The following is a 72089-nucleotide window of genomic DNA, read 5'->3' on the forward strand; positions in this document are numbered from 1 at the left end:
ACTCTGCAATCAAAAAAGATAAATTTACACCATTTATGGCAACATGAATGGAACTGGAATCTATTATGCCAAGCAAAATAAGCCAGAAGGGCAAAAATAAATACTGGATGATGTTACTTTTCTGTGGAATATCAAGAAACCAAACAAAGTTTGTCAAAGACAAACTTCAGAGTCAATCCTTGATGATGTGTCTTCTTACCTAGGACACCAGCACCTAGAGGGCAGGGGACAGCAGAGTCCTTGTACATCTAGTAGGCTGGGTTAACAGTTTAACCAATCAACTCAATGCCTTCCAGGGATGGTTCATATCACACAGGTTATGCTGGACCTGTAGGAATGTTTTGACAGGTCTATGACTCCAGCTCCCAATTTAAAAACCAATAGCAATTCCAGATTTGATTTTACAAAGTCGAGGCAGTCAGAGTTACCTGTGTGGGGGAAGATGTAAGGACCAAAGCTTATTGGAATCTCTTATTTTGACAAGTGTCCTCAGACACGCTCGTCCCTCAGCTTATATCCCTTCGTCTAGCAACTTATAAACACGATAGGACTGTGGACTTTCTGGACATTTTCTTTGCTTCTCACCAGAGGATCTCTTCAAAGCAAACAAAGTTATTGTCTTGCTGACTTTATTGCCCAGGAAGCCTTGCCAGTATGGAAAGGACATTTCCAGAAAAGCAAACTATAGAATTTTTTCCCTCTTTTTGAAACTACAGCACCTTTTCCAAAACCTCTTTCTGTAAACGTGTGTTATACAATGTAATACAGTTACATTCTATTGTCATCATCTGTGTCACATTCTGGGATACCCGAACTTGCAAAATGATTCTTTAAAATTTAGGAAGACCAGGGGTCATTCTTAGTGTGTGAGTTCTTTCGGTTTTGACAAATGAATGCTGTTAAATGCAGCTATCTTCATAGTATTTTCCCAATAAGTTACTTGTCTTAACGTCATTTTAATAAGCTTTTAATAAAGTGCAAAGGTCTGTTTATTATTTCATAGGTGATGCTTCTAGTGTTTTATCTAAAAATTTATTTGCAAATCCAAAGTCACATCTATTTGTATTATTGTGTCTAATAGACATATTATTAAGTCTATTATTATGTATTTGAGAAGTTTTATAGTATTGCATTTTACTTTCATGTTTATGATTCAATTTGCATTGGTTTATTTTTTAATAAGGTTTAGGTCTGTATGTAGGTCCATTTTATTAGTTTTGTTGGCTTTCTGTGTATAGGTATCCTGCAAATTTTGTTAGATTTATGCTTAGGTATTTATTTTTTCTTTCTTTTTTTCAGTCTTTATTAATTTATTTATTTTCAAATATTATTTATTTATTTATTTATTTATTTATTTATGAGTTTGTTTATTTATATAAGCACTGGGTACAGTCAGAAGCATGGGAAGGTGAGAGAATTCACTAGAAGCAGAGCCAGGAACAGAACAGGCAGACTGACGAAGTACACTGCTGAGGGGAGCAGCGGTCAGCAGGAGAGGTCTATGCGCTATGCGGGAACCTTGTTGGTGGCCGGGATTGAACCAGTGCTGCAGAGGCTGCGGGCAGCTTCACAGCACAGCGCTCAACCACTGCACCACCAGGACCAAGCTTAGGTATTTCATTTGGGGTAGTATTTTTATAAAAGATAATGTTTCTTTAATTTTAAAGCCCAGTTGTTTGTGTTGCTTATGGGGAACCTTCCTATAGTTGCTAATTATTTCTGAGATTTTTTAAGCTTTCTAGTGGTTTTCTACCTGGAATACATAATTGATAGTTTCATATCAATATGTATTCCCTTTATAGCTTTTCTTTTCTGTTACTTATCATATTTGTTAGGACAGCCCCACAGTTCTGAATTGGTGTAGGTGCAGAGGACATAATGGCCTGTTTCTCTATTTGGTGGCTCATCTTTAAGTATAATGTTAGTTACATGTTTTCTTTTATACATTTTATTAGTGTAAGGAAAAGCCCTTTAAATCCTGGGTTTTTGATTTTTTTTTTTTAATTTCGAATGTGTGTTGAAATATATTGAGTCTTTTTATGTCTGTTGATATAGTAATGTGTTCTTTTCTTATTCACACTTAATGTAAACTGTTATATTATTTGATATGTAAGTGTTGAACTGGTCGTGTATTACAGAAATGAACCACACTTAGCCATGATGTATATAATTTTTCAATAATTTCAATACAAGTCACTGGACGTGATTTTTTTAACATCTATAGTTTTTCATTTTTATTGTCTTTTTATTGTATTTAGTTGTTTTGGTTTACAAAGTAATTATGGTCTCAAAAATGAATTGGGTTACCCATGAGAGGCAATATGGAGGCAGAGTGAAAACACTGGGCTCACCGCCACCATAAACTCACAACACTGTGCAGGACAACATTGATACCCCTGAAAGAGAAATGGGTGACCAGGGCACACACCAGGAGCAGGGACCAATGGCAAGAAACCGGGGAAATTTTAATTAACCTGCATCTACAGTTATAGTGGAGCAGAATTAAACCCCCTACAGTTGTGGACTCAGGGACACAAGCCACATTGGGGACTTTGGAGACTCAGCACTTCCCTCAGCGCTGTGCTCAACCCACTGTGCCATCTGAGAGGCCACATTTTTGAAGACATTGTACCAATTCTCAACAGCTGGGAGTGTTTTTCTGATGATAGAAGGTACATAAACACTTCATACCTATAGAAGCACCCACAAGCCACACTCATGTAGACTCACATGCACACATTTGCACACAATGCAAGATATGCACATACACCTAAAGAAAATAGTGCAAATACCTAATTCCATACTCACAGCTAGCTCTGCTTCACACTCCTGTCTGTCTTATCACCACGTGACCCCTCTGACTTTTCTAAAATTTTCTAAATGCTTTCCAAAATTTTCTAAATTTTCTAAACTTTTCACTGCTTATTACAAGAATGTTAAAGGATTTTTAGGTCTCTGATGTCCAATGTGTTGGAAGTGTGGGTGCAGTCATAAACGGGGAGCAAACCTGGTCAGTTTCAAACACCAATTTAATGTGTCCTGGGATAGACATTTTAACTAAACAATCCATTTCAGACTGTCTCCTCAAGGTGTAGAAAGAGCGTCCAGATGCCTCCACACCCCAGGGCTCCGCAGGAAGAACAGGTCACCTGGAGGTGCCCCTGCAGTGGGAACCAGTGTGTCCACGGCGGCCGCCTCCTCGCGCCCTCTGGGAACTGCGTGGGAAGAGCAGAACCAGTGAAGCCCAAGCACGGAGGAGGCTCTTTCCTTAGTGACATCCCCAGGGGAATACTGCACGGACTCAGATGTGAGAAAGTGCAGATGGAAACCAGGAGGCCCTACCGAGGCACCTCTTGCTGGCGGGTAAGCAATTCTCCATCTTGGATTCTCTGTTGTGAAAAGGGGTTCAGTAGAGGGGGACTTCCTACAGTGGATGTCAGTCCCTGACAACGCCAGTCAGCCCGAAGAGCTCCTGCATCATCTGCGCTGTCCGGGTGCCCAGGGTCCACCAGCAGGGCCCTCACAGGATAGAGCCTAAGATGGGGAAGCAAGGCCCTGGGGTCCCAGCCTCTGACCCTAGGGCCTCTGGGGGCTCAGCCCACACAGCTCCACTCCCATCCCGGGCCCTGCATCTGCTCAGCTGCCCCACGCCCTCCTCTACTCCCCTTCCCCCTCTCTGCTCTCCTCCAGGTGCTTCACCAGTTCCTTTGCCCTCCCAGCCCTTCACCTGCTCTGCTCCTGGGACTGCTGTGCTTGCGGACATCTGTGCTCCACGCCTATGTTCTCATGCTGCTCCTGGCCCCTCTGGCTGGGTCCAGCCCCTGACTTCTCTCCAGGGTCTCAGCCTACACTGGTGTGCTCCTTTCACCTTGGCCACTGAGTGGCTGCCTTGGAGCAGGGAAGTGAATTCTAGGGAGGTGCTGGTGATCATCTAATCACCAGCAGGGTGAACTCTTCTCTTGTGTTTTCTTCCAAAGGGTGAACAGAAAATGCAACATTTTAAAATCCTATTAAGGATTCGAAGAGCTCTGGCCTTGTAGCCTCTGCTGGACTGAAGGGTGAAATGGGAATGGTGTTCATGGTCCAGTGTCTCTGCAGGGGGTGGGCTGAACAGGAGGCACCTTCTTGGGGTTATTCAGGTGGTGCTGGGGACTTGGGCGGCTGGGATGGTGGTCTTCCTAATGCTTTCCTGGACCCTCCAGCTGGGTGCCTAGCAAGGTGGTGCTGGGCCGCAGGGCTTCCTCCTGCAGGGTGCCTGGCAACGATGTGGTGTTGGGCCCCCAGGCCTCCTGCAGCACAGGCCCTGACCTGGAGGCCATGCTGGGCTTCCAGGCATCTGGCAGCAGGGGCCCTGAGCCGGAGACAGAGTTCTGCACACCGGAGTCCTCCTGTGGGATGCCTGGCCCAGAGGTGGTGGTGGGCTTCTGGGCATCCTGCTTCGGGGACAGTCCCACCCACAAGGTCTCGTGCCCCAAGACCTCAGGCTGCTGGTGGTCCTCCGGTATTGGGGCACAGTGGACCCCATCAGGACTAAGGAGCTTGGGGGAGATGGTGGGGTCTGGCTCCTCCTCCTCTGCCTAATGCCTGGAGAGCAGCATGAGATAGGTCCCCATCACAGGGTCATACCTGCCCTCCAAAAGCACCCTGTCGATGACCTCTTTCTGGAACCCCAATCAGACCATGGCTTCAGTCTTGGCCTTGTGCTGGCCCGGGGATTGCTCGTGGCAGGGTGTCTGCTCCACCCCCCCAGTGCTGTGGGGACACCCCCTGACCTGACTCAGCCAGGGCTGGGACAGCTGGGGTTGGTCAGATCCCCCCGAGATTTCTGGCTTGGAAATATCTGCATCTGGGGCTCCCGTTGGTGCAGCGGGTTGATCGCAGCACTGTGGAGCTGTCCGCACCTCTGAAGCGCCGGTTCAATTCCCGGCCTGCCAGGGAAGCAAGCAAACCTCTCCTTTCCCGCCCGCTGCGCCCTTCAGCAGTGTATTTCTTCAGTCTGCCTGTTCTGCTCCCTGCTCTGTCTCTGGTGAATCCTCTCAACCTCTCGCACCTCTGGCCTGTACCCCAGTTCTTGTATAAATATATATCTTTAAAAAAAAAAGACTAAAAAAAAATCTGCTTCTTGCTTGTACTCGTGGTCAGGGAGCAGAGGTTGGCAAACGCCAGGACCAGATTCTGTGGCCCTGCGCCCCGCGGGAACAGCCTGGCTTCTGGAAGTGGTGGGTTCGAGTGAGCAATGTGGGTTCACTGCTGCTCAGGCTGCAGGTTCCTACCCCCCTCACAAGGCCAACCCTGATCACTCACGCACAGCATCCGCTGAGGACCAGGTCTCCCCTGAGCAGCCTGGGGGGCGGACAGAGCCCCGAGGCTCAGAGCCTGGGCTTAGCGAGTCGGGCCCAGTGTCCCCAGTGCCTCGTGTCCCAGGCCTGGAGAGCGGAGGGTGTTACCCGTCTCGGGGGGACAGGATGCCCAGGGCAGGTTCCCGGGGACCCGCCTCCTGGGGACCTGATGCAGTAGCGGCCAGGAGAGGCTGAGCTGCTCCTCCTGCGACCGCGGCTGCTCCCGGCTGCCACGCAGAGAGGTCGCATCCTCTCCCGTGTCGGGGGCGGACTCACCGGACCATTCCAGTCTTTCTCCCCAACCTCCACGGCCACCTCGGGGGAGTCCACGCTGTGCTGCCGCCTGTGTCCACGCCCACCTCAGCCTCAGGGGCTGCAAACCCCACAGAGGCTCCGCATTCCCTCTCGCCTCTGAGAACCCACTATGCCCCCATCAGCCTGGGATGCTGCACGTCACGGGTCAGGGCTGCGGCCCCGCACTGGTTCCTCCCCTTCCTTCAACCTCCCCCACACCCAGGGAAGAGTGAGAGCATCAATCAGATCATCTGCTCACTGGCCTCACGCCTTCCCATGGCCCTACTGGGCTTGACAATTCCCCAAAACCCCTTTGCACAGGCTTCACTGCCCTGCTGGCCTCAGCCCTGCCCCCACCCACCTCCCTTCCCTGTCCAGCCCTGCTGGGTGAGCTGCCCTTCTTTTTTGTTTTGAATTATATTTATTTTTACATCATTTTTCATTTTTGCCAATGTATGCATTTTCACCTTGGTTATAGTCCCCGTACAATTCCCAGCCCCCTTGTTTGATCCTACTCCCTCCTCCCTCGCACAGTAGTGTGTCTCTGGCTTGTAGTTGCTGTTGATTGTGATTTTTACTTTATTATAATTGGCATTTTCCTGGTCCCTTATTTAGGTTTTCTAAATTCCTGCTATGAGTAGGGCATCTGGTATTTTTTTTCTTTTTCTTTCTGGCTTATTTTGCCCAAGCATGACCCCTTCCAGCTCCATCCATGTTCCTGCAAATTGCATGAGTTTATCTTTTTTGATTGCTGAGTCATATTCCATTGTGTATATGCACCACATCTTCTTGATCCTGTCATCTATTTTGGGATATTTGGGTGTCCTTCTTTCTGCCACATCCTGTTGCCACCTGGGGCATTTGTTCTTATTCTTCCAGAATCCCCAGTCTCAGCCTACCAGCTCTCTGACTTTGCTTTCCTCCAACCCACATGTCACTTCTGACCGCCTTGCAGGCAGGTGCTGCACATTTCTTCCTGAACCACATCCTCTCCTCCCTTCACAGTGTCATCTGCACCTAAATCATACTAACATGTTTTCAGAATTTCATGCTAGAATGGAATTGCCTCCTGTGTCTTGAGCTCCTGACACAGTTTTGCTTATGGGAAGAATGCTGTTGACTGACCCAAAGCAGTTCTAAAACAAGAACATTCTACAGAAGAGTACATTTTGAATGTTCCCTTGCCTTTTTACATGGGAACATTTGCTCACTCTCCATCAGGAAATAGATTCAAACAGTTTGACTAGGGAAACTTTGTTTAAAGCAATATTTCAAAGTACTTCAAATGACAAATGTCACGTGTGATGTCATAAAGGTTTACATCATCAGCCACATTGAGTTTTTATTTGCTGTATTTTAACCTGTTGGCTTAATTTTAGAAGTGCCTCACAGTCCAAATCAGTATGTCTAAACATGCAAGGAATGCAGATGGGGAAAGAAGAAGAAAAACTATCACTATTTGCAGACAATACAATACTATACACCGAGAACCCTAAAAACTCCACAGAAAAACTACTCAAAATAATCAACCAGTTCAGTAAAGTAGCACGATTCAAAATCAACTCGCAAAAATCAGTAGCCTTCCTATACACAATCAGTCTGCAGAAGAATAAATCAAGAAAACCATCCTTATATAATTGAAACAAAAAAAAATCAAATACTTGGGAATGAACCTAATAAAAGAGGTGAAAGATCTATACAGGGACTCTGTGGTGGTGCAGGCAGTTGAGCACAGCGCTGTGAAGCTGTCCACAGCCTCTGCAGTGCCTGTTCGATCCCTGCCGGCCTCGAAGCTACCCACATGGTGCGGCAGACCTCTCCTGTCTCACCCGCTGCTCCCCTCAGTGGTATATTTCGTCATTCTGCTTGTTTTGCTCCCCACTCTGTCTCTGGTGAATCCTCTCACCCTCCCGTGCCTCTGGCCTGTACCCAGTTCTTGTAAGCATAAATAAATAAATATTTGAAAAAAAGAAGAAAAAATTATTGAATTTGCTAGCATAGTCTATCATAGTGCTCTCATGACATTTGTATTTCTCTGCTAGCTGTAGTAATTTTCATGTTTTTTCTAATTCTATTCATATTTTTTCTCTTGCTTCCATTGTTAGCCTAGCTAAAGATTTATCAATGTTGTTTATCAAAGAAGTAAATCTTAGTTTCATGGATCTTTGTTTTGGCTTTTTGACTTGTGTTTCATTTATTTCTGCTCCAATTTAAATAATTTCCCTTCTTTTATTTATTTTAGTCATTCTTTGTTTTTTTTCTCAAGTTGCTTGAGGTGTTCTGTTTAATTATTTATTTGGGATTTATGTTACTTCTGGGTGTAGGCCCCTTCTGCAATTCCCACTCAAAATCCTTTCTCCCTTACCCCATATGTTATTTTTGTTCAAGGAGTCAATAAAAAATAATATTTTAAAATGTAAGTGAGTAAGATGTGTTACCACCAGTGTTAGTATTTTGTAAGGTCTCTGTGCCCTATGTGCAGTCAACAAGTGCACCCACTGCAAAAGCACCCGCAGTCTGCCCCCATAGCCATTGTGCTTTCTCCTGCATCTCTCTCACCCCCCCTATTGTTCTTCCCCTTGGGGACCTCAGTTCTGTGACCAGGGGCAAGGATTACTTTTAAAGTTTGAGGTTCCTTTATTTGCTTTCTCTATAGTCCATGTACAAGTGATGCTACCTGGTATTGTCTTTTTCCTTGTGACTTATTTCACTCCGCATAATGCCTTTTAGTTTCATCCATGTTGCTATAAATGGCATGAGTTTATCTTTTTTCATTGCTGAGTAATATTCCATTCTGTATACACATCATGTATTCTTGATCCATTTATCTGATCGGGCACTTAAGTTGTCCCCACATCTTGGCTATTGTAAATAGTGCAGCAATAAACATGGGAGAGCAAGTTTCCTTTCAAATTAGTGTTTTTGTATTTCAGCAGTAGAAACCTAGGAGTAGGATTGCTGGGTCACGTGGCAGATCAACTTTTTGTCTTTTGAGAAAACTCCATACTGTTTTCCATAGGAGCGACACCAGACTACCAACACCAACAGTGAAAAAGTGTTCTTTTGACTCCATATCCCCACCAACACTTGTTGCTTCTTGCTTTTTGATATGTGTACCTTATGGATATTTTTTGTCAAATTTATGCACAAAATGTTCTCTTATTTTTTTAAGATTTATGTATTTATGCATACAAGAGCTGGGGTACAAGCCCGAGGTGTGGGTGGTGAGAGGATTCACCAGGGACAGAGTCAGGAGCAGAACAGGCAGATTGACTGAAATACACTGCTGAGGGGAGCAGTGACAGGAGAGGTCTGTCTTGCCATGTGGGCAGCTCCCTGGCCAGGGATCTAACTCTGTGCTGCAAACAGCTTCATAATGCTGAGATTTAATCCTTTGTGCTGTGAGGGAAGGTCCCTTTCCTGCAATTGTGAAGATGATTTTATCTTGATTGAACTTTTGCTTGCTGTAAATTCTTGATAATTTCCCAGAGTGCCTTCCAAGTTGGTAGAGATGCCTAGAAAAGAATTAGACCAAGAATTGAACCAGCGCTTAAGAGGCTGCAGGCAGCTTCGCAACCCATCGCTCAACTGTTGCGCCACAGGGGAGGCCCCTCTTATTGTCTTTAGAAGCAGTCCCCGCGTCTTAGCATGACATCAAGGGTTTTTCAGTATGACTCTATTCTCTCCAAGCAATCATACCTTCTCAGTAACTACTTACTCAGTTGTACTAAACTACATATTCCTTCAACTTTTTCCAGAATGTGCTACTTCTGTCGGGAATGTCCATTTTTTTTCTCTTCAATTAACCTTGTGTCAGGAGTTAGTTTAGCTCTTTGTATCAGGAAAACTTTCCCAATGTTCTCTGCTGGGGGTTCATCAAGAACCATTGCCCTGATTTCTCAGCTCACACTGTGGAACAGGCCCTCCCAATTCTGATATTTCCAAGTTCCTGCTGAGCATCAAGGTGTTACACAGGGGTAGGCATCCTGACTAGAATTTTAACTTTCTGTGTTTTTTATTTGCCCCTCAGACACAAACCTGATAAGGCTTCTGTGAATCAAATACCAATAATAATTTATTAGCCACCAAGATGGCTTGAGTTCTTTAGTGCCAATGGGGGGTGTACCTCTCCACTAAGAGGACTCAGGAATCCCTAGGGAGCTTTCTGGGCTCAGAAGACCTGAAGGCCTAATTCAGCCTTGGAAGAGACTTGGTTCAACCTGAAATTGAAGCCCTGGTGAGCAGTGCCTTAGAGGAGTCACTGGGAGCCCTGTGGAAGAGACATCTGGCCCTTGGAAGCGCTTCTGAGTTAAAGCATACACTGTCAGGGTGCTTCAAACAGGATGTGATTTTCAGTTAACACAGCTGGTACTTGATATATACATCTACTGAGTGAATCAAATCACTCCCTAACTTAGAAGCGTAAACAATATCATTGCTTATTGCCATAATGAGTCAAGAATGGGAGTGTAGCTCTCCTCAGTCCTCCAAGTCAGCGTTGCTAAGCAGCTCTGGTCACAGCACAGTCAAGACTGTGTGTCCATGTGAAACCATGTAAAGCTGAGGGGATGACACAGTCTGTGGGTCCTCATCTATGTGCTCACAACTGCAAGACACAAGTCAGGCTCAGGGTGCAATGAGGGGAATTGGGGAAAAGGAAAGTTTCTAAGGCCACGGATGGTTGGCTGTCTTACCCCAAAGAGTGCCCACAGCATCTAGTAGTCCAAAGCAAGAACTGCTTATGCAGGATGGCCCCGTCCTGTCAATCAGAGCCTGGAGGTTGTGCACACCAATAAGTGATGAACCAGGACCCGACTCATCGCGGCAGCTGGCGGTAGTCACAGTGCAACAGGGATGCAAGGTCCCTAAAGTCAGAGGGGCCCTAGAGGCTTTCCTGCAGCCTGCTGCCTAAGCAAAGGTACCCAGAGACTGAGTGGCAGCAGTGATTTCCCACTCCACTATCCCAGTATGTGTAGCCTGCTCTGAAAGCAGCAGAGACCACAAGCTTTTCACTATTTGCCACTGCCAGTGCAAGCAGCCACATTGTTTTAATAGGAGGTGCTGAGGCAGAAATCTGAAGGCTGGACTGGACAGTGTCAGATGCAACTGCACCAAGAGGTTGTGTCAGGAATTTTGGAGGAAGCGGCGGCAGTGAGCAGTGGTGCTGGAAGAAAAGAAGCTGCTGATTAGAGGTGGTGGTGCACATGCCTGCAGTGCCAGTCAGCAGGCGGGGATGTGGAAGATCAGGCATCGGTGTTACACTCTTTAAAGATGCCAAACATAGGCCGACAGGAGACAGCTCTTTTCACAAGTGGTGTTAGAGGACCAGGCACCAATTTACAGCTTTTCCAGAGATGCTACACATAGGCCAGGGACACCAGTCAACAGGCAATGTGGGAGCAGAGTTAGAGGCAGAAGCAAATGTCAAACAGTGTTTCCAAGGAGAGATCAGATGTAAAGGTCTGCAATGAATGAAGGTTTTGATGAATGAAGGTCTCAGTAAATGAGTGTCCAAATGGAGTCTCCCAATCAACGCATGAAACCAGCTACTGTCCCAGCTTATACTTCCTTCAGTGTTATCCCCCTTTCATACTGGATTGATGCATCTTCAAAACTGACACCATTTGAACAATGATTGGCTCCTGCATGAGATAAAATCTGACTGCTCTTTTTACAATGTCACATCATCTTTAAAACAGAACCTCTACCAGCATGTGAAACCCTATCTACCCCGAGGTTGCATGGCCTTGTGCCAACAGTGGGCTCTGCAGAAGAGCCAGGCAGGCAGACTGTGCTGCCTTTAAATGGCACTGGCCAGGTTCAAACCTGACTGGCATGTACCCAAAACCACTCTGGTGCAAGGGGCCCCTTCTGTAATGGAGCTGGTCATGCCCCATTGAACCTGGCTGCTGTGCTGGGGGAGCTGGAAGTTAGGGAGGGGTCTTCCTACACAAGATGCAGATATAACACCTGCTATAGAGTTTGCATGCTGGTTTCCAGCAAGGCCTTTCCAGGACTAGACACCTAACTACAGGAGGTGTCACTGATAGTGTTTTTAGTCTGAGAATCCAGATGTCTCCAGACTGGGCTACCTGATTGGATCTGATCTGACCATTGGTGCCGTCTATCCAATGTGCCCCCAGATCCTTTTTTGTCTTGTCCTTGTTCGGTTTTGGTAATGTTGTAATGTTGGCTTCATAGAACGTGTTTGGTGTTGTCCCTTCCTTCTCAATTTTCTGGAAGATTTTGTGAAGGATAGGCACTAATTTGTCTCTGAATGTTTGGTAGAATTCATTTGTAAATTCATCAGGTCCTGGACTTTTGTTTTTGGGGAGGTTTTTTATTATCATTTCAAATTTACTGCTTGTAATTGGTCTGTTTAGGTGTTCTACTTCTTTATCTAGCTTTGTGTGATTGCAGAGTTGGAGGAATTTGTCCATCTCCTCTAGATTGTTGAACTTGTTTCCATATAACTGTTCATAGTAGTTACTCATTATTCTTTTGATTTCTGCTGTGTCTGTTGTGATTTCTCCTCTTTCATTGATGATCCTGTTTATTTGTGCTTTCTCCCTTTTTTTCCTTTGTGAGCCTGGCTAGGGGTTTGTTTATTTTATTGATGTTTTCGAAGAACCAGCTCTTGGTTTCATTGATCTTTTGGATTGTATTTTGTTTCAATATCATTTATTTCTGCTTTGGGTTTTATTATTTCGTTTCTTCTAATGGTTTTGGGGTTTTTTTGGTGTTCTTTTCCTAGATCTTTGAGCCTCAAAATTAGGTTGTTTCTTTGTGTTCTTTCTTGTTTCTTGATGTGAGCCTCTATTGCTGTATATTCTCCTCTTATCACTGCTTTTGCTGCATCCCATACATTTAGGAAATTGGTGTCCTCACTGTCAGTCAATTCAAATAATTTTTTAAAGATTTATTTTATTTATTCATTTATTTATTTATTTATACAAGCACTGGATACAGTCAAAAGTGTGGGAGGGTGAGAGAATTCCCCAGAGCCAGAGCGGGTAGCAGAGCAGGTAGAAGGCAGAAGTACACTGTTGAGGGGAGTAGCAGGCGGCAGGAGAGGTCTGTGCACCATGTGGGATCCTCCTCCGCTGGCCGGGGAGCAGCCGGGGATCAAACCAGTGCCGCAGAGGCCGCGGGCAGCTTCACAACCCAGCGCTGAACCGCTGTGCCACTGGGGAGGCCCAATTCAAAGAATTTTTTAATTTCTTCTTTGATCGCCTCATGGGTCCAGTGGTCTTCCAGTAGTGTGGTTTTCAATCTCCAAGAGATAAGAGAGATCCTTGCCTTCTTTTTATGGTTTATTTCTAGTTTGATGCCTTTGTGGTCAGAAAAGATGGTTGGTATGATTTCGATCTTGGTGTTGGTGTATCTGTTGATGTTTGTCTTGTGTCCCAGTATGTGATCGATCCTGGAGAATGATCCGTGTGCGCTTGAGGAAAATGTGTACACTGTTATTTTTGGGTTTAGTGTTCTATAGATGTCTGTTAAGCCAAAGCGCTCTAGGTCCTTATTTAGAGCTTTAGTGTCTTTACTTATTTTTTGTCTCGTTCATCTATCCATTGTTGATAGTGGTGTGTTGAAGTCTCCCACTACGTATGTGTTTTCTCTGATGTCTGTTTTCAGAGATGACAATAGTTGTCTGATATATTTTGGTGCTCCTTCGTTTGGTGTATATATGTTAATGAGTGTTATTTCTTCTTGAAGTATTGTCCCCTTGATCATAATGTAGTGACCATTGGGGTCTCTTTTTACCTTTTTGAGTTTGAAATCTGTTTTATCTGATATAAGGGGAGCATCTGGTGAGACAGGAGAATCTGCTGAGACCTAGGAGAGTCAGCTCCCTGAGATGGGCTAGATTCAGGCCTCAGTGGTGACAGCGCTGAGGCTTCACCCCTAGGACACCAGGGAGGCCCAAAAAACCAAATTTGTGTTATACCTACCATGTGTACTACCTCTGTTGTATACTTGGGAAGACCCAAGTTCACCATTTATTTGGTTCCTTCTCTGTAAAATGCCCAGGTAGAATTCAGAACAGAGGCAGCAGACATGTGAGGGAATCAGGGCCTGAGGGGCCTCGGCTGTGAGTGGTTTGGGTAAAGGGTTTACACTGGGTTGTAGATCTTCTGCAAGGCCATAGCGAGAAGGAGGCCAGCACTATGTCAGAACTGGATGCTAAAGGAGTGAAAAAATTTGGGTGATACAAAACAAACTTTATTAGTATTTCTATAATGAACAAGAAACCCTGGAGGAAATAAAATGAAAACAACTTGAAATCAATTAGGAAACAAAGATTTTGAACTACAAGAGGAGGGCCAGGTGTCTGTGGGTGGAGGGGTAGTAGAAGTTCAACGAGGATATGTGGCTAGAGATGTGGATAAGGTTTGGGGTCAGCGGTGCTTAGTCTGCACCAGAGGTGGGCAGGTAGGACAGGGGTCAGGGGATGGGACTCTGGAGGAATGGTATCAGGTGAGCACCCTCTGCATATGTTGTTCCAGAGGAACAGGAGAGCCCAGCAGGCCTGCTGGGTCAGACAGAAAATGCCCAGGATGCTGTAGGTGTTCCTGGGCACTCTGAGCTCACTAATACCCTGCAGAGTCAGCTGGAAACTCCCCAGATTCCAGCAGGATATCCCCAGGCTGCTGAGCCCTGCTAGGGAAACCAGGCTAGGACCTGCAACCGGTGGGACAACCTGCTGGGCACAAGCACACACCACAACAGGGCATCCTGGCAGTGTTGTGTTTAGACCAGCCCCACTGTGGGAGACAAGTATAGGCCAGGATGCTTCAGGAGCTGCCCAGTGTGGGCAGTTCACACCCACCCCTTCTGGGGAAGCTAAGACTGGAGCAGGATTCCGAAGACTTCTTTGAGGATTCTGAGATAAGAGGAGTGCCACAGGAGGAACCAGACAATGACTAGGACGCTGCACCCCATGGGGAAAGTGCTGAGCTCACACCTCCCCCGCTGGAACAGCCAGGCCCTGGCCAGGAGAATGCAGCCTATGCAAGAGCGTCCTGAGCTCAAACCACACCTGTGGGAGGAAGCCACCTCTGGCCAACATCCTGCAGGTTCAAGTGGGGTGCGAAGGCAACAGCAGCCCTGCCTGGGGAACCAGCCCCTGCAGGGATCCTGTAGCACAAGCAGAGACACCCCTGGTGTCTGTTTCTCTCCAATCAGCAAATTCTCTGGGCTCGTGGCCTGTCCCATGGGCTGCAGGGGAGCCCGGCTGTACTCCTTGAGAAGGCACTTGATATGCAAGAGGACAGGCCATCAGCCACATGCCAGATTGCCATTTGCCTTTTCAAACAGACCACATGCTAGAGCCCTGAGCAGAGACCAGCCTAAAGTAATGGGCCCTTGGGATTCTGTTCCCCAAATTTGTCAGCTACAGATGCCATGTCATACTGCTCGTGGTCCAAATCTAGCCCGTGTGGTCTCCTCCAAGGGGCACCAGACCCTACCCATCCAGTCGGGCCCATGCACCAGCCTGGGCCGCACACCCTTGGACAGCAACTCCAAGGGTTTTTTTGTACTCCAGCCAGTTCCTTTGGACATGTGCCCCAATCTCAAAGTTGTGGGTGCACTTCAACCTGGAAGTGACAGATCCCACACAGGGCTGTGGGAGGACAGTCGGGGAAATGCACTCTTTGGGCCTCTTCACCTTCCTGAACAGAGAGCACCTTCTGGGAGCAAACAGACATACCTGCTGGGTGGCAACCAGCTGGGGCAAGAGGGAGCAGCCATGACTCTCTGGGTCCAACCACAAGCCAGGCTGGTTGTGGTGGAGACATGACCCGCCTCCTGGGTGCGCCAGACCCTCCTTCCTTGAGCACGCACACACTCACCCTCACAGCTCGCACACCCACACTCACAGGGGGTAAGGGAGGGGTGGGGGGCATCAGAGCCCTGGCTGGCCTGACCTGTCCCCAGGGCCCCCCTAGTTACCTCAGGGGCAGTGCTGGTGTTGGCCTGAGACATACGAACAGGCTCCTCATGCCTTGCAGCAGAGGGAGACAAGAGTTTCGGGGACCTTTTTTAGGTCCACTGTGGGGAGACTTGGGCAAACAGTAAGAAAACGTGGGGCCGGGTCCAGGTCCACCAGGCAAGTGAGCTGGGTCAGGTTTGGTTCAGAACCAACTGCCTGGGGACCAGGGTTCCAAGGTGATGTGTGCCCTGTCATCTCTCGGAGGTGATGTCACTTCCTGGGTCCCCTTCCCTGGACTTCCTGCTCACACAGATGCCCTACTCCCCCCCATGGCTGCCTGGGCCACTTCCTTTTCGCCCTCCATGCCAGGCTCATCTCACAGCACTGAGAGCAGCACAGCCTCCCAGAGACCTTCGATGGTGCCGTGAAGCCAGGGCCAAGCTGGAGACCCAGGTCTCTGGCTGCTAACCTGACTCGTCCTCCCTGCCAGGGAGCAGGCCCTGCAGCACCAGCAACTTCAGGCTCCCGTCTCCAATGGGCCCAGAGGAGCTCCAGAGTGTGGAGCCTCTCCCTGGGGTGGTCCTGGGTAGTGGGCCACTCCTCTCTGCTGCCCTTGGAAGGGAGGCTGGTGTCAGGCTCACAGCACTTGGAGGGTCCCACCCGGGGGAGGGCACCTGCACATGGCTCACCCAGGCCTGGCCAGCCCTGCTGGGGGCTGAGACATCTCCCACCCGGTGTGCCTGTTCTCCCTCGAGGTGGAATCCACCCAAACTCAGCCCTGCTCCTCTCTGGCTGTGCCCTACAGGGCCTTGTCGGCACAGTCAAGGTGCCAAGGCCACAAACAGTGTACACGTGCTGGCGACAAACATCTCAGGGACCCCCAAGCCCTGCCTGCTCACACACCTGCCCAACTGCCTGGAGGTTGTATGGACTTGGGGCTGGGTTCTGATTGGGACGAGGCCACCCAAGGCATGGGGTGTCCACTCCAACAGTGACTGATGCCAGCGAGGCCTCATCTGTCTCCTTCCCTGTCCTCACTGGCTGACTCTCCCTTTCTCTTTCTGTATGTCCCTCTGATGTTCTCTCTCCCCCTCTTGGTCTGTCCTCATCTCACTCTGTGTGTGTGTCCTTGTCCTTCTCTGCTTCTCTGTCCCTGCCCCATTCCTTTGTGTCTGTCTCATTTTCCCTCTGATCCCCAGTGTGCAGAGGACCAGAGGGACGGTGGGAGAAGATAGGGGACTGAGGTGATGGTGCACGGGTGCCTTGGAGAAGGAAACTCTATGGGGACTACACCTGATTGGGGGGGAAAACAGCATTTACAAGTGAAAACTGAAGTTAAAAAATAAAGAAGAATATATATAAAAAAATACAATCACGCCTGCAGGATCCTCCCCCTGTCTTGGCTTCTCCAGCAGTGGGGTGTGAACTGTCCACACTGGGCAGCTCCTGAAGCATCCTGGCCTATACCTGTCTCCCGCAGTGGAGCTGTTTTGATCCTGTCTCCTGGAGGCAGCATCAAGTTGGGTTTTGTTTTTGGTACAACCAGTCACTCTGTGTCTTATTCTTTGTTGAGTTCAATTAATTTCCATAAAGAGTGATGACATGATGACTTACTACAGTGCTTTTGTCTTCAGTCAAATCCAACCAAGAAATGTGTGGTATCTGGAGCGGGTGGTGCAGGCTCCAGGGTCACCGCCTCCTTGGTCCCCTGGTCAGTTTGGAGGATGGTGTCGGTCCAGAGGCCCTGACATTCGCCAGGTGGCTGGGGTTCTGACCTGGGCACTGCCATAACCCCTAAGTCTCCATGTCCTTGTTTCTGAGAGGGTGTGGGGGAGGGGTGTCAGGTCAGTATCACTTTCCAGTTCACAGAGTGCTGGGGAGGGATCTCCAAAGTCACACAGCGAAAGTAACTGCTGAGGTCAAGTAGCCGGCCTTTCATCAGCTCCCTGAGCCACTTCTGTTCCTGTGCCCACATCTGGCTTTCAAGACCCAGCTCCCACGTCCCCTTCCTGCTGAGGAAGGAACCTCCCTGGCTCTGCCCTTGGCCCCCTCTGAGGCAGCTACTGCAGCCCTTCTCTCCTCACACACCCCAGGCTGCAGGGCCTCCAGGGTGGGGTCATGTGGTTCTCTGTGACCTTAACGCCCTGTGGAGTATGTTCCTGGGCACCAGCATGCATTGGGTTAGGGTACCCCAAATGTCCACTGCAGGTCTGTGTCAGCGGAGTCGCCTGGGATGTGTTTAGAGAGAAGTTCCCTGGCCCATCCCCAGAGGCAGAGAGTGGGCTCTGGCTGCCCAGGGCTGGGGAGGGGAAAGAGGGGGTGGTGCCCCATGGGCCCAGACCCAGGAAACAAGGTTGTTGTGGTGATGGAGATGTTCTCAAGGTAGAGTATGGGATGATTGTCCTCTCTGCACTTACCAAAAGGACATGACAGGTGAGCCTTCAACAAATGACTCAATGACCAAAAGTTATATCTCAATAAATTTGCTTTTAAAACATTAAAAAATGGGTCTACAAGTAGCCCTGTGTCTGTTCTCCACTGTATCTTCATCGAGGGCTTATGGGAAAACTGCTGTAGCCCACGAGGAGCTGAGCACAGACAATTTGACTGCACAGATGTTCTCAAGGCGCCTCCTCTGCGTGGTCCTGAGTCACGCGATGAGATACTGATGTCACGCTGCTCCTGCGATGGGAGAGACTTTTAGGGGCCTTGGGTGGGGAGAAGCTTATTTTTTATGTGGACAGAATAGAAATAATGAGTGTCCAGAAGGTCTACTGTGTTGGTTTTCAATTTTCCTCCAATTCTGGAATACACAGGAGGGAAGACAGTGCCCCCCGGGAGTGTGTCTGACTCGCTGGCTCTTTCTAGTGAGGAGAATGAAGCAGAAGGGACGCGCCACGTCACAGAGTCAGGCTCACAGGGGCTGAGACTTCTCACCTGGGCTGCCCTCCTGGTCCCTCTCTGGGGTGACTCCCTTCACACAGTGGACACTCAGCTAAGGGGACGCCCACAGGACAAGGACCTGACGGTTTTCTCCAGGAGCCACATGCATGAGCTCTGAGGCAGTTCCTTCCATGCTGATCATGGCCGTTCAGATCCGCCAACATCTCCTCCCCATCCCAGCCTCATGGGACCCAGAGCTGGAGCCTCTGAGTGAGGCCCCTCCTGCCACCTGCCCCTCAGAGACTGTGGAGATGCCGGATCTTTGTTTTAGAAGCAAAGTAGTAAGAGATTTGGTATAAACCAGTAAGATATTCAGGCAATAAAGTGATCAGTGGCTGTTTTCTCACAAGAAACAGTGGAGGCCAGAGTAGCTCACGTGACAGTCAAAGCCCTGATTGCAATGTGCTGTCAGACAAGGCATCCACATCCCCTAAAGTGTCATTCAAAATATGTGATTTTTAAAAATCAGTTCTACCGTTTTTAGATTCCCATTTAATTTTGCTGTTTTGTTTCTTTATAATATCCCCAGAGCGGTGTCTGCAGGATCATGGCACAGAGGGGCTCTCAGCAGCCTGGAACTTTGAGCAGCAGGGCTGACTCTGACCTGCCTGTAGGGAGTGGGGCCCTGGAGCCCCAGAATCAGCCCCCAGGGCTGACCAGAGCAGCGCAGGCCTTTCTCCTCTTGATTCCCTGAATCACCTCCTCTTGATTCCAGGAATCTCCCTGCCACCCCAGCATTGGGGAGTTGAGGAGGATGTTGTGGCTCAGGAAATGGGGGCCTCCTCCTAACCATCTGTCCTCTCCTCCTCTCTCTCCTTCATCAGCCTGAGTGTGCATGTTTGAGTCACACCAGCCCTGTATGGATAGGAAAGGCCCAGAAAGTAAGTGATTCCCTGGTCAGTTACAGCACCAGCCCCTCTGCAGTCCCACCAGGGGAGACAGAGACTCTCCCAGCCCCAGCCTGAGCCGCGTCACCCACACAGACCTTCCCCTCACAGTGTCCCCGATGCTGCCCCTTCCTGGCCCCACCCTTCCTGGTGCCCCCACCACTCCTTTTGGGCCCCATCCTCTAGTCCCCATTTTCATCCTCTGCTCCATTTCCAGGAGCCTCCAACCTTCCTAGCCATGCCCTGGGGGCTCTCCTCAACCTCCCCTGATTCAGAGATGGAGAATATTTAAAAGATGTATATTTATTTATTTATTTTCTGACAGTGTGGGTCATCTTTCTATAGTTATTGTTCCTCTTAGGTGTGGCCCTTCCACCAATGATCCACCACATACCACCACCAGCTCCCGGGGTCTCTCCCCGGCTCTGATCACTCCTGCTCCCCCCTGCTCTAAGACGTGGATGGGTGGTCGGCCCACGGGTCTTGGCATTATCCTGGAATCTTTTCCTTTTCTTGGGCGAGGACCTGGGCTCCTGGGTAGAATTGAATGTTCATTCCCAGGAGGAGGCGCTTTCACCCCTGGAAGCAGAAGCAGAAACAAAGTACAGAGACTCTGGAGTCCAAGGATCCACCGAGACCGAAGGAACCTCTATATTTGGGGATCAGCCCATAATCTGGGAATCAGCTATTAGGACCTGGAAACCTGCTTTTGTCCTTTGTCCATAGGACTAAGAAAATTGGAGGACTCTGACCTGACACTGGTCTTGGGCGCCCCCTGTGTGCAGATCCCTGTCCTGCCGCTGGGGGCCCAGGGAGCCTGGGGAGGGCCTGGCTGAGCAGGAGAAAGGGCGACTCTGGGCTCCTGTGCTCAGCCCTGTGGCCACACGGGGGCGCTGCCGCCTGTTCCGGATTCTGGTGGAGCCGCCAGGACATGGCGGGGGCTGAGGTGGGCAGAGTTGGGGGTCCTGGAGGGCGGCGTCCTGGGGTGAGATGCTCTGTGAGGAGTCTAAGCAGCAGGGCTCAGAGGAGAGGAGACTCCGGAGCCTGCCCTGTGTGTGAGGTTTCCAGCTTTTCTCCCCAGAACCCTTCTCTCCACTCCCTGGACGGTGATACCTGGGAAACTGGAAAAAAAAAACTTTTCATCTATAACCTATTAAATATTGAGTGTATTTTTAGAAATAACATTTAAAGAATACTGTTCGAATTACAAAAAAGTTGCAAAGGCAGTACAGGTCTTGTTTATCCCACACCATTTCCCTTTTGTTAACATCCTACATGAGTACAGATTTTTTTTTTTACCACTAATGCAGCAATGTTGACATAATAACTAAACGCCATACTTTAATTTGTTTTTGCTAATGCCATTTTATGCCCAATAATCCCATCCAGTTTGCCTGGATGACAGTTTCTCAGACTTTCCTTGTTTCCTTGGGAGAGGTGTTGGGGTCACAGATGGGGGTTCTTGGGTCACCTCTAAGAAAAACTTCACCAGAGTCCTCCTTTCAGTGGGGTGAGGGCACACACACACACACACACACATATGCGCGCGCGAGGAAGAAGAGAAGTCGATGCTTGTGCAGACACAAATTGGCAGGAGGACCTGATCCTGGAGAGGGGGCATGTGTTAGGGGAAGCCTGTTAGTGGAGGCTCATTAGAACTCTGTTGGTGTGTGTGGTGTGGAATTACACATTTTAATAGGTGTGAAGCTGTACTCCAAAAATTTATGCAGTGTTATAAACTAGTGTAACACACACATATGTATATTAATTATTGCTTTTGGGTATTTTGCTTACATAACTGCTAAAAACCATGATCCGTTATGGAGGTCTTACTATGTGGGCCTCTTAGTTGAATGATAGTCTCTGGTATACTATCAGCTTTCCAATCCTCAGATGTGGAGGAAATTTCTCATTCCGTTTATACCACATCTAAGTCATGGGTAAGAAAATGTTTGCTCCTCAGTTGATCTATGTAGCCAACATCTGCATCAATAATATAGAAAGTCATTGAATTTCCTCAAATTATGTCCTGGAAAATGTTCCTCAAATTATGTCCCCTGCAGTTATTTCATTGTTTTCCTTTCCTTTCCAGTCTGATTTGGCTTAATGCCATTCCAATAGGGAATAGAGGTAGTGAAAGAAATAGACGCGATAGTAAAACATTACTCCTTAATTCCTGTAGCCCTAGGAAAATCAAGTGTCCTCTATGGTGGTGAAAAGAGGAGATTATTTCCTGATGCAGGAGCACTCACAATGTAATGGAAATGCAGGGTAGTATTGCCATGGTTTTGATCCCTAGCACATTTTGGAATAGGGCCCAAGTCCTCTTTCACAAGCCTAAATAACTAACCTGGACCCGGTTTCCAAGGAGGACCATGGATTTGTGGCTCATGCCTGCACACTTCTCTGCCCCACGGGAGGCATATTGTGGCACCACCCGTGTAGAGACTTTGGGCCCAAGACCTGTTTCCTGTGGTTTCCTGAGGGGAGGTTCCCCAAAATGTGTTTGCATGGAATAGCTGTGAGCCATCTACAAACTTCCATAATGGAGTTTTCCTTCATATATTTAAGTTGTATTCTGTTGTATAGTGATTTGTGGACTAGACAATGTATCAGAAATACACTGAAGCAAGTCGATTAAGAGTTGATAAATGAATGTAATGTAACAGAATTAGCTGATTGATTTATTCTCAAAATGTTTATAATTCAGTTAGTTTATGCTTTAGTTTGAGTGACCATGTTTATCCCTTCATCATATTGCTCTCTACTATTCTCAAATAGTTTCTCATTAAAGTCTTTTCTCCTTGATCTGCTTTGCAGACTTTCCAAACAAAGACTGCCACCTTTTTCCAATGTATTTTTTTAAGCATAGAAGTACTGGGGTGTAGCCCAGAGGTGCAGTGGTTGAGAGGATTCACCAGAGAGAGTGGGGAGCAAAACAGGCAGATGTACTGAAATACATTGCTCAAGGGAGCAGCAGGCATGACAGGAGAAGGCTGCTGCACCCTATGTGGCTTAGCTCCCTGGTGGGGAATTGAACTCAGGCCACAGCAGTGACAGAGCTGAGACTTACTCCCTAAGCCACCAGCGAGGCCCCTTTCCCAATAATTTCTCACTGCAGTATTGGCCATATAGAATTTAATATAAAATTAATGTGTCTTTACTGATCAAAGAATCATGTCACAGGCAACTTTTAGATTTAAATTAATTGGTAAGCATGTGTAAGGACTATATACTACATGGTTGATATGAACAGTTTTTCTGGTTTTTAAGTGACTCTGAAAATGAAAAGAGTCTTTTTGGTAAATGTCAGAGTAAAAACTAATATGAAAATATTTAACCTTTCATTCTTATCATAACAAAATGGAAAATAACAAATGGCAGGGTTTCACATTATAGTCCTGAAGGATAATGCTTTTCAGATCCCTTTTATCCATTTCTTTTAATAAAGAGCCCTTCATTAACTTTTTATGTTATAAGTTTTCATATGGAATCAGATTGCAATGAAATAACAGTCTAAAGAAAAACACTATGTTTGAAATAGATGTAGGTCATTCTGTGCCCATAAATTTTTAAGTAGTTGATGGAAAATTGGTCTAAGTAAAAGATTTTCGTTTATTTTCAAGTTAGGCTATAGTTTTGGATCTGTGGGCAAACCATTTACTCTCCCTGGTATTATCTTTCTTCTAACTAATTCTGTGAGTCATAGTCTCTTCTGGTACCATCGATATTATTGCAAATAGCAAGATTTAATCCGGAGGGGTTTTTTAGTAGCTGAGTAGTATTCGTGTGTTGTGTGCCATATCTTCATAACCAACTCATGTATTGTTGGACCCTTAGGTTGCTTCCATCACTTTGGTATTGAAAATACCATTACAGTGAACATAGGAGTGCACATATCCCTTCATATTAGTGTTTTTGTATACTTCAGAGAGATATCTAAGAATGGAATTGCTGGATCATAAGGTAGAACTATTAGTATTTTCAGAAATATCTGTCCTAATTTTCTAGGAAAGGAAACAGTCTACATTTCCACCAACAGTGGAGTAAAGACATGGATAGAAGTTCTCAAATCACAAAATACACAGAAAAACAAAAATGACAGAGTTCCTTAATCAGCCTTGGAGATGACTTTTGTCAATCAGATTACATTGTCAAAGGAAACAAAAGCAAATATAAACAAATGGGGCAATATTAAACTAAAAAGTTTCTATAGAGTGAAAGAAACCACCATTAAAAAAACTAATGATTTGGAGAAAATACTTACATATGTCAGACAAGGGCTTAATATAGAAATTTTATAAAGAACTCATTAAACTCGTCAACAAAAGAACAAATATCCCCATTAAAAAGTGGACAGAGATGTTGCAGAGCGACTTGTCCACAGGACAGAGATGGCAGCAGGCCCATGATCACGTGTTCCTCCTCTCCTATTAAGAAAGCAAATCAGAAGCAAAATGAGTGATCATCTCCTATCTGTTAAGAGGGTTATTATCAAAATAGACAAGAAACAAGTGATGGTAAAGTTGTGGAGAGACAAAATCTTTGTAGATTGTTGTTACGGATTTAAATTGTTGCAATCATGGAAATAGTGTGGCAATACCTCAAGAAATTTAAGAAAATAATATCACATGACCCAGCTAGCTGACTTCTCTTTAGTTGTCAAGCTTTACCACAAAAATATACAAATTTAAATTCAAAGATATATATGGAACACCATGTTCATCATAACATTATCACAACACTCAAGACAGAGAAACAAACTTAGAGCCCCCGGTAGATGATAAAATAAAAAAAATGTGATATATATATATATATATATATATATACACACACACACACACACACACACACACACACAGTGGGAGACTACTCAGCTATAAGAAGATGAAAAATATTCATAACTTTAAGGCATATATACTTTGAATTATATTATAAAATTTAAACTAGTTTTTGTTTATTAAAAAAATGTTTGATTAAGATCTTTAAGATTTGTTTTATGATAATTTATAAAGGCGCCATTTATAATTAGTCCTCCGGAGGTAAAAACAAAACAAACACAAAGACAGACAAACAGATACAGAGATCTCTTGATAACATTTAAAATTTTGGCCATGTGTATATATTTTGAAACAGTTATTTTAGCAATGTGTGCGCTCCAGTCCCTCCCTCCTGCAAACCAGTTCTACTTCCCAAGTCTCGAGGCTCTTCTCTCTCTTCACCCTCTCGAGACCCCTCTTCTGCATTCTCTGATCCTCTAGATGTTCAGTCTTCACCTCCTTCAGCTTTCCAGGCCCGGCCCCCCTTCCACCTCCCAGCCACCACACCTGCTCTCACAGTCGTCCTTTTGTCCCCTTAGGCAGGTTGCGGGGACTGAAGGAGTAGGTGGAGTCCACGATCCTTTCCCTCTGTCTGATCTCTCCCAGATTGAAAAGTGTCTCGGCTCTTTCACTAACGATCCCACTACCTACACCAAAGAATTTCGTTATCTTACCAATGTTACACCTAAGGTTACACCTATAACCTTCAGTGTCATGATTACACATTATCCTCTCTTCCACCCTGACCTCTTATCAAAGAGAACGTGTTTTTCATTCTGATCGAGGCCACATAGATCAGGTCCACTTCACTGACACAACCATGCCCCCGGGCCCTGAAGCTGGTCCCCGCCAGGAGCCTAGCTGGGAATACCAGACTGACACTGATGCGGGTCGTGGGGGCAGGGCTCGCTGAGACACTTCATCACCTGCCTCTTAGCTGGGCTCCAAGAAGCAGCCGGTCTCCAAGGCGGTTAATTTTTTTTTTTAATTTTTCTAGAGGCATGTTTTATTTATTTATTTGTTTGTTTGTTTTGTTTATACATGCACTGGGTACAGTCAGAAGCGCGGGAGGGTGAGAGAATTCACCAGAGCCAGAGCGGGGAGCAGAGCAGGCAGAAGGACCGAAGGACACTGCTGAGGGGAGCAGCGGGCGGCTGGAGAGGTCTGCGCACCATGTGGGACCCTCCTCCGGTGGCCGGGAAGCAGCCGGGGATTGAACCGGCGCCGCAGAGGCCGCGGGCAGCTTCGCAACCCAGTGCTCAACTGCTGCGCCACAGGGGAGGCCCAAGGCGGTTAATTTTGACAAGCTGCGGGAGATCACCCAGTTCCACCCCGTACAGAGGAGAACAGTGACTACAAACAGCTATGAAGTGCATGTGGCTGCTAGATCCGTTCATACACCTACCTGGGATGGGGTGGTTGCATTACAACTGGCGTAGAGTAGACGGCAGGACGGTTCAAAGCAGGATGGCTCAACGCAGACGAAACCCTTTGGAACCTGGGGAGGGATTGCCAGGTGGCCGGCCACGAGCAGATGGTACTCAGTGGCCGACCTCCTCGCCATGTGGGCACCTCCCCAGTAATGGCCAGAGGTAGATGGATCCCTAGGGCAGTTGGAACAGGCCCTGTATGAAATAGAAGAAACCCTGAATGGGTGCAGTGCCCGCGAGGTAACAGGAGCAGTGGGGTGGGTGTTTCTCACAGCTCTGGGACAGTCCAGGCAGAAAGAGCAATCTAGAGTCCAGCGAGTATGGGATGAGATACGGGAAGAGATGTGAAAACTGCAACAATATTTGAGGATTCTGGAGGAGGAAGTTCAGAGAAACCAACCCACCATTCTGGAGATGCCAGACTCCAGCTCAGACAGGAAGGAGAGGGATGCTGGCCCTTTGCCCGAATCGCAGCCGGTGGTGGCAAACCAACCTGCGATTCCAGAGATGCCAGACCCCTCCTCAGGACAGGAGGAGGGGGAGGCTGGCCCTTTGTCCGAGTCCCAACCGGCGATGGCAAACCAAACTGCAGCCCCGGAGATGCCGGACTCCTCTGGAGAGGAGGTGGAGGCTGGTCCCTTGCTCCGGGCCCACCAAGTGGTGACTCAGAAATAAAGCAGCAGCCACCCGTGGCCCCAGTGGGGGAGGGGGGGGGTCAGGCTGCTGGATCACCAGAAATGACAGAATTTACTTCCTATCAACCATACACCCAGGCGGAACTGGTGGATTTGGTCAAAGAGTTTCCACCAGAATCTAGGGGAACCCTTGGCAGCCTGGCTGCTACATTTGTGGGGCCTGGGGCTGGATGGGATTATTTGCACGGCACAAGTGATGGAGAGACTGGCCTCCGTGGCTTTACACCCATCCTTGCAACAGAGGCTACAGAACAGCCAGCGGTATGAACAGGGCGACCCCACCCTCCGGGAATGGACAATGGCTGCCATACGGACAGTCTGGCTGATGCAGGAGACCTGCCGGACACAGTAAGTGGATGGGAGACATATGCCGAGCTGATACAGGTCATTCGGGAATTGGGGATGTGGTAGGCCATGTTTAATGTGAATTCCCGTGGTCCTGATGACGAGCGTTTCACAGCAGGGATGAGAGACTTAGTATTAAAAAATGTCCCCTCATCCTCATTTGGATCCCTCATGGCAGTTGTAGCACCCCATGTGGGTCGTCAGCTACATGACGTCACAACAATGATAGCCAGCTTGGGCGAAGTTGAGAACTGGCACTCTCAAACTCAGAAGGGAATATGGGTAGTTGTTGAAAAGTGAAAAGGAATGCCAAGGAGGTAAAGGAAGCCTCTTGGCATCACAGAACTTATTAAAGTCACCCATAACCAAATGTGGACAGATTTAGTGAGAGCAGGTGTAGATAGTAGTAAAATACATGCACAGCCCAATCTATGTTTGTTGGAATTATGGCAGCAGCTGCAAGAAGACCACAGGTTCATGACCATGAGAAGGACTGCTGCTCAGGGGGAGCCTGGACGCTCCAGGCCTCAGGCAAATACCCTGCGCCTGGAAGATACTTGCTGCCAACGCTATCCTTGGGTGATGGCCTGATCGCTTTCAAATAGGGTGAGGGCCAAGGAACCTGTCCACAGGGGACGGGGGGGGGGACCGGAGGCCACATGTGGAGCTTGCCATCCACTGGTCCCCAACTAACATGCAAAGGGTTTTAGCTCTGGCAGACACAGGAGCAGAATGTACTCTGCTCTATGGAAATCCAGAAAGATTTCACGGGTCTATTTGTATTGATGGCTATGGAGGCCAGAGTGTCAAGGTGACAGCAGTGAGACTATCTTTGGGGATTGGGTGGTTACCCCCCAAAAGAGTATAAAGTATATGTATCGCCCATCCTGGAGTACATCCTGGGGGTGGAAGTACTACGTGGCTTATGGCTAGAGACCACAGCCAGAGAGTTTCACCTTAGAGTGTGTGTGGTAAAGGCAGTGGTGAGCGGACATGCTAAATATCTGCCCACACATCTGCCAGTCCCTAGGTGAGTGACTAATACTGAGCAATATCAGTTGCCCGGAGGCTACAAGGAAATTACGGGCACAATATCAGAACTGGAGAAAGTGGGCATTGTGCATACTTCCCACAGCCCCGACAATTCACTGGTGTGGCCAGTGAAGAAGCCTGATGGCTCTTGCCGCATGACAGCAGATTATCATGAGTTAAATAAGCTAGTTCCCGCCTTGCATGTTGCAGTGCCTTAGGCAGCAGATTTGGTGGATCATCTGTTGGTGCCAATGAATGTCTTTTGCCACTAGGTTGATACCTGGCCTGGACTAACTTGTGTTAAGTTGTATTTTGTTATAGTATGATGTATACTATTCACTTTTGTGGGCCATGGCTGCATTGTGTATGTTTGCTAAGAAACAAAATTGTATATATGTAGATGGTCTGGCAGAAAACCCTGAGGGGGTGGATTGTAGGGTAAGTTAAAAAGCATCAGGCTTTTCTGCCCTCCTGCCATTAGGAGAGATGACGGATCTCTGTGGGCCTGAATGCAGGCCTGATGGCGGCACCTGGAGTAGGGTGGGGGTGTGGGTCGAGGGTGGAGGAGAGCAGTGGAGTGTGCGGAGGAGAACGGTGACTACAAACAAGGGCGAGGAGCATGTGGCTGCTAGAACCGTTTATAAACCCAACTGGAATGGGTTGGTTGCGTTACAGCGGGGTCCTAGGGTTCACTCTGGGAAAGGTGTCAGTGCTCCCCTGTCAGTGGCATGCGGCGAGTTTCCCAGGCAAGTTTCTCCATGAGACAGAGACGGTAGTTATATTAAAAGAACAGATTTATTAGGGAAAGGGAATTGGGCAGGTTTTGCTGAGAGATGCCTGCATGGTTGCAGGCAGGCGGCCTTGACAGGTCATTGCGGGCAGGAAGCTGCTGCCCTGCAGAGGGAGGGAGTTGGTAAGAAGAAGAACCTACACAGTCCCAGGTGGGTAGAGGGAGTGCTGCCCTGAGCCACTGCCGAGACTTTACAGACACAGTCCTCTTCTGTTGGGGGGGGTCACTCCTTGTGAGCCGTCAGTTAGTTGCTGATTTTGGATAACCACGCAGAATCCAAGAGGGACTGGAGATAACAGGATGGGGAGTGGAGATTCCAGGATGGGCCCAATCTCCAAATCTTTCCCCTCAGGTCTGTGCTCCACTCCCTGGAGCATCTGATCCTGCTTGGGTCTCATGTCTTGTGATAAGGCCCTGGTGCCTAAGGGTCACGACCTCTACAGCTGAGTTAATGGTCATGCTATTTCCCTCTATCCTTACCTCCTTGTGAGTCAGGTTCTGGTGTCAGGGTACCTCCTTTCCAGTCTTTCTATTCTGTCTGCCATTAAGGCATTCCTATGATATTTTGTGAGGAGGGGAAGTTGGGTCCTGAATGCTGGGTGAGTACAGAGTAAGTGGCTCCTATAGCAATCAGAAAATTAATATCTTACCTGTGACATCCAGGGTTACCCTAGGCTTAACCACAGAGACCATGTCATTGGGGACCTGGTGACGTCCTTGGGCCCTATCACTTGTCATCTGGGAGGTGTCAGTAGTCAGTCTACTACAGGGCAGCGAGAGGGGCACCCCAGAACCCCCAAAGCAACCCCCTATTGCTCTAAATAGGTTCTGCCATCTGCCGCATCGACACAAAACATTTAAGACTTTAATGGAAAGGAACTTTACCACAATTAGTAAACAATACAGAAAAGACAAAGAATATTTTAGAGGTCAGGGAGAAGGGCAGCCCAGACACCACAAACCTGCCTGCTCTAACTAGGTTCTGCCATCCGCAGCATCAACAGAAAACATATGAGACTTAAATGAAAAGGATCGTTAATACAATTAGTAAACAATGCAGGAAAGGTAAAGAATATAGTTTCTAAATCAAGCATCCAAAGTTACCTGTCCCCTTGTGGGGAAAAGTCCACCCAATCAGGATTGGCCTAGAGCAAGGCCTGAAAGCCTGTCCCAAGTCTAAAGCGCCTTCCAGTGGGGACCCACAGAAAAGGATCAGAAACAACCAGGCAAGTCTGGGAGGAAAAGAGCAAAATCAAATTCAAGACAAAAACCACCATTGTCACCTCCCCACCGGTCTCTCGACCATGCTGTTGTCACCCAGTCCACGACCAAAAGGCAAGTGCAGTTTCTGCACGTGTCTCTCGGCTCCATGTTCCTCCTCCAGGTCTCCTTCTGGCTCCATCCTGCTTCTTTCCTTCTCAGTCTCCACTTCAGCTTCTTCTCTCCCTTCTCAGCTCCCTTCTCTCCCTTCCTTTGGGTTGGGCAGGGAACCTGGAATATCCCCTTTCCCTGGGGACCACCCTATTATCATGGATAACTGTACGGAAACACATATTTTAACTGTCTTAATTTGTTTAGGTGAGCTGTCATTGAATTTTAGTTTTCTTATACTAAGAAGCAAAATATAAACCTGCAAGCTCAACAATATTTAGAGAAAGTGATATTGTTTAACAAATTCTCATTCTTAAACTTAATAAGACCTTAGTTTTATATGAAATTTGGCCACCATTTAAATAATGATAAAAGAAAAAAATTAAGGGAGAGATACCAATTGTAACTGTTAGTTTTTCTTAGGACTGGAAATTTAAATTAATTTCAGAGTTGCAAATTCTAACATCCCCAAAACCAAATTTCTTTCTTAGGCAAGTACTAGATAGATGGATGAAAACCAAGAAAAATAAGAGAGACTTAATATCATATACATTTCCTACATACCTGTAAGGAACACAGTGTTGCTAAGGAACTTGCCCACGAGGCTAATTTTTGCTAGGACAAGGGGAAAGAAAGAAGTCAATCTGGGATTTTTCTGGAAAAGAATTTTATCAAGAGATTTAGGTCTAATCATCAAAATGCAAACTTATCTTTTTTGATGTAGACTAGGTCAATTACTCTTTTTTTTTCCTGAATACTATGTGCTTCCTTTTGAAAGTTGTTTTTTTTTTAATTTTTTTTAAGATTTATTTATTTATTTATACAAGCACTGGTTACAGTCAGAAGCGCAGGGGGTGAGAGAATTCACCAGAGCCAGAGCGGGGAGCAGAGCAGGCAGAAGGAACGAGGTACACTGCTGAGGGGAGCAGCGGGTGGCAGGAGAGGTCTGCGTGCCATGTGGGACCCTCCTCCAGTGGCCGGGGAGCAGCCGGGGATCGAACCGGCACTACAGAAGCTGCTGGCAGCTTTGCAACCCAGCGCTCAACCACTGTGCTACCAGGGAGGCCCTGTGCTTCCTTTTGAAAATAAAGACATTTCAACATAAAATATTGATACTCAACATGAAAAATGTAATGCTTGCATGCTTCAAATTCAGCCATTAAGTTTTGATCTAGTTTTTGATTACCAAAATCTTAAATCCTGATCTCAAAATTGGGGATTTTTTATTAGTCTTCATATAGGTGTCATTTATAACTAACACTCGTAAGGCATTAGACATTGATAGAAATGGATATTTTTTTGATTCTTTTTTTTTAAATGTTGGTCATGTGCATTAGTTTTAAAAAGTAGTTATTTTTTTAAAAAAAGTAGTTATTCTATCTGTGAAAATACTGAGACATTTTTATTGATGAAATATAGAAACTGTTTTTACTAATTCCTTTAGAGAAAATATTTCTCAAAATTGTATATTTTTATTGAATTTTTTAAAAAAATTATTTATTTATTTATACATGAACCAGGGTACAGGCCAATTGCCAGGGAGGGCAAGTATTTTTTTTTTTTTTTACCAAATTGCCTTGATTGTCTTTATTTTTTTTTTAAATATATTTTGGTGCTCCTTCGTTTGGTGAGTATATGTTAATGAGTGTTATTTCTTCTTGAAGTATTGTACCCTTGATCATAGTGTAGTGACCATTCAAGTCTGTTTTTATCTTTTGGAGTTTGAAATCTGTTTTATCTGATATAAGTATAGCTGTTCCTGCTTTCTCTTTTGGTCCATTTGCTTGTAGGATTGTTTTCCATTCTTTAACTTTGAGTCTATTTTTATCTTTTGTAGCTAGATGTGTTTCCTGTTGACAGTAAAAGGTTGGGTTTTGTTTCTTAATCCAGGATGCAACTCTGTGTCTTTTTATTGAAGAGTTTAGTCCATTTACATTTATAGTTAATATTGATATGTTAGCATCTGTATTTGCCATTGTGTTTGTCTTTCCTTTGATTTTATTTATTTATTCTTTTAATAACTTTTTTTTGGCCTTCTTTTGTTGTTATTCGTCCCTCTGAGGTTCTGACTTTAGGATTACTTGTAGTATTTTTTGGAGTGGGGGTTTAGTCATAATGAAATTCCAGAGTTTCTGTTTGTCTGGGAAGGTCTTTATTCTTTCTTCATAGAGGAAGGAGAGCTTTGCAGGATAGAGTATTCTTGGTTGGCATCTGTTTTCTTGGAGTCTGTTGACTATGTCTCTCCATTCTCTCCTTGCCCGGAGTGTTTCTTCAGAGAAGTCTGATGTCAGCCTGATTGGTTTTTCCTTTGAATGTTATCTGTTTCTTCCCTCTTGTCAGCTGCATTATTTTTTCCTTGACCTAGATTCTTGGGAGCTTTACTATTATGTGTCTTGCTGTATTTTTCCTTTTGTCGTGGAAGTTTGGTGTTCTTCTTGCTTCTGGTATATCAAATTTCAGCTCCTTCTTCACATTTGGGAAGTTCTCTTCAATTATCTCCTGGAATATTATCTCTGTTCCTACATCTCTCTTCTCTCCTTCTGGTATTCCTATAACTCTTATATTTCGTTTCTTCATGGAGTCAGATAGTTCCTGAAGTCTTTCTTCGTTCTTTTTCCTTCGTACTTCTCTTTCCTTTTCTGTTTTGGTTCTTTTTATTTCTGTTTCTTCAAGAGTACTTATTCGTTCTTCTATTTCATCTATTCTGCTTTCATTGCTTTTCCCAGAGTTCTTTAGTTCCTCCATTAATTCTTTGATCTCCTGCGTTTCTTTTGCTTCCCTCTTTAGGGACTCAATTTCATTCTTCTGACCATTGTTTTCCCTCTTTAGGGACTCAATTTCCAACTTCTGATCATTGTTTTCCTTTATGAGTTCTGTCATTTTTTTTAATCACGGCAACTTTAAATTCTCTTTCTGGAAGTCTCAGAAGTTCTTCCAAGTTACTGTCGTTGCAATCTGGGGGGTGGTTTTCTTTTTGTGGTGTGCTTTTTTCCTGAGGGCTTGTTAGGTTGCTTGTGGTTCTTCTACTCCCTACTGTATATTTTCTAATTTGTCGTATGCATTGGGACACTGTGTTGCTGGGACTGGCCGGCATCTTGGGTGAGCTTCTCCGCCCCGCTCTGTCTCCTCCAGGAGCCATCTGTCGGTTTCAAGCAGTCTTTACTGAAGAGAGGTGCCTGTTCTAAAATGCCGATGTGGGGACACACTCCCCTGTGCGCTTGGTCTGCCCCGGCGGTGGGTTCCTGCTCCCCCTCTGGGTTTGGACTGCAGGCCAGGCCAGAAGGGGCCTGGCATGGGTGAGCTTCCCCACTCACCTCTGGCTCCTGAGGGAGCCTTCTGCAGGCAGTCTTTACTGAAGAAATGTCCCTGTTCTAAAATGGCGATGCAGGACGCACTCCCTGCGCGTCCAGTCTCAGGCACACTCTTCTGCATGCCCGGTCTGCCCCGGCTGTGGGGGCCCACTCCCCCTGTGGGCTCAGAGTGCTGATCTGAAGGGGCCTGGGGTGGGCTAACTTCCCAGCTGGCCACGGGCTCCTCCAGGAGCCTTCTGCTGGTCAAGCAGTCTTTTCTGAAGAAAGGTGTTAGTGACTTTTTTTCTGTCACTAGGTGGCGCCAGAGATCTCTCCTAGAGCCCTTGGGGAGCTGTGTTTTTCACCCCGTGGGACAGGGAACAGAGTGGGAATGGTATGGAAAACCTCAACGGCTTTGGGGTGCTGTGTCTGCCTTGTGCCCCACCAACGTGGAGGGCCCATGCCCCGAATTTCGTGCCCCGGGTCTCAGTTCCAAAGCCCTCAGGTCCAGGACGTGGGCTGTAGCCCAGTTCAGTGGCCACAGGAATGTTGTATTTTGAACCCTGCTCCCGTGTCCAGGCGCCTGGTTTCTGATTACTCAGTGAGGGACTTTCACCTCAGTGAGGGCCCCTGCATGTCTCCCCGCAAGCCTAGGTCGCAGGCGCGGGGACCAGGGCAGCCGAGATCCTGATCCACGTTTGCTTTTCAAGCGCGCCGCTTTTTCGAGTGATCTGCATTTGCTTTTCCAGCACGCCGCTTTTCTGAGCAAGCTTACCGGCCAGCCCGGGGCTGTGTGCAGGTCTCCAGAGTCTTTGTTGTTCTCTAATGGCACCTGGAGCTGTTCGCTCACCACCGTGGTGAATCCTGCAGGGTTCTCCACAGCTCCTGTTCATGGGGTGTGGTGGCTGAAGTACTTCCTTTCCACTCCCAGTCCCACTTGCTGCGTAGTTTGTTCTTGTTGTTTGTTTTAGTTTGTTTTTTTCCTCCTTTCTGTTGGTTGGAGAGTGCCGACTTTGTGGGGGGGGCAGGGTTCTGCACTTTCCTCCCTTCTAGTCCTCTTTTATGGCAACTTTCTTCTTCAGGTAGTTTGCTGGAGTCATCCATTTATCTTCCGTGCCCCAGTTCTCATTGGGACCTGCCACTTTTCCTCCCTATTAACTTTTTTTTTTTAATGGGAGATCTTACTCGCAGCGTCACCTCGCCGCCATTTTGCTCCACCCTCCTATTTATTTATACATGAACCAGGGTACACACCAGTTGCCAGGGAGGGTGAGAGGATTCACCAGAGACAGAGTGGCAGACTGATTGTAGACCAAATGGTTTTCAGGCTTTTCTGCCTTCCCACCATCAGGACTGCCCTGCCTGATGGGGCACCTGCAGTTGTTACATTGTAGCAAACTGTCTTCTTTACTTCTGTGGGCCATGAGAGGAGTCCTGAGAGATAGTCACCAAGAGAAGCAGAAGCAGGAGAGAGGAGAGAGACAAAGAGACAGAGAGAGAGAGAGAGGGGAGAAAAGAAGCCAGAGAAGCCCAGAGTGAAGACTTAGGGCTTGGAGGCCAGCCGGCCTTTTGGCCCCCTGGCACGCCAGCCTGCCATGTACCTGGTTGCTGCAATGCATGTAAAGCTCAATAGAATCTTGAGAAAGCCACTGAGGACTCCAAGACTCTCCTTTACCCTGTCTGCCAGATCAGAGAACCTGCACTGTGCTGTGCCTATCCTGCCACTACACAGCTGAGGGGAGCAGCGGGCGCCACAGGAGAGGTCTGCAGTGCCATGTGGGACCCTTGTTAGCCAGCCATGATCGAACTGGCACTGCAGAGGCTGTGGACAGCTTCACAACACTACGCTCAAATGACTGGGCCACTAGGGGAGGCCCTCAAATTTATATTTTTAAGAGTGACTTGTTGGCTTTAACTTTTTTTTTATGTACCATGAGATATACAGGAGAAGAGACACATTAAGATCTTATTTTATAGTTCGCTTATTCCTGGACTCTCACTAGAAATCTGATTTTGGGGCCTCCCCGGTGGCACAGCAGTTGAGCACTGGGTTGCGTGGCTGGCTGGTTCGATTCCTGGCTGCCGTTCGAGGGTCCCACATGGCGCTCAGACCTCTCCTGCCACCCGCTGCTCCCCTCAGCAGTATACTTGGTTGGTCTGCCTGCTCTGCTCTCCCCTCTGGCTCTGGTGAAATCTCTCACCCTCCTGCGCTTCTGACTGTACCCAGTGCTTGTATAAATAAATAAATAAATCTTTAAAAAAAAAGAAATCTTAGGTTTGGAATTTAACTCGTAAGAGCTGAAATTTTCACTCTATAGTTTTAGCAGGCTAAGTAGTTTTAACAAAACTTTACACAGACCCGATAAGCAATTTGGAAGTTTTCTCAACCATTAAGTGTCCTGTATAGATTATTAGAAGTCCAAAGTAACTTAGCAATTTTTACAATAAACAGTCAGATTTTAAGATTAGGAAAACACAGGGAAATAGAAATTTATACCCATAGTATTTGTAGTGTAGTTAGTATTGCTAGTAAAGAGAGTGAAGATAGTATTGCTGGTTGAGTTAAGTTAGCATTGTGAGTATTTAGTGAGGTTTAGTGAATACTTGAGTACTATTAGTACTAGTACATTTATTAATATCGTAGGAGAGTCAGTTGTCAGTGGAGGTAGCGCAAGGGCAGTGAGCACAGTCAGGGCTGGTGAGTGCTGACCCGAGAGGGAAAAGTCAGGCTGGCAGACTTCGGAATCAGTGTCCAGGGCTTCAACCGGGCACTGAGTACATGCTGCTGTCGCCCAGAACACAGGGACCCCATGGTCTACCTTGGCCAGAGGTACAAAGGCCCCAAGGTGGATGTGTGGAGCCTGGGCATCATGCCCTACCAAATGGTGACCGGCACACTGCCCTTCAGGGAGCCCAGCCTCAGGGCGATCAGGGAGCGCGTCCTGGGTGGGAATGTCCACCTGCCCTCCTACCTCATGGTCCAGGGCGGGGACCTGCTGGCCAAAATGCTGGCACGGGACCCCTGGAGGCTCCGCCCCCTGGAGAGCATCCAGCAGCATGCCTGGGTAGCAGAAAAGAGCAAGGGACCCCTGCCCTTCAGCGAGCCATCACTCTGCCCCCAGGATCCAGCCATAACCAAAGGTATGGAGCGCCTGAGCTACCAGAGGCAGGAAATTCGGGAGGCCATTGACGCTAACAAGTAGGATGAGGTCATGACCACCTACCTGATCCTCCGCTCCAGGAAGCAGGCGGGGGAGGAGGACTATGAGGAGGAGGGGGGGAGCGGCCGAGGCGTGTCACTTTCCAGGTGCCGGAGTGCGTTAACTTCCAGGAGCCTGGTGACCCGAGGTTTCGGGGAATACACCAAGCCAGTTATCCTGCGAAAGCACCCAGTGCAAAAGAGCAGAAAGGATGCCCACCCGCCCCCCTCCCGCAGCCTGAAGTTTTGGGGAATGCCCGAAGGCCAGGTATCCTGCGAAAGCTGGAAGTCCAAAAGAGGGGAAAGTATGCCACCCCGGACAACAGGCTCATCTCCGCCAGGTCCCTGAGCTGGAGGATGCCCAGAAGCACACCACTGCCACAGGGCCAGGCCCCCTGCTAGAGGACACCCCAAAGGGCAGACCCTCCATGCTAGGCCCAGAGCTGGAGGACGCCTGGGGGGACACCAGCACCTCTGTGGCCGGACCCCATCAGGAGGATGCCAGGGAGCACAGCAGCACCTTGGTGTCAGTCCTCCAGCTGGAGGACGCTGGGGAGCACAGCAGCACCACTGAGACAGGCCCTGAGCTGGAGAGGGACCAGGAAAGCAGGGCCAACACAATCTGTCCAGCTCCCCAGCCCTGCAGCACCACCCTAAGACCTCCCCCAAGACGTGGCTGGCCTTCCAGTACAGTGGCCCCTTCAGCAATCATCAGGGCCAGAGATAGAGTATTCGAAAATATCCTGGAATTTTGTTGCTGCTGTGCAGCATTGGAACTGGAGAGCAACAAAGATTGAAAATAGCGCCATAGCTGGCAGAAGACACCCAACCCCAAAGCACTACCACTCAGTGGCCATGGGGAACAGGAGTACACCAGGGAAGGTTGAGGCTCTGGAGAGGCCCAGGGGCTGGGCCCAGTCAGAGGGGCCAGGAGCAGCATGAGACTCACAGGACTGCAGCACAGAAGTCTGGGCAGCACAGATGTCCCTGGAGCACAGACGTCCCTGGAGAAGAGCAGGTGAAGGGCCAGGCAGGCAACAAAACTGGTGAAGCACCTGGAGGGGAGAAGAGTGGGTGAGGGGTATGGTGTGGAGGGTTGGGGAGAGGTGAGCAGGTACAGGACCAGGAGAGGGGTGTGGGGCTGTGTGGGCAGAGCCTCCAGTGGCCCCAGGGCCAGAGGCAGGGAACCCTGGACCTCTCTCGCCCATCTTAGGTTCTGCCCCCTTGGTAGGAGAGACCTGCTGCTCACCCCTGGGCACATGGATGGTGCAGAGGATGCAGGAGCTCTTGCAAAGGCTTGGCCCCAGGTGGTAAAACGTGCAGATTGCAAGGAGCAGATAGAGAGGCTCTTAAGAAAGACTCCCCTTAAGAAAGACTCGGGGACCAGTATATTAGAATCCAAATGGGACTCTCCAAGGTGGGCAGAGGTTATTCACAGAGCAGCCCTACTCCACCACGACCTGCTCAGCTGGAAAATCCGCACATCTTCCTGCTCCTCGAAGCCTAGGCTATGATCAATCTCAGTCCCCCAGCGAGAACACCTAGGTGTCCAGTGTCCCCTGGGCCAAAGATGCAGCTTGTCATGGAGTACGTGCAGGAGGGATTTTGCAGCTTGGGATTCTTACACAGTGTCAGCCCAGCTGGAATTTCTCCTTTTAAAAATCCTCTCCAGATGGCCACCCACCACTCCTCCTCCCTGGATTCAAACCCCACAGTGTGACCTTAGCCAAATTGGAAACATTAATATCACCCAACAGATGCACGCTTGGGACACCAGTCTCTGCCAATTAAATCACTGGGTACAGGAACGAAAAGCTACAGGGGCTATCTACCTTAAATTTGTGCTTTTTCATCATTGTTTAGATGGTGTTCAATTCTCTTCTAAAAGTAAGGTTTAGCTAAGTCTGGTAAATGCAAGTGAGGTGAAGTATGTGTGTTTGAAAAAAGAAATGTATGGAAGAGGGATATTCTGAAGGGCCTTAAGATAATGTAAAGCAGGATGAGTAAAATGAAATGGCATAAGAAAGAAAACAAAATAAAGTGTTGAATGTCTGAGAGGGAGATTTTGGTGAGAATATGTGTGTACTCAGGTGTCTCCCCCTCTTTCAACACATTCATGGGCTTGCTCATCTGACCAGCAAAGCCCCCTCTGATCAAAACTTTGTCAGCCGAAGCTGGGGCCAGTACAACCAAACGTGGACAAGCTCTCCCTTACTGCCATGGATGCTGCCCCTAGTAGGCCCAGTGATCATGATTAAGCTTTTCTTTTTTCTACACCTCGTTTTTTCTGCTTTATCCATACAACGCTCTCTGAGATGAGCCTTCTCTCTCCCAGACACGGGAAAGCCATTCCTGTTATGGACAGATGAGCAACAGGGCATTGCTCTAGGGATTCTGGACCAACCTGGGCCAGTCCAGCAAACAGTTGCTTATTTCTCTAAAAAAAAAAATGGATCCCACTGTAAGAGGATGGCAGCCCTGCCTGCGTGCACTTGTGGCAGCTGCTTGTCTTGCTAGACAGGCCTTAAAACCCACACTGGGCCAACCTGTAAACGTTAGTTCTCCACCTAGGCTCCAGGACCTGCTCATTCAACAGGCTCTCTCCCCTACATCACCTTCTTGTCTGTTAGATTCTACTCTCTTTGTCAAAGACCCTCTTATCTCATCTCTCTCTCCCAATCCTCAACTCTCAATCATGCCAGGCCTCAAGGGTGTCCCACTCCCTAACGCAGATAACACCCACTTCTTACTATGGTGGACACCATCACCAGTCGGACAATGGATTCGCCTTTATCTCAAAGATTACTCCACAGGTCTCCTCCCTGGGCATCACATGGAAACTACACATTCCCTCCCGACTGCAATCCTCTGGTAAGGTAGATCGGGTGAATGGTCTTACCAGAGATCACCTAACCAAACTCTCCACTGAGCTGCATAAATCCTGGTTAGAGCTGCTCACACTGGCTTTAGAGCACCTCCGATCCACTCCCTGTGGCCCCTTGTTCCTGACCCCGCCTTGAGCAGACGTATGGCAGACCTCTTCTTACTAACCATGAACTCCCCGTCCAACCGACACATTGGCTGGATATTTTCATACTTCTCTTTGCTCAGACAGCTGCTCCAAGAATACGCTGACTGTTGTCTGCCACAACCTGTGCTTCTGTCCCCTGATGCACCTGGCAACCTGCTGTGCCCTGGAGACCAGGTTCTTCTGAAAGCCATCTCTCCAAAACAACTTTCGCCAAAGTGGATGGGTCCACACATGATCATCCCGACTACACCAACGGCTGTCAAGGTCTTGGGCAACACGTCCTGGCATCAGCTGTCCAGGGTCAAACCTGTCCCTGTGGACAAGCAGTATGTATGCGAGCACATGGGCCCAACTCGGGTACACATCACTGCGCCCCTGGTCCACATCCCACTCAGCCTATAAAGTAGAGGCCCTCTGAGTCAACTTCCTCTGTTTTTTTTTAAGATTTATTTATGCAAGCACTGGGTACAGTCAGAAGCACAGGAGGGTGAGAGAACTCACCAGAGACAAAGTGAAAAGCTGAACAGGCAGATTTGACGAAGCACATTGCTGAGGGGAGCAGTGGGCGGCAGGAGTGGTCTGCCCGCCTTGTGGGACCCTCGCCTTGAGGCCAGGAATTGAACCGGTGCTGTAGAGGCTGCATGCAGCTTGGCAATCCAGCGCTCAACTGTCCACCGCTGCACCACCTGGGAGGCTCCTCTCCTTCCTCTGTTTCTAATCCCATCTCTTCAAGCCACTTCCCTTTCTTCTGTCTATGCCTGACAATTTCACATCAACACAGCCTTGGGCAAAGTATTACCACTCATAGGGCCTCTTATCCTAATCTCCTAATTTTTTTTCTTTTTGCCCCATGCTTACTCTGTTTCATCCAACACCAGATCCAAGATCTGTCCCATACCACCTTTAACCAACTCCTTCTCCACCCATATCCTGGCGTCCCTGCAAATACTATCTCATAACCAGCCCTGAGCCCCCACCCTGGTCTTCGCCGCTGTCCAGCAGAAAGTAGCCAAAGAAAGAACCATTGGCCCTTTTCAACAAAAGGCTTGTATGAAAGGTTGATGCAGGGACCAGGAATGAGGAAGCCCACATACAAACAACAAGATGGTCCTGACACCAGTATCCCTGATTCCATCAAACCGAAACTGAAGCCATAAGCAGGAGAAAACAATTCGGCTCCACGAAAAAAAAAAAAAAAACTTTGTTCCTCCTAAACCTGTCCCCCCCCCCCCGCCAACCCAGTTTTCGTGCCTAACCTCTCCTCACCCTATAAAATGACATCTCCCCCCACAACGGGCACAACTTCAGGGACCCCCCCCTTCTTGGGACCCCGAAGCTCGCCCGGGGGTGCAATGAATTTTCCCTTCCTTTGAGAAAGTTTAGCTTGGCTCCCCCTTTCTTTACTGAGCCAAACTGTTACAGGGCAACCCTGGTATAAAAAGGGTTGTCTGACTGTTTCCCTATTCTGGTGGAGTGTTTCGGATTCTGGTGGAGCTGCAAGGACACGGCCGGTTCTGAAATGGGAAGAGTTGGGGGTCCTGGAGGGCAGCATCCTGGTGGTGAGATGCTCTGTGAGGGTTCAGAGAAGCAGGGCTCAGAGGAGAGGAGACTCGGGGGAATGCCCTGGGTGTGAGGTTTCCAGCTTTGCTCCCCAGAATCCCTCTCTCCAACCTCTGGATAACAAAACCTGGGGAAACAGGAAAGTAGATTGTTTTTTCCTTTTACAACCTATTTAGTATTGAGGACATTAAAAAATATATAACATTTAATGAATACTGTTAAATTTACAGAAAAGTTGCAAAGATAGTACAGTTCTTATTTATCCCACACCATTTCCACTTTAACATCTTACATGAATTTTTTATGTATTTTTTTTACAGCTAATGAAGCAATATTGACACAATTACCAAACTCCGTGCTTAATTTCATTAGATTTTCCTAATGTACATTTTATGTTCCATAACCCAAATTGCCTCATTCAGTTACAGCCAGTTCTCTTTGATGTGCCTCTTGCTGACTGTTTCTCTGACTTTGCTTGTTTTTATAACATTGACATTGGTGAGGAGTGATATTTTGGAGAGGTGTTGGGGTCACAGTTGGAGTTCTTGGGTCACGTCTGAGAAAAGTTTCACCAGATTCCCCCTTTCACATACACAGTGAGTTTCCCCACAAGACAGAGACTTTTAGTCTCTGCCAAGGAGAAGTTTTATTATTTCTTTTTTTTAAAAAAAGGGAAAGAGTCAGAACCCTGCTACCTCCTCCACCCACTGAGTAGGAACACTCTGACCAACGGAAAGACGGAAAAAAAAACCCAGCAAGAACAAACTACAGATCAAGTGGGACACTGAGTAGAGAGGAACAATTTCAGGCACCGCACCCCACAAGTGGGAACTGTGGAGAACGGTGATGAAATCACCACAGAGGTGATCGAGTGGCTCCGGGCGCCATCAGAGGAAGACTAGGACTCCACGGAGACCTACAAATAGCCTATGGCCAGCCGAGAAACACTGGGAAAAAGCAAAGGTCAGCAAGGACAGGTCTCTGGTGCCCCCTCATGACCAGAACAAAATCACCAACTAACTGATTCCCTGTTGGAACTAAGTAAATACAGAGGGAGGGAACTGTAAGGGACAGTGCCCAGCAACACAGCATCAACACTCTGGTGGAGTTTTGGCCTACCAGTGCTAGTCTCAGTCTGGTGAACAGTTTCTGACACCCCTAGAGGAGCACTCCAAAGAGATGCTCGCCAACACCAATGGCACAACGTCTCAATGCATAGAACTAAATAGAAAGCAAACAACAGGGAGAAGAAAACATACACAGGGGACGCAAGGCTTCTCATTCTGGCTCAGTTGTCTGGAGCACCCAAAACAACTCAGATTTATGGAGACAGACCACCTCCTAGGTTAGTTACAAAACAGTGGATTATACTTTTGTTCCTTAGTATTCAGCATTATTCTGGCACACATGCACAGCCAAGGTTCTGCGGTATCAGATTATTCTGTTCTATCTTCTAATCTAGTTTCTCTCACAGGCCTGGTTTCGCTGACACAACATCCTGATCTGTGATCTGTAGGAGGGCCAATCTTCTGACCTGGGCTGATCCATCTTTTAGCCATGCCCAGTCTTTCAGCCATGACCGTGATAATTTCCTTGCCTCAACACTTTATGCCATAGAGGTCTCCACATCTCCCCCCCTTTAAAAAAAAAAGATTTATTTATTTATGCATTCAAGAACTGGGGTACAGGCCAGAAGTGTGGGGGAATGAGACAATTCACCAGAGTGGAGAACAGAACAGGTGGACTAATGGAAATACACTGCTGAGGGGAGCAGCGGGGTGTCTGGAGAGGTCTGCTGTGCCATGTGGGTAACCCCCTGGGTGGAGATCAAACTCGGTTCACTGGCATTGGACAGCTTCATAGGTTGCGTCTCAACCCCTTGCACCAGCAGGGAGGTCCCCTTTTTTTTTGTTTTGTTTTTTAGTGTAGCCTTGACAATGACTATGGCAGCAACATTCAGTTGTTTTCACTCCCACATGCTTCTTCCTTTACTTTTGTAGAAGAGGATTTAAAGTAACAGATATGCAAAAATAAGGATTAGTGCAATTAACATGAAGATAATTCCCAAAGCTTTTACATAGTTCAGTTTATTTAAATTGGCTAAACCCCATCATTAAATTTACAACATATTTCCCTCCTACTGCTGATAAGCATTTAACAAATGTCCCCTGTGTATTTTGTTGCAAGTGTTGCATTTGCTCAGACATATTTATATTTCCTTGAAATTGTAGCTTAATATGTTTCCATGTAGCCTGAGTCTGATTATATACAAATGGAGTTACACAGATGGATGTACAGGTCCAGTCACAGGGCTAAGACAGTTGGGTCTGTACAGTTTTTAGCTGATCTCTTGACAATTTTACCGTCTGTTGTCCTTATAGTTTGTCTCTAAGGTCCGTGACATCAGAATAGGAGTTTGGTAGAACAGTGTCAAAACAAAACACAACAGAGTTGGTGGTGTCTAGTGGGCTTGTTGATGTCCATCATGTCAGCGTACAGCAGCCTGAAGGGCATCGAGTCTTGATCTGAGGTTCCGGAGAACAGCACAGTCAGTGGGAAGGGTCCTCGTTTCTCCTGTCGGCCTACATAGGTGGCATCCCAGGTGCCAGCTAGATGGCTAATGGCTGGAGCTCTGGAATAAGATGGGTCCTTTTCTGCTGGAATCCAAAGTGGTTCTGTAGGTAATGAAACAGTAACATACCCTCTCCCCCATGTTCAGTGTTTTTTTTTAAATATTTATTTATTTATGAATACAAGAGCTTGAATAACGGCCAGAGGTGTGGGTGTGTATGTGTGAGAGAGAGGATTCACCAGAGACAGAGTGGGGAACAGAACATGCAGATTGACCGGAGTACACCACTGAGGGGAACAGTGGGTGAGTCAGGAGAGGTCGGCTGCACCATGTAGGAAGCTCCCTGGCCGACCGGGGGATCCAGCTCCTGCTGTGGTGGCTGCAGACAGCTTCATAGGTTGTGCCTTAAGCCCTTGCGCCTCCAGGAGGGACCCCATGTTCAGTGTTTTAAGGTCCCAGCCAAGTTGGCCCATGCGATGGACAGTAATCTATGACCAGGGGCCTAGGGCTTGGTGTTGCTGTCATAAAATGCTGCTCCACTGCCCTGAAGAAGTAGGGATGAGATGTTGCTCAACAGTTGTTAGACCAAAGCAGTTGCAATTCAAGAATTTAAAAGTAAATAATATGTTGTATAAAAGTACCGATAGGCACACGTTTTCTTCTAAACACCCACTATTTTTTGTATTTTAAACCCCGATCTCAGGATTTTAGTATATGCTAGAGAATAACAATCAGCTGCCAGTGTTGTCCGTACGTGTCTAATATGATAGTCCTTCATTCCTGGAAATTACTCAGTCCATGGGGGTGGGGGTGAGAAGATTCACCAGAGAGAGTGGGGAGCAGAACAGGAAGATCTACTGAAATACACTGCTGAGGGGAGCAGCAGGCAAGGCAGAAGAGGCCTGCAGTGCCATGTGGGTAGCTCCCTGGCCAGCCGGGAATCAAACTCATGCTTCAGTGGCTGGCAATAGTTCGATAATGCTGTCTTTAACACCCTGCGCCACCAGGGTGGTCCGGTTTAACTTTTCTAAAAACAAGTTTTCTCCACCTTGACCCAATTTTATACAATAGTACAGCAAAATATTTGCAATCTGAATATACTCTCAGACCAATTTACTTATTTTTGCATAAAATCACAAGGCAGAGTAACCAAACAGCAATTCCAGCTAACTTTGCTGGAAAACTCCATATAAGATCAGAGTGAACTCTTGACATCTAGTCCGTGTAGGCTTCAGAAACAAAGTTGGTTTCCACCTGGAGTTTCCTATTCTCCAGGTTACCAGAACTTTTTTTTTTCCCCAGTTGTCGAGTCCTGCCAATGGAGGCAAGCTTCCTCACCCTCTTTGGATGTCTCTGGAACCCCACAAACAAAGCAGCAGGTTCTTTCTTCTTGCTTCAGGTCAAATTCAACTTTCACAAAGAATTCCTATAGAAGCCACAAAATGAAACATGTCCATAAGAGCTGGGGTGCATGCCAGAAGCTCAAGGGGTGAGAGGATTCACCAGAGACAGACTGGGGAACAGAACAGTCAGACTGATGAAATACATTGCTGAGGGGAGCAGCAGAGAGACAGGAGAGGTCTGCTAAACCATATGGGAAGCTCCCTGGCCAGAGATCGAACTTGTGATGCATGACAGCGGATAGCTTCATAGGTTGTGTCTTATGCCCTTGCGCCACGAGGGAGTCCTGCATCTAATATCAACAAGAAGGTGTGACTTTATGTGTTTCTCTACAAGGGATCAAAATTTTCTGAAAGATCTCTGGAATTTTAGAAGATTCTTTCTAAACCTTTTGTTTAGAAACTTTATCACATTCATCTATATCTCTTGTCTTTGTTTATCAATTGACCCACGATCGATCGATTGATCTATACATCCATCCCTCTATCATCAATCAGTCATCTATCTAGTGTTTTCTCTTTTCTTTTTGTTTTCTTCTGTAAATGCACAACAGCAGTTTTTATGTTGAATTTACATTGGTTATGCTCAGTAATTACAATTTCATTTTATGTGTGTAATTAATTTGTATTATTGTCCTCAAAACGATGAGATTTTTCTTGGGCCTCCCCGGTGGCGCAGCGGTTGAGCGATGGGTTTTGAAGCTGCCCGCGGCCTCTGTGGCACAGGTTCGATCCCCGGCTGCACCCCGGCCACTGGAGGAGGGTCCCACATGGTGAACACACCTCTCCTGCTGCCTGCTGCTCCCCTCAGCAGTGTACTTCGGTCCTTCTGCCTGCTCTGCTCCCGGCTCTGGCTCTGGTGAATTATCTCACCCTCCCGCACTTCTGACTGTACCTAGTGAATTTATAAACAAAACAAACAAACAAACAAACAAACAAACAAACAAACAAACAAACAAACAAATAAATACATAAAACATGCCTCTATTTAAAAAAAAATAATAATAAAAAGGACAGGGGCGGAGCCTGGGGCTCATCAGCGCTGCAGGGCCAGGTGCGGACTCTTCCCCTTTGAGTGGTGCTGGCTTGCCCGGGGCTTTCCGCGCGGGCCTGTGTGCCTGCAGTTTTGGAAGAGGCCGCGGTCGCCTCTTCTCCCTGGCTTACTGGGGGTGCCCTCCCCTGACAGGGACCAAGGCCCTTCCTCTAGTGCGTCTGCAGGCGCACGGGCCCGAATCTGGGACTGTGAGTGCGACAGGAGGGTGTAGTTGTGCCCCGGGAGGATAATTTGGGCTTCTCCCAAGAGGAAGAGAGCCCCGGCCTGTGTGCCTGCAGTTTTGGAGAGGCCGAGGTCGCTGCTTGACCTTGGCTTACAGGGGGTGCCCTCCACTGACAGGGACCCCGGCCCTCCGTCTAGGGCGTCTGCAGGCGCACGGCCCCGCCGCTAGGGCTGTGAGTGCGAGAGGAGGGTGCAGGCGTGCCCTAGAAGGAAATTTTGGGCTTCAGTGAGGGGAAAGAGGGCCCCTTTCCCCCATGGGGGAGGAAAGTTCCGTGGCCCCAGCCCGGTGTGGGCAGAGGGTCCCCGAACCCCCTCACCAGCGCCCCCTAGCTGCGGCCCTAGGAAGTGGACCTGTGCGCAGCTAGAGTCGGGTGGGCGGGATTAGGCTCCGGCCAGGGGCGGAGCCTTGGGCTCATCAGCGCTGCTGGGCCAGGTGCGGACTCTTCCCCTTTTAGTGGTGGTGGCTTGCCCAGGGCTTTCCGCGCCGGCCTCTGCCTGCAGTTTTGGAAGAGGCCGCGGTCGCCGCTTGTCCCTGGCTTACAGGGGTTGCCCTCCCGTGACAGGGACCCAGGCCCTCCATCCAGGGCCTCTGCGGGCACACGGCCCCGCCGCTGGGGCTGTGAGTGCGAGAGGAGTTTGCAGGCGTGTGCCTGGAGGAAGATTTGGGATTCCTCGAAGGGGAAGAGGGCCCCGTTACCCGATGGGGGAAAACAATCCCGTACCCCCATGGGTGAAGAGTACAGGGTGCTGTACAGGTGCCTGTACAGGGTACAGGCGTGCACCGGGAGGAATATTTGGGATTCCCCCGTGGGGAAGAGAGCCCCGTTCCCCCATGAGGGAGGAAAGTTCCGTAACCTCATGAGTGCAGAGGTGGCCCCTGCCCGGTTGGGGCGGAGGGTCCCCGTAACCCCTCTCCAGCGCCCCCTAGCGGTGGCCCTAGGAAGTGCCCCTCTGCGAAGCCAGAGTCGGGTGGGCGGGGTCAGGCTCCGGCCAGGGGTGGAGCCTGGGGCTCATCAGCGCTGCTGGGCCAGTTGCGGACTCTTCCCCTTTGAGTGGTGCTGGCCTGACCCAGACTTTCCGCACCAGCTGTGTGTCTGCAGTTTTGGAAGAGGCTGCGGTCGCCGCTTGTCCCTGGCTTACAGAGGGTGCCCTCCCCTGACAGGGACCGAGGCCCTCCGTCTAGTGCGTCTACGGGCGCACGGCCACACCGCTGTCGCTGTGAGTGCGAGAGGAGGGTGCAGCCGTGCCCTGGGAGGAAGGTTTGGGCTTCGGCGAAGGGGAAGAGGGCCCCATTCCCCCATGGGGGAGGAAAGTTCCGTAACCCCATGGGTGCAGAGGTGCGAACATGTGCACTTCCTAGGGCTGCCGCTAGGGGGCACTGGTGAGGGCGTTCTGGGACCCTCCGCCCCCACCGGGCTGGGGCCACCTCTGCACCCATGGCGCTACGGGTTTGTCTTCCCCCATCGGGTACAGGGCCCTCTTCCCCTTCGCTGAAGCCCAAATCTTCCTCCCAGGGCACGCCTGCACCCTCCTCTTGCACTCACAGACCCAGCGGTGGGGCCGTGAGCCCGCAGACGCCCTAGACGGAGGGCCGCGGTCCCTGTATGTGAAGGGCACCCCCTGTAGCCAGGGACAAGCGGCGACCGTGGCCTCTTCCAAAACTGCAGGTACACAGGCCGGCGTGGAAAGCCCCGGGCAAACCATCACCACTCAAAGGGGAAGAGTCCGCACCTGGCCCAGAAGCTCTGATGAGCCCCAGGCTCATGAGCCCCTTCATGGAAACACCCATGGGGGTATGGGATTGTCTTCCCCCATGGGAGAACGGGGCCCTCTTCCCCTTCGCGGAAGCCCAGATCTTCCTCGCGGCACACGCCTGCACCCTCCTCTCGCACTCACAGCCCCAGCAGCGGGGCCGTGCCCCTGGCCGGAGCCTGACCCCGTCCACCGGACTCTGGCTGCGCACAGGTGCACTTTCTAGGGCCGCAGCTAGGGTAAGCTGGTGAGGGGGTTCGGGACCCTCAGCCCCAACGGGGCTGGGGCCACCACTGCACCCATGGGGGTATGGGATTGTCTTCCCCCATGGGGGTACGGGGCCCACTTCCCCTTCATGGAAGCCCAGATCTTCCTCCCGGCACATGCCTGCACCCTCCTCTCGCACTCACAGACCCAGCGGCGGGGCCGTGCGTCCACAGACGCCCTAGACAGAGGGCCAGTGTCCATGTCAGTGGAGGGCACCCCCTGTAAGCCAGGGACAAGCGGCGACCGCGGCCTCTTCCAAAACTGCAGGCACACAGGCCGGCACAGAAAGCCTGGGTAAGCCAGCACCACTCAAAGGGGAAGAGTCCTCACCTGGCCCAGCATCTCTGACGAGCCTGAGGCTCCGCCCCTGGCCGGAGCCTGAACCCGCCCACCCGACTCTGGCAGCGCACAGGTGCACTTCCTAGAGCTGCCGCTTGGGGGCGCTTGTGAGGGGGTTTGGGGACCCTCAGCCCCGACGGGGCTGGGGCCACATCTGCACCCATGGGGGAACGGGATTGTTTTCCCCCATGCGGAAACGGGGCCCTCTTCCCCTTCGCGGAAGCCCAAATCTTCCTCCCGGTGCACGCCTTCACCCTCCTCTTGCACTCACAGGACCAGCGAAGCGGTCGTGCGCCCGCAGACGCTCTAGACGGAGGGCAGGCATCCCTGTCAGGGGAGGCACCCCCTGTAAGCCAGGGACAAGCGGCGACGGCGGCCTCTTCCAAAACTGCAGGCACACAGGCCAGCGTGGAAAGCCCCGGGCAAGCCAGCACCACTCAAAGGGGAAGAGTCCGCACCTGGCCCAGCGGCGCTAATGAGCCCCAGGTTCCGCCCCTGGCGGGAGCCTGACCCCGCCCACCCGACTCTGGCTGCGCAAAGGTGCACTTCCTAGGGCCACCGCTAGGGGGCGCTGGTGAGGGGGTATGGGGACCCTCCGCACCCACCAGACTGGTGCCAACTCTGCACCCATGGGGGTACGGAACTTTCCTCCCCGATGGGTGAAAGGGGCTCTCTTCCCCTCGGGGGAAGCCCAAATCTTCCACCCGGGGCACGCCTGCACTCTCCTCTCGCACTCACAGCCCCAGCAGCATGACCAAGCGCCCGCAAACGCCCTTGATGGAGGGCCGGGGTCCCTGTCAGGGGAGGGCATTCCCTGTAAGTCAGGGACAAGCGGCGACCGCGGCCTCTTACAAAACTGCAGGCACACAGGCCGGCGCGGAAAGCCCCCGGGCAAGCCAGCACTACTCAATGGGGAACAGTCCGCACCTGGCCCAGCAGCTCTGATGAGCCCCAGGCTCCGCCCGTGGAGAGAGCCTGACCCCGCAGACCAGTCTCTGGCTGCGCTCAGGAGCACTTCCTAGGGCCGCCGAAGGGGGCGCTGTGAGGGGGTTTTGGGACCCTCAGACCCCAAGGGGCTGGAGCCACCTCTGCACCCATGGGGGTACAGGATTGTCTATCCCCATGGGGGAACGGGGCCCACTTCCCTCGGGGGAAGCCCAAATCTTCCTCAGGGGGCACGCCTGCACCCTCCTCTCGCATTCACAGCCCCAGCGGAGGGGGCCGTGCGCCCGTAGATGCCCTAGAGGGAGGGCCGGGGTCCCTGTCAGGGGAGGGCACCCCCTGTAAGCCAGGGACAAGCGGCGACTGCGGCCTCTTCCAAAACTGCAGGCACAGGCCGGCGCAGAAAGCCCCGGGCAAGCCAGCACCACTCAAAGTGGAAGAGTCCGCACCTGGCCAGGCAGTGCTGATGAGCCCCAGGCTCCGCCCCTGGCAGGAGCCTGGCCGTGCCCACCCGACTCTGGCGCGCACAGGTGATCTTCTTAGCGCCGCCTCTAGGGGACGCTGGTGAGGGGTTTCGGGGACCCTCAGACCTTACGGGGCTGGGGCCACCCCTGCACCCATGGGGGTACGGGATTGTCTTCCCCACTGGAGGAACGGGGCCCTCTTCACCTGGGGGGAAGCACAAATATTCCTCCTGGGCACGCCTGCACCCTTCTATCGCACTCACAGTCCCGGGGGCAGGGCCGTGCACCCGCAGACGCCCTAGACGTAGGGCCGGGATCCCTGACAGGGGAGGGCAACCCCTGTAAGCCAGGGACTAGCGGCGACCAAGGCCTCTTCCAAAACTGCAGGCACACATGCCAGCGCGGAAAGCCCCGGGCAATCCAGCACCACACAAAGTGGAAGAGTCCACACCTGGCCCAGCAGCGCTGATGTGCCCCTGGCTCCGCCCCTGGCCAGAGCCTGACCCGGCCCACCCGACTCTGGCTTGGCACAGGTGCACTTCCTAGGGCCGCCGCTAGGGGGCGCTGGAGAGGTGGTTCAGGGACCCTCAGCCCCCACGGAACTGGGGCCACATCTTCACCCTTCGGGGTACGGGATTGTCTTCCCCCATGGGGGAACGGGGCCCTCTTCCCCTTCGCGAAAGCCCAAATCTTCCTCCCGGGGCACGCCTGCACCCTCCTCTCGCACTCACAGTCCCAACGCCTGGGCCGTGCGCCTACAGACGCCCTAGACGGAGGGCCGGGGTCCCTGTCAGGGGAGGGCACCCCATATAAGCCAGGGAGAATCGGGGACAGCGGCCTCTTCCAAAACTGCAGGTACACAGGCCGGCGAAGAAAGCCCTGGGCAAGACAGCACAACTCAAAGGGGAAGAGTCCGCACCTGGCCCAGCTGCGCTGATGAGCCCCAGGCTCCGCCCCTGGCCGGAGCCTGGCTCCGCCCCCCCGAATCTGGCTGCCCATAGCTGCACTTCTTAGGGCCGTCGCTAGGGGGCGCTGGTGAGGGGACTCGGGGACCCTCAGCCCACACGGGGCTGGGGCCACATCTGCAAGCATGGGGGTACGGTATTGAATTCCCCCATGGGGGAATGGGGCACTCTTACCTTCGCGGAAGCCCAAATCTTCCTCCCGGGGCACGTGTGCACCCTCCTCTCGCACTCACAGCCCCAGATGCGGGACCGTGTGCCCGCAGACGCTCTAGACGGAGGGCCGGGGTCCCAGTCAGGGGAGGCCACCCCCTGTAAGCCAGGGACAAGCGGCGACCGCGGCCTCGTCCATAAATGCAGGCACACAGGCCGGCGCAGAAAGCCCAGGGCAAGCCAGCACCACTCAAAGGGGAAGAGTCTGCACCTGGCCCAGCAGCGCTGATGAGCCCCAGGCTCCGCCCCAGGCCAGAGCCTGACCCCGCCCACCCGCCTCTTGCTGCGCACAGGTGCAATTCCTAGGAATGCCGCTAGGGGGAGCTGGTGAACGGATTCTGGGACCCTCTGCCCCCACCGGTCTGGGGCCACCTCTGCACCCATTTTGTTTCGGGATTGTCTATCCCCATGGGGGAACGGGGCCCTCTTCCCTCAAGGGAAGCCCAAATCTTCCTCCCGGGGCACGCTTGCACCCTCCTCTCGAATTCACAGCCCCAGCGGCGGGCCCGTGCGCCCGCAGATGCCCTTGACGGATGGCCGGGGTCCCTGTCAGGGGAGGGCACCCCATGTAAGCAAGGGAAAAGCGGCGACTGCGGCCTCTCCCAAAACTGCAGGCACACAGGCCGGCGCGGAAAGGCCCGGGCAAGCCAGCAAAACTCAAAGGGGAACAGTCCGCACCTGGCCCAGCAGCGCTGATGAGTCCCAGGCTCGGCCCCTGGCCAGAGCCTGACCCCGCACACCCGACTCTGCCTGCGCACAGCTGCACTTCCTAGGGCCATCGTTAGGTGTGCTGGTGAGGGGTTTCGGGGACCCTCAGCCCCCACGGGGCCGGGGCCACCTCTGCACCCTTGGGGATACGGGATTGTCTTCCCCCATGGGGGAACGGGGCCCTCTTACACTTCGCGGAAGCCCAAATCTTCCTCCCGGCACACGCCTGCACCCTCCTCTCGGACTCACAGCTCCAGCGGGTGGCCGTGCGACCGCAGACGCCTAGATGGAGGGCTGGGGTCCCTGTGAGGGGAGGGCAACCCCTGTAAGCCAGGGACAAGCGTCGACCACAGCCTCTTCCAAAACTGCAGGCACACAAGCCGGCGCGGAAAGCCCCAGGCAATCCAGCACCACTCAAATGGGAAGAGTCCGCACCTAGCCCAGCAGGGCTGATGAGCCCCAGGCTCCGCCCCTGGCCGGAGACTGACCCCGCCCCCCCGACACTGGCTGCGCACAGGAGCACTTCCTAAGGCCGCCGCTAGGTGGCGCTGGTGAGGGGGGTTCGGGGAACCTCAGCCAACATGGGGCTGGGGCAACTTCTGCACCCCTGGGGATACGGATTGTCTTCCCCAATGGAGGAACGGGGCCCTCTTCCCCTCAGGGGAAGCCCAAATCTTCCTCCCGGGGCATGCCTGCACCCTCCTCTCGCATTTACAGCCCCAGCGGAGGGAGCCTTGCGCCCGCAGACGCCCTAGAGGGAGGGCCGGGGTCCCAGTTAGGGGAGGGCACCCCCTGGAAGCCAGGGACAAGCGGCGACCGCGGCCTCTTACAAAACTGCAGGCACACAGGCCGGCGCAGAAAGCCCCGGGAAAGCCAGCACCACACAAACGGTAAGAGTCCGCACCTGGCCCAGCAGCGCTGATGAGCCCCAGGCTCCGCCCCTGGCCTGAGCCTGGCCGCGCCCACCCACCTCTGGCTGCGCACAGGTGCACTTCCTAGGGCCGCCTCTAGGGGGCACTGGTGAGGGGTTTCGGGGACCCTCAGACCCCAAGGGGCTGGAGCCACCTATGAACCCATGGGGGTATGGGATTGTCTACCCCCATGGGGGATCGGGGCCCTCTTAACCACGGGGGAAGCCCAAATCTTCCTCTCGGGGCATGCCTGCCACCTCCTCTCGCACTCACAGCCCAAGCGGCGGGACCGTGCGCCCGCAGACACCCTTGACGGAGGGCCAGGGTTCCTGTCAGGGAAGGGCACCCCCTGTAAGCCTGGGACAAGCGGCGACCGCGGCCTCTTCCAAAACTGCAGGCACACAGGCTGGCGTGGAAAGCCCCGGGCAAGCCAGCAAAACTCAAAGGGGAAGAGTCCGCACCTGGCCCAGCAGTGCTGATGAGACCCTGTCTCCGCCCCTGGCCGGAGCCTGACCCCGACCACCTGACTCTGCCTGGGCACAGCTGCACTCCTAGGGCCGCTGGTAGGAGGCGGTGGTGAGGGGGTTCGGGAACCCTCCGCCCCCTTGGGGCTGGGGCCACCTCTGCAACCCATGGTGGTACGGGATTGTCTTCCCGCATGGGGGAACGGGGTCCTCTTCCCTCGGGCGTAGCCCAAATCTTCATCGCGGGCACGCCTGCACCCTCCTCTCACACTCACAGCCACAGCGTCGGGGCCGTGCGCCCGCAGACGCCCTAGATGGAGGGCAGGGGTCCCTGTCAGGGGAGGGCACCCCCTGTAAGCCAGGGACTAGCGGCGACTGCAGCCTCTTCCAAAACTGCAGACACACAGGCCAGCGCGGAAAGCCCCAGTCAAGCCAGCACCACCCAAAGGGGAAGAGTCCGCACCTGGCCTAGCAGGCTGATGAGCCCCAGGTTCCGCCCATGGCCGCAGCCTGACCCCTCCCACCCGACTCTGGCTGCGCACAGTTTACTTCCTCTGGCCGCCGCTAGGGGGCGCCGGTGAGGGAGTTCGGGGACCCTCCGCCCCCACCTGTCTGGGGCCACCTCTGCACACATGGGGGTACGGGATTGTCTTCCCCCATGGGGGAACGGGGCCCTCTTCCCCTTTGCGGAAGCCCAAATCTTACACCTGGCGCCTGCCTGCACCCTCCTCTCGCACTCACAGCCCCAGCGGCAGGGTCGTGAGCCCGCAGACGCCCTACACAACGGGCAGGGGTCCCTGTCAGGGGAGGGCACCCCCTGGAAGCCAGGGACAAGCGGCGACCGCGGCCTCTTCCAAAACTGCAGGCACACAGGCGGGCGCGGAAAGCCTCAGGCAAGCCAGCACCACTCAAAGTGGACGAGTCCGCAGCCGGCCCAGCAGCGCTGATGAGGCCCAGGCTCCACCCCTGCCCGGAGCCTGACCTGCCCACCCGACTCTGGTTTAGTACTGGTGCACTTCATAGGGCTGCCGCTAGGGGGCGCTGGTGAGGGGTTCGGGGACTGTCAGCCCCCACGGGGCTGGGGCCACCTCTGCACCCATGAGGGTACAGGATTTTGTACCCCCATTGGGTAACGGGGCCCTCTTCCCCTTCCCGGAAGCCCAAATCTTCCTCCCTGTGCACGCCTGCACCCACCTCTCGAACTCAGCCCCAGCGGTGGGGCCGTGCGCTCGCAGACGCCCTAGACGGAGGACCGGGGTCCCTGTCAGGGGAGGGCACCCCCTGTAAGCCAGGGACAAGCGGCGACCACTGCCTCATCCAAAACTGCAGGCACACCGGCGGCCCGGAAAGCCCAGGGCAAGCCAGCACCACTCAAAGGGAATAGTCCGCACCTGGCCCAGCAGCGCTGATGAGCCCCATCTCTGCCCCTGGCCTGGGCCTGACCCCGACCACCCGACACTGGCTGCGCACAGGTGCACTTGTAGGGCTGCCGCTAGGCGGCGCTGTTGAAGGGCTCAGGTACCCTCAGCCCCCACGGGGCTGGGGCCACCTCTGCACCCATGGGGGTACGGGATTGTCTTCCCCCATGTGGGAACGGGGCCCTCTTCCCCTCGTGGGAAGCCCAAATCTTCCTCCCGGTGCACGCCTGCACACTCCTCTCGCACTCACAGCCACAGCGGCGGGCTGTGCTCCCACAGAAGCCCTAGACGGAGAGCCGGGGTCCCGGTCAGGGGAGGGCACCCCCTGGAAGCCAGGGACAAGCGGCGACCGCGGCCTCTTCCAAAACTGCAGGCACACAGGCCAGCACGGATAAAAGCCCCGGGCAAGCCAGCACCACTCAAAGGGGAAGAGTCAGCGCCTGGCCCAGCAGCACTGATGAGCCCCCCCATTGATGCCTTTTCATTGTGGGGTCTGTAGCAAGACATGCTAAATCAAGGGTCTGAATTGGAAAAGATAAATAAAAAGCTCAGGAAATTACGGCTACCTGAGCCTACTGCTTCCTCATCCTTGGAGGACATTAAAGTGTCCTCGGCTGACAGCCCGTCAATAACAAAACAATTGCCTAAACAAATAAATTGCTTTAGCCAGGCTGGAGGCAAAGCAAAAAATACAAAACCAAAAATAAAACAAAAATTGGCCAGCTACATTAAAGAAAGTAATTCGGATTCTTCGGATAATGAAATTGTTTGTCAAAAGTCAAAAATTAATTCTAGAGCCAAAGTTGACCTCTCTACTGAAGCGTCGACTCCTTTTCATGAATCTATTCCTACATCTGATTCAATTTCCAGCCCAGACTTGGCTAAGATTGTTAAAAAATATATCAGTAATTTGGCTAGAGCTAAGACTGATCTCAAGCCTTGTTCTGCAAATATACAATCAGACCCCTTTGAAAACGCAGAGCCTGTGTCCAGGTCAATGCCACAAATGTTGTCTGGTGATTTGGTTCGTATGTCTAGAGCTGGTTTTGCTGGTGCAGTGAGACAAGCAGAAGAAAAAGGTAATTTTACCTTTCAATGTTTTCCTGTGCTCAATGTAGACAATGACCATGAGCAGCCTCAGTGGGAACCCCTTCCCTTTGAGCTTTTAAAGAAATTGAAAAGAGCAACTGCCGATTACGGGGCTACAACTCCTTATACCTTGCAACTCGTAGAATCAGTGGCCAGTCGCTTCCTCACACCCCTTGATTGACAAATGATGACTAGATCTAGTCTGTCTGGTGGAAATTATTTATTGTGAAAGGCAAATTATGAAAAAAAACACAAAAAAATGGTAAAAAATATAATAATAAAAAATAAAAATAATAAAATAATAAAATTCTACTTAAAATAAATTTGGGTCAAAATAATTGGTATAAAAACAATGTACAAATTCGTATGCCACCTCCGGTCTTTCGTCTCGTGCGTGAAGCTGCAGTTGCAGCATGGAGCCAGTTGCTGGCTGGTAAAGTAAAAACCTCTGGCCTTGCTAACATTAAACAAGGGCCTGAGGAATCTTATCAAAACTTTTTATCACGGTTAATGAATGCTGTCCAAAAATCTATACCTAATGCTGAGGCGGCTCACATTATAACTAAACAACTGGCTTTTGAAAATGCTTCACCACCTTGTCAGGCATTGTTAAGACCCATTGTACAAACAGGCGACATTAATAAATATGTTCGAACCTGTTCGGAGGTGACACCCTCATATCTTCATGGTGTGGCCATTGTGGCTGCCTTAAAGGGTCAGACCAGCAGCCAATGGTTCGCCTCCCTTGATCAATAAAAGAAAAAAAAAATAAACAAAAATTTTGGAAATAGTTTTTCTTGTGGACAGCCAGGGCATTATAGTAAAAATTGCCCAAACAAAGTAATCTCTATGCCGCCTCCAGCCTTGCCTCAACAGTCTGACACGCCTGTTACAACAAATAATAGTAAAATTCCTTCTCAAATAATACTTCCAAAAACTATCTGCCCGCGTTATAATAAAAAATTTCATTAAAAAAGGACTGTCGGTCTAAATATCATAAAAATAATACATTGTTGCCACCAAATAAAAAGTTTACTGCGGGCACCAATCGGACTGTTTTTTCAAAAAACATCTCACAGTCAAAAAACTGGGTAAGGGGCCCGACCCAGGCCCCTCAAATAATTGGGAACCTAAACGACCAGAGCGGCGAACACTCTCTGATCTCGTCTGCAGGGCCACAGGCGGAGCGGGCTTGGACTTGCATTCCACCTCCGCCGCAATATTAACTTCTGATCAATCTTACACCATGTTGACAACTGGGGTGTATGGGTCCCCCCCTCTGGGTACAATGGGGCTTGTTTTTGGCCGAGGTTCTGCGTCTCTACAAGGCATAAAAGTAATACCGGTTGTTGTTGATTCTGATTTTACTGGTAAAATAAAAGTTATGCTAGAGCCTCCAATACAAACTATACAAATTCATCCAGGACAAAAAATTGCTCAATTACTTTTACTGCCTCTGGTGTCAGTTGGCGATAAAATTACATCCAATGAACCACAAAGTTATTCCAGTTTTGAATCCAGTAACATGGCTTTTTGGGTCCAACAAATTAAAGACAATAGACCGACCAAAGTTATAAAAATTAAAAAAAAAAGCAATTGAAAAATTGTTAGACACTGGTGCTGATGTTACCTGCATAGCAGGGAGTAATTAGCCTAATGCCTGGCCCACAAAGCCTACACCTTCTACTTTGGTCGGATTGGGATCAGCACAAAATGTGGCAAAAAGTTCTCAAATTTTAAATTAAAATGATGGAGAGGTGTCCAGGACTTTTCAACCTTATGTTGTCCCATCTCTTCCTATGACATTGTGGGGAAAATACATACTCTCTCAAATGGGAGTGCTCTTATTTAGCCCCAATAATAAGGTAACCGCTCAAATGTTACAAGTGGGCTTTGACCCAAATCAAGGTTTAGGAAAAAAAATAGAGGGCCGAGTATTTCCCATTGAGGTTGCTCAGAGAGAGCCACGTCAAGGCCTGGGATATGGATCAAATTTATAAAGAGGGCCATTGCGGAGGTTACAGCTGACCCAGTTGTGTGGAAAAATAATGATCCAATATGGATAAAGCAATGGCCCCTGACAGAGGATAAAATCCAGGCTGTAACAACTTTGGTTCAAAAACAACTAATAAAAGGACACATTCGCCCTACTACCAGCCCATAAAATACTCCTATATTTGTAATAAAAAAATCAAAAAAATAAAAATTGTTACAGGACTTAAAAACAATAAATGTCACTATGCAAAATATGAAATGCTTGCAACCAGGTTTGCCATCACCTGTGGCCATCCCTAAAAATAAACATGTTATTGTTATTAATTGACAAAATTGCTTTTTTACCATCCCTTTACATCCCCAAGACTGCAAAAAATTTGCATTTAGTGTCCCATCAGTAAATTTAAAAAGGCCATTTCAACGGTATAAATAAAAAGTTCTTCCTCAGGGCATGAAAAACAGTCCTACTTTATGTCAAAAATTTGTGGATATGGTTTTGTCATCCTTTAGGGATGAGTACCCTTCCATTTACTGTGTTCATTATATGGATAATATTTTAATAAGTAATGCTCAAGTGGACTTGTTAAATCAGGCCTTGGCCTGTCTGGTGGCTTTGCTGCAAAGTTATGGACTTGTGGTGGCACCAGAAAAAATTCAAATTTCTCCACCAATCAATTATTTAGGAAAGATTGTTCGTTCTTTAACTGTGACACCACAAAAACTGCAGCTACAAACACACTCTTTACAGACATTAAATAATTTTCAAAAACTACTTAGAGACATAAATTGAATAAAAACTCATCTGCAGCTAACCACTGCTAATTTACGTCCTCTGTTTAATGTGTTAAAAGGTAATTCTAATCCTAACTCCCCTAGGCAATTAACACCTAAGGCTACACTAGCCTTACAAAAGGTAAATAATACACTCAACAATCAACAACTGTTGTGGCTAGATTATACTAAGCCTTGGGAGTTCATAATTTTGGCCACCCCACACCCACCAACAGGTGTTTTGTGGCAAAAGGGGCCACTGGAATGGTTACATTTACCAGTTACTGCAAAAAAGGTTGTTTGTCCCTATGCTTCCCAAGTGGCTGCGTTAATTGTTAAATGAAGGCATAGGAGCGTTGAGCTTTTTGGCCGAGAATTTCCTGTTCTTGTTTTACCTTACAAAAAAGAACAACTTAATGACTTGCTTAGTTTAAGTAATGACTAGCAAATAGCCCTGCAATCTTTTTCGGGTGAAATAAAGTTTCATTTGCCTCCCGACCCTGTGCTTCATTTCTTTAAGAAACAGGCTTTTATTTTTCCAACCATTGTTAGTGCTGTGCCTTTGCCAGAACCTGCTACACTTGTGTTTACGAATGGCTCCTCCAACGGTAGAACTGCTTTCATTATCAATGACAAACCAAAGTCCATCCAGACAACAAAAACCTCAGCCCAAAATCTAAATTATTTACAGTTCTCACAGTTTTTGAAATTTTACAAAATCAGCCATTTAACCTTTTTACTAATTCCCAATATGTAACCAAATTATTTCCTGATATTGAGACTGCTGTAATTGCTGATGCTAAAACTACCATTGCTCCACAGCTATTGGAGCTGCAAACTTTAATAAGATCTAGGACATCCAGAGTGTATGTTGACCATATTCGTGGTCATTCTAAATTACCAGGTCCTCTAGCTCGTGAAAATGAACTGGCCAATTTGTTGACTCAAGCAGCAGTATTCACAGTACAGGAGGCAATAAATAATCATGCCCTTCATCACCAAAATGCCACTTCATTGCGGAAACAATTTCATCTAACTCAAAAAACAGCCCGAAAAATTGTTCACAAATGCTCGGTTTGCACCACCACTCACCCTTCACTTCCGATGGGGGTAAACCCACAAGGCCTCAGAACAAATAATCTCTGGCAAATAAATGTCACTCATATTACTAGTTTTGGGAGACTCAGTTTTGTCCATGTTTCCATAGATACATTTTCTCATGTTATTATGGCTACTGCCCGGACAAAAAAAGCTTTTAAAAATGTCTCTCAACATCTAATGTTTTGTTTTGCCTACGCAGGCAAACCTCATGCTATTAAAACTGACAATACTCCTGTATATACATCCTCTGCCTTTAAAAATTTTATGCTTCATTTCAAATTCTCATTCTACAGAAATTCCTTATAATCCACAAGGACAAGCTATTGTTGAAAGAGCCCACCAGACATTAAAGTCTCAAATATATAAACTACAACTATCTAATTTTAAACATAGTTCGGCTCATCATATTTTAACTCATACTATGTTTGTCATCAATTATTTAAATTGTAATTCTCAAAAAATGTCACCAATTAATAAACATTGGGATCCTGACCAACTTGCCCCTAAACCTCAAATTATGTAAAAAGATCTCCTTTCTGAAACATAAAAAGGCCCTAATGTGTTATTAGCAAATGAAAAAGGCTATGCCTGTATCTTTCCACAAGATTCAGACAGCCCAACTTGGATTCCTGACAGACTGATCCGACATCATGTCTCAAAAGCCTTCACCGACACGCCCCCCGTCAGACAACCGACGCTCCAAGATGCGTAGGTGCAGCCCTCTGGGACACCACCCACATCCTCCAAGATGTCACCACTCCAGATCCCCTGTTGGAAGATTGTCCTCTTCCCTGCACCACCTTCGGGTCCGTAAGACATCTCATCATGACAATTGAAATTTGCTCAAAAATCTAGCCTCTAATTCTGAACAGCTACTTATGCAGCAAAATGCACACATCACCCCAAAGATTATATTCCTTGCCGTGCTAGCAATCTTCTCATATAACATATCACCAGCTTCTCCTGCTTCTCTCATGCCTTCTGTTTCCTATTGGGCTTACATCCCAGATCCCCCCTTTTTCCATCCCACTCCTTGAGGATTTCCCTCGCCCCGTGTGTTCACTAATTATCCTAATTTACTAGGTAGAGATTCAGACTCTTTGTTTTATTTAAAAGCACTAATAACTTTTCTTTTCAGGGACGCATGGATTCGCCTCCTATGTGTTTTACATCCAATCCTGTCTATATAAGGTCTCAACTACCTGGCTGCCTACCTATTAACGATAAATATTTTTTTGACAGTAACTTCAAAGCCTTCCTCCTCCGGACCTAACCATAATTTATGGGTACTGCTTATATCTCTCCTTGGTCCTCACAGCACTAATAAAAACATAGCTTGAGTTTCAGTATCCTCCACTCTCCCAGCCTGTTCAATTTATAACTCAAATAATTCCCAAAATATTATTAACACAAATCACAGATTTCCCACCTGACATAATTGTAGGTTTCCCTCTGCAGGAATTCGTTACCAGCCTTACCAGACTAATCTTTCTATTTATGATTTTTCAGTTTCTGGAGCAGTTACATCTGCCACTAATGTCCCCAAGAATTATAGGTTTCTTCTGCAGGATGCGCTCATCTACAACCGGTCGAATCGCCTCATCCCACCCCTTGAACCTATCACTCAATGGTATTCAGCGGGATAAATTACTCCCACCTACATCATCAACACTTCGAATGGTTCCCGTGCATACCCGGACTTATTTCGTCCCCTTGCCGCCACTTCACCTGTGCTTTTTCGCCAACCTGGACATTCTGTTCATGCTGTCACCATGCGGGCTTGTGTGGGCCCCCCTCATGCCCTCCTCATTGAGGGCCCCGAACATTTAACCATTACTTATCATCACCATACTTTTCATGTTAATTGTACTGACTGTATTCTCACCAACTGTATTGCCTCTGTTGGCTCATTGTCTAAAGCTACTTTTGTTATCTTACATCAACCTCCTTATGTCATGCTCCCTGTAAGCTTACAATAGCCATAGTATGATGACATTGGACTGTATACTCTTCAGCTTGTGGGACAGGGACTGCGTCGCTCCAAAAGGTTTGTAGCGGCACTTATACTGGGTATTACGGATCTTATTGCTATTATTAGTTTTGTTGCTGTTTCTACTACTGTTCTCGTACAACAAGTTCACACTGCCTCCCATGCTAATAATTTGTCTCGTAACATCACACACACTTTAATTATTCAAGACCACATTGATAATAAGTTTAAAGCTCGTTTAAATGTTCTTGAGAAAACACTTTTACATATTGGCAATCAAATTCAACACATAAAAACACATTTGACTACCAAATGTCATTCTAATTACAAATAAATTTGTGTCACTCCACATGTTTATAACTCTTCTTCGGTTTCTTGGAATAATGTCAAAAATCATTTACTGGGTGTTTGAAATAATACAAACGTTTCCTAGACCTTACTGCTCTGCAAAAAAATATTAAGGAAATTAGTTTAGCTCATTCCCCTTCCTCCACACCTGCAAAAGTTGCTGCTTCCTTCCTCACTTCCTTGCAACATTATACCACTAAGGCCACCGGGTTCCCATCATTTATTACTTTAGGTATCGTTTTACTTGTCACCATAATTATATTAATACTCTTCCCATTGTTTATTAAATTGTTTTTCCGTGCTCTCAATCAGACACGTGTTGAGTTAAAAACTATACAAATAATGGCCAAAAACAAAAAAGGGGGAGGTGCTGCAGGAGGCCTTGATGCCCCGGCCAAATAAGACACTGGCAAGCAGTGAAGCCCAAAGGGCCTCACACCGTGGGGCCGAAGCCAAAGGGCCTCACACCGTGGGGCTGAAGATTCCCTGTGCCTCACACCGTGGGGCTGAAGATTCCTTGTGCCTCACACCGTGAGGTTGAAAATCTAACATTCCTTCACTTTTTGTTCTTGGTCATAAATAAAAAAAAATTTCTGAAAAAATACATTAAACACTATATTATATACATCAATAAATTACAAATAAACAACATAAAAATTAAAAACTAATTATTAAACAATTTGGCCTACTTAACAATAAAAAACAACTTATTAAACATACCTGACAAACATTACAATACAATAATTATAAAAGGCCCTTCTATTTTGTTTTCTCTTAAAATTTCTTAAAAAAAAATTTAATATAGAACTATTTAAATTAAAAAATTTCTAAATAAGAAAATTCTAATAACTAAACAACAACTAGTCTCCAGCTAAAGGTCATGTAAATAAAATAGTCCTTTAATACTTAGGCTTTAACTAATAAAAATACACTAATAGTTATTCTTTGTTTTAAATAATTGATTAAATAAAAAATAAATAACATTAATGTTAAGTTTAATTTATTATCTATTAACCTTAAAAACTACCGTCTAACTAAAACCTATAGGGACCAATAGTATATAAAAAACATAATATACTAATTATTTTTACTTTACACATAATAATGTATTTCCTTATTATTATTACTAATAATAAATAAAAAAAACCTACTAAGTCTCTCGACAAAAAACACAAACACGTCACCAAGTGTCGGTGTCTCCTCATTTCCCTCCCCCTCAGCCCTTAAGTGTCAGTTCTTTTGTTTTCGCCGACGCCTTCTCATCCTTTCAAGAACCCCTGACACGATGTTTTGCCGGAGGCTGGTCCCCGGCACCTAAGGCCGCCGCAAGGGGGCGCTGGTGAGGGGGTTTGGAGACCTTCAGTCCCCACGCGGCTGGGGCCACCTCTCCACCCATGGGGGTATGGGATTGTCTTCCCCCATGGGGGAACGGGGCCCTCTTCCACATTGCGGAAGCCCAAATCTTCCTCCCGGCGCACGCCGGCACACTCCTCACGCACTCACACCCCAGCGGCGTAGCCGTGCGCCTGCAGACACCCTAGACTCAGGGCCGGGGTCCCTGTCAGGTGAGGGCACCACCTGTAAGCCAGGGACAAGCGTCGACCGCAGCCTCTTCCAAAACAGCAGGCACACAGTCCGGCGCGGAAAGCACAGGCAAGCCAGCACCATTCAAAGGGGAAGAATCCACATCTGGCCCAGCAGCGCTGATGAGCCCCTGGCTCCGCCCCTGGCCGGAGCCTGACCCCGCCCACCCGACTCTGGCTGCGCACAGGTGCACTTCTTAGGGCCGCCGCTAGGGGGCGCTGGTGAGGGGGTTCGGGGACCCTCCGCCATACTGGGCTGGGGATATGGAATTTTCCTGCCCCATGGGGGAAAAGGGCTCTCTACCCCTCGGGGGAAGCCAAAATATACCTCCCGGGGCATGACTGCACATTCCTGTCGCACTCACAGCCCCAGCGGCAGGGCCGTGTGCTCGCAGACGCCCTAGACGGAGGGCCAGGGACCCTGTCAGGGGAGGGCACCCCCTGTAAGCCATGGACAAGCGGCAACCGGGGCCTCTTCCAAAATGCAGGCACACAGGCCGGCGCGGAAAGCCCCGGCAAGCCAGCACCACTCAAAGGGGAATAGTCCGCACCTGGCCCAGCTGCGCTGCTGAGCCCCGGGCTCTGCCCCAGGCCGGAGCCTGACCCCGCCCACCCGACTCTGCCTGCATACAGCTGCACTTCCTAGGGCCGCAGCTAGGGGGCGCTGGTGAGGGGGGGTTCGGGGACCCTCAGCCCCCACTGGGATGGGGCCACCTCCGCACCCATGGGGGTACGGGATTGTCTTCCCCCATGGGATAACGGGCCCTCTTCCCCTCGGTGGAAGCCCAAATCTTCCTCCCGGGGCACGCCTGCACCCTCCTCACGCACTCACAGCACCATCGGCGGGGCCGAGCGCCCGCAGCCGCCCCAGACGGAGGAACGGGGTTCCTGTCAGGGCTGGGCACCCCCTGTAAGCCAGGGACAAGTGGCGACCATGGCCTCTTTCAAAACTGCACGCACACAGGTCGACGCGGAAAGCCCCTGGCAAGCCAGCAACTCTCAAAGGGGAAGAGTCCGCACCTGGCCCTGCAGCGCTGATGAGCCCCAGGCTCAGCCCCTAGCGGAAGCCTGACCCCGCCCACCCGACTCTAACTGAACACAGGTGTAATACATAGGTCCGCCGCTAGGGGGCGCTGGTGAGGGGATTCGGGGACCCTCAGCCCACACGGGGCTGGGGCCACCTCTGCACCCATGGGGGTACGGGATTGTCTTCCCCCATGGGGGAACGGGGCACTCTTACCTTCGCGGAAGCCCAAATCTTCCTCCCGGGGCACGTGTGCACCCTCCTCTCGCACTCACAGCCCCAGATGCGGGACCGTGTGCCCGCAGACGCTCTAGATGGAGGGCCGGGGTCCCAGTCAGGGGAGGCCACCCCCTGTAAGCCAGGGACAAGCGGCGACCGTGGCCTCGTCCATAACTGCAGGCACACAGGCCGGCGCAGAAAGCCCAGGGCAAGCCAGCACCACTCAAAGGGGAAGAGTCCGCACCTGGCCCAGCAGCGCTGATGAGCCCCAGGCTCCGCCCCAGGCCGGAGCCTGACCCCGCCCACCCGCCTCTTGCTGCGCACAGGTGCAATTCCTAGGAATGCCGCTAGGGGGAGCTGGTGAAGGGGTTCTGGGACCCTCTGCCCCCACCGGTCTGGGGCCACCTCTGCACCAATGGGCGTACGGAACATTCCTCCCCCAAGGGGAAAATGGGCTCTCTTCCCCTCGGGGGAAGCCCAAATCTTCCTCCCGGGGCACGCCTGCACCATCCTCTCGCACTCACAGCCCCAGAGGTGGGGCCGTGCGCTGGCAGATGCTCTAGATGGAGGGCTGGGGTCCCTGTCAGGGGTGGGCACAACCTGTAAGCCAGGGACTAGTGGCGACCGCGGCCTCTTCCAAAACTGCAGGCACACAGGCCGGCGCGGAAAGCCCCGGGCAAGCCAGCACCACTCAAAGGGGAAGAGTCCGCACCTGGCCCAGCAGCGCTGATGAGCCCCTGGCTCAGCCCCTGGAAGGAGCCTGACCCCGCCCACCCGAATCTGGCTGCGCACAGGTGCACTTCCTAGGGCTGCCGCTAGGGGGCGCTGGTGAGGGGGTTCGGGGACCCTCAGCCCCCACGGGGCTGGGGCCACCTCCGTACCCATGGGGGTACGGGATTGTCTTCCCCCATGGGGAAACAGGGCCCTCTTCCCCTTCGCGGAAGCCCAAATCTTCCTCCCGGGACACGCCTGCACCCTTCTCTTGCACTCACAACCCCAGAGGCGGGGCCGTGCGCCCGCAGACGCCCTAGACAGAGGGCCTGGGTCCCTGTCAGCCGAGGGCACCCCCTCTAAGCCAGGGACGAGCGGCGACCGCGGCCTCTTCCAAAACTGCAGGCACACAGGCCGGCGCGGAAAGCCCCGGGCAAGCCAGCACCACTCAAAGGGGAAGAGTCCACACCTGGCCCAGCAGCGGTGATGAGCCCCAGGCTCCGCCCCTGGCTGGAGCCTGTCCCGCCCTCCCGACTCTGGCTGCGCAATGGTGTACTTTCTAGGGCCGTTGCTACGGGGCGCTGGTGAGGGCGTTCGGGGACCCTCAGCCCCCACGGGGCTGGGGCCACCTCTGCACCCATGGGGGTATGCGATTGTCCTCCCCCTTGGGGGAACAGGGCCCTCTTCCCCTTCGCGAAAGCCCAAATCTTCCTCCCGGCACACGCCTGCACACTCCTCTTGCACTCACAGCCCCAGCGGTTGGGCCGTGTGCCCGCAGACGCACTAGTCAGAGAGCCGGGATCCCTGTCAGTGGAGGGCACCCCCTGTGTCCGGAGACGCATGGAGCATGTGCCGTGTTGCGCATGCTCGCAAGTTAGGTTTCGATTCCTGTTTCGCCTTCGAAGAAACCACTGCGTTTCTGGAAAATCACGAGGGACTGAGAGTTACGAGGATAGGAGCGAGGGGGGATAAGAAGGGAACCACGGGAGAGACTGGAGAGACTGTGTAGAGTATAAGGAGAGAGACTGCGTAGATGATAAGGAGGGAGACTGCGTGGAGGATAAGGAGAGAGACTGTGTAGAGGATAAGGAGAGAGACTGCGTAGAGGAGAATGAGACTGTGAAAAGAATACTGTGTACAGACTTTGAGAGAGGATACTGAGAAACGTACTGAGAGCGGAGCATAGAGAAAGCCAGGGAAGGTAGTAGGACAGAGAAAGGAAAAAACATGTAAAAGTAGGAAAAGGAAAAAGAAAAAATAAAGAAGCAAACACTAGCGTCAATTTGCAAAGCCCCTCATTTCAATCCTCATCCATTCTCTTTCCATTCCTCCGAATCCCGCGGGTCAGGACAGGTGGCGCCCAACGTGGGGCATGAAAAAGAACGAAGGAACCGCTGAAGGACCAGCTGTGGTGAGCCGGCAAGTAAAGTAAAGTAAATTAAGGTAAGGTAGCTGGGATCATGGGCAATTCAATGTCCAAGGGGCAGTTAGTTATTTCCCTGGAAGCTCTTCTAAAAGAGTTTGGGGTTCCTCTCAGTAGAAAAATTCTTAGAGGATTTGTAGAGACCCTTAGTTTTACTAGTAAATGGTTTCTGAAGCAGGATCAGGTCGATAGTGACAATTGGAATAAGGTGAAAGGAGATATTGTCTTGCATCAGCAATTATATGGCCTTGAGTCTCTTCCTGGCACTACTTTGACGGTCTGGAGAGTGTGGGAGATGCTCTTAATGCCGGTGGCACTGTTGCCACTCAGTTAGCCACTGAGGCCGTCAGGACAGAGAGACAAACGGAGGAAGAAGATAGAAGTTCCATTAAGAGTTCTACATCGGTAAGTCCCCCTTCCTCTACTCAAAAAATAACAACAGCCCCTTCTCCAGATGATTCTACTGATGAGTCGGGATGAGACGAGGAACAGGATGAGAAAGGCCTCGGTTGTTATAAGGCAGGGAAGCGTAAAAGGAGATGGAAAACACCTGGGGAGTCACCTTCTAGAACCCTCGACATGGTTGATCTTCCATTAATGGAAAGACTGTGCTCTATGATGGAAAGAGTTCTGGCTTCCCAGGCCCCTAATTATGCTTATCCGGTCGCGGAAGGGACAGATCCTCAAGGGGTGCGTACTAGTGTACATGTCTCCACATCTTTTAAAGATTTGAAGGCTTTGAAGGAATCAGTTACTCAGTATGGCCTCCAGAGCGCTTTTACGCATACCTTATTGGATAGCTGGATCGGCACGAATCCGACTCCTAATGATTGGAAGGCGCTAGTCAGAGCAGTGACTTCCCCAGGGGATTATTTGGTATGGAAAGGTATATTTTTAGAGAACTGCACCTATACAGCTAAACTCAATGCTGAGGTTGGATTTCTGGTTAGAAACAAGGATATGTTAGCAGGAGAAGGGCAATATGATAGTAATGACCAACAAAAGGATTACGATCCGGCTGTATTTGCCCAAGTTACAGCAGCTGGATGGTCAGCCTGGAAGGCAATAGGCGATAGAGGAAGAGCCGACATTCAGTTAACAAAGGTCATTCAAGGGTCGACAGAACCTTATGCGGAGTTCCTAGCAAGATTGATGACTGCAGCTGGAAGAATTCTAGGTAACCCTGATGCCTCCCTACCAATAGTTAAACAGCTTGCATTTGAGAATGCTAATAAATGGTGTCAGGAAGCTATTAGACCCTGGAAAGCTAGGGCTAGTTTGGATGATTATGTAAGACTTTGTAAAGATATTTGTGAAGCACAAGTTACCGGTGCAGTGATCACTCAGGCCTTACATGGTCCAGTAACTGGACTCCGAAACCGTGTCTGATTAGCTTGTGGTCAGAAAGGGCATATAAAGGCCTCCTGCCCGGTTTTGGGGCGGAGCAGGGGTGCTACAACACCACGAATTGCTAACCCTCAAAAGAAACCAGGTATTTGTCCACGGTGCCGAAAGGGCAATCATTGGGCAAACGAGTGTCGGTCTAAGACAGATTATCAGGGAAATCCGCTGACCCCCCATATGGGAGGACAGCCGGGAAACGCGTGGGGGAGGGCGCAGCCCCAGCGACCCTCTCAGCCAATTATAGGGGCAGTTCAGAGCAATCCCCAAATAAGGCAAAGTTTTTCTCTGACCTCTTCCGCACCTCTCCAGGAAGTGGTGGATTCGATTTGAGTGTCTCCGCATATACTGTTCTTACTGCTAACATGGGAGTGCAATGTTTACCTATGGGCCAGTATGGTCCTCTCCCCGATGGAATTGTGGGGCTAATAATTGGCCGCAGCTCCAGTGCCCTTAAAGGCCTGCAGGTCATCCCAGGCCTCGTTGATACTGATTACACTGGAGAAATTAAGATTCTTGCGTCTGTTGCTCGTGGAGTTATCTCTATATCCCCCGTTGACAGAATCGCTCAAATTATACCATTACCAAGATTAGCCAGTGACGGAAAAGTCCACCATGTAACTCGCGGTGCTGAAGGTTTTGGCTCTTCAGGTAACCCTGTTGTGAATTTGGCTCTGACATTAGATAGGAGGCTTCTAATTGAATTGATAATTAATGGCAGAACATTTAAGGGCCTTTTGGATACGGGGGCAGACACTTCCATTATATCCAAGGAGCATTGGCCTTCACAGTGGCCTGTGGCTACTGATTACACCTCCTTGCAGGGTCTGGGAATATCCCAAAATCCTTCCAGGAGTACTATTGTGCTCCGCTGGAGAGACAATGAGGGCCATAGTGGGCAATTTCAACCTTATGTCCTCCCTGGAATCCCCATGAACCTCTGGGGACGAGATGTTCTGGTGGAGATGGGAGCTTCCTTAGTCACGGATAGTCCAGCTGGCCAAATGATGGTTAATCAGGGCTATGTGCCTGGACAAGGTTTGGGTAAACAACAGCAAGGGCCGCCCTCTTTTAATCTACAGGAAGTGACGAGGGAAGCAGGGGATAAACGAGGGCTCGGTTACCCTTTTTTCTAGGGGCCGCTGTGATTAGGCCTCCACCTATGCCCATTCCTATCACTTGGAAATCTGACACACCTGTGTGGGTACCACAGTGGCCCCTGCCGAAAGAGAAGTTAGAGGCCGCAAGAATGTTAGTAGAAGAACAGCTACAGGTCGGACACATAGTCCCGTCTACTCCCCCCTGGAATACTCCCATCTTTGTTATCAAAAAGAAGTCTGGAAAATGGAGACTATTACAGGACCTTAGGGCAGTGAATGCAACTATGGAGATTATGGGACCAGTGCAACCTGGTATTCCCTCTCCAAGTGCCATTCCGCGAGATCATTATATCTTGATCCTAGATCTTAAGGATTGTTTTTTCACTATTCCATTACATGATCAAGATTCCAAACGCTTTGCATTTTCTATCCCGGCCATTAATGCTGCTGCCCCACATGACAGATATCAATGGGTGTGCCTTCCTCAGGGCATGGCAAACAGTCCCACCATCTGTCAAATTTATGTCTCCAGAGCCATTGCTCCTGTTAGAGTCAAACATTCGCAAGTGCATGTATATCATTATATGAATGATTTGTTACTGGCAGCTCCCACGTCTGACCTGCTGTATGCCTGTTTCCAGGACCTGGAGAATCATTTACTGACGTCAGGTCTAAAGATTGCTCCTGAGAAGTTACAAATGGCTGAGCCTTTTCAGTATTTAGGATACCATTTGAGTAAAGGTAGTTATGCTCCAGCAGTACCAAAATTGGCAGTAGCTCACCTTCGCACCTTGCATGATTTCCAACGCCTATGCGGCAATCTAGCATGGATACGTTCTTCGCTCTCTATTACATCGGGAGAGCTGAAGCCTCTTTTCGACATGCTGAAAGGAGAAGCAGACCCTGCTTCTCCTAGAGTCATTACGAAGGAAGCTCATGAAGCGATTACCAGAGTCGAAAAGGTTCTAGCCCAGGTGACCTTAAATAGATTGTCTGTCTCTCGCCTTTTTGATGTCTTGGTATTTTGTAGTAACCTTACTCCCACAGCACTTATATGGCAAGATGGTCCCGTTTACTGGATCCATCTTAACATCTGTCCAAAACGAGTCTTAGAGCCTTATTTTCATTCGGTTGCCAGAATTGTACAAACGGCTCTGGACTCTAGCCTACATCTTTCAGGTACTCACCCGCGAGCGGTGATTCTCCCTTATAACAAAGAACAAATTCAGTGGTTAATACGCCCTGATGAAACATGGAGTATCCTTTATTTTACCACTTCAGTACTTTTTGATTCGCATTATCCCAGCAGCCCTTTATGTAAATTTTTACAAAATCATCCAGTCTGTTTCCCCAGGATCCTCGTTACTGAACCTATTGCGGGGGCGTGGACAGTGTTTACAGAAGGCTCCAGTAATGGTACAGCCTCCTTTGTCTCTGAAGGGGATCGGAAGATGGTCTCGGTGCCCAGTGGTTCGGCCCAAGTCGTTGAGTCGACCACCGTCCTCTCGGCTCTCGAGACCTACTCACAAGAACCTATCAATTTGTATTCTGACAGCAAATATTTGGTACATGCATTAAATGTTTTGGAAACCGTTGCTCATATTTCTGTTCACAGCTCCATTGCACCCCTCTTTCATCAGTTGCAAACACTGATTTGTAAGAGAACTCATCACCTTTTTGTGGGTCACATCAGAGGTCATCTTCCATTGCCAGGACCTTTAGCGGCTGGCAATGCCGCAGCTGACTCTCTTACTAGGGGACATCTAATTTGTCCAGCACTTCAGAGTGCTATGGAAGAACATGCAGTCTTGCACACCAATGCCACGTCACTTAAAGGTCATTACAGGTTGACTCGTCATCAAGCTTGTGACATTGTTCGTACTTGTCACAAGTGTGCACCTTTTGCTCCAGCAGCTGTGCCTCCCCCAGGAGTTAACCCCCGGGGCATCCTCCCTAACCATATTTGGCAAACCGATGTGACTCATGTACCCTCTTTTGGACGACAGAGCCTGGTCCATGTCTCCATCGACACATTCTCTGGTTTTCTTTTCGCCTCCCCACATTGCGGTGAAAAGACTTCTGATGTCCGCTCACATTTGCTACATGTGTTTGCGGTAATGGGCCGCCCACGTGTCATTAAGACAGATAACGGTCCTGGTTATACCAGTAAGGCTTTTGCCTCCTTTTGTGCGGCCCATCGCATTGTGCACAAAACAGGAATTCCATACAATCCGCTGGGGCAGGGTATATATAGTTGAACGTACTCATGGTACTCTGAAAACTATGCTTTTAAAACAAACAGGGGGAGAACACTCCCCCAGGGACCGTTTGACTACAGCTCTCTTTACCATTAATTTTTTGACCCTAGATACTCAGGGGCGGTCAGCTGCTGATCGGCACTGGTCGCCAGACCCTTGGCAGGTCACGATGCTGCAAGCGAGATGGAAGGACCCAGTTAATAATGAGTGGCAACCACCCGCTCCAGTATTAATACAGCTGCCAGGCAGCATTTGTCTTTTCCCACAGGATGCAGAAGCACCCCGATGGGTTCCTGCTCGATTGGTTCGGTTTGTCAATATACCTGACCCTGCTAACATTGATGACACAAGAGTCCCAGATGTTAGTACGATGGGCGATTGTGTATCAGCTGCCGTTTTTGCTCCTCATTGATCATCATGATTCC

The sequence above is a fragment of the Talpa europaea genome (genome assembly GCF_964194135.1).
Source record: "Talpa europaea genome assembly, chromosome: 8".
Taxonomy (NCBI): Eukaryota; Metazoa; Chordata; class Mammalia; order Eulipotyphla; family Talpidae; genus Talpa; species Talpa europaea.